The following is a 70975-nucleotide window of genomic DNA, read 5'->3' as shown; positions in this document are numbered from 1 at the left end:
ATGAGCTTGCAGGCAACCAGAAAGTGACAAATCCCACACCAGAACTAAGCTTATCGGGCTCCAACATCCATGGAGCTAGTCTTCCCCGTCCCCACGCAATACAATTGAGGGCTGACTGGCAGTGCCAGGGCTACCATATGCAAACGGTGCCCAGCAGCTGTGCAATGCAGAGCCTGTGTGGCTGTGCAGAGTGGCCCTGCTCCTACCCCTTCCACAGTAACACTGAAGCAGAATGTGTTGCCCCATGAATCAGTTCCCTGCCGTGCTTCCCCCTGAGCGCTCCGCCCGCCTAGCGCCTCACTTGTTCTTGTAGGTCTCCACCTCATCCTGCATGTTCATGACCTCCGAGGTCTGGCGCATCTGCTCTGCATTGAGGAAGTCCACCTGCCTCCGCAGCTCGCTGATGTAGTTCTCCAAGGCAGGCTCCAGGCTGAAGGGCTGAGTCGACGTGTTTAACTGCTGCAGCAGCTCCCATTTTGTTTGTAGCACCTGATTCTGCTGCTCCAGGAATCGCACCTAAAACAAGAGAGCTCCGAGTTCACCCCAGGTCGTGGGTGTGAGAAACACCCCCATGGAGAAGAGGCTGGGCAGTCTCACAGCATGCCCAGAACTCGGAGAATCAGGATGGCCCCTCCAGGGTTAGAGGGCTTCCCTTTCTTTGGGACCAGGACACATGAGCACAGTGTGGTTGCTGATGGTTGGCCCATGGCTGTAAAATCAATGAGCCTAAAATGAACTCTAAGCTAACTCTGGTGTTGAAGGTAAATCCCTCCAACTGAGCCCTTATTTCCTTTAACTACCTCCATTTACAGCAGTCACTGCCCCACTCAGTTGATCTGGACCAACATTAGGAAATAGTGATCTGGCACCTGAAACAATGGCACATCCCAGGTGCATTAATCTTTGTGGTTGACGCTTTAAGTGACTACGAAAAAGGAAATAAGAAGAGGGAAGGAAAAATTTGGTTTAGAATATTACCTGATTCCTGAGCCAACATACTAGGTGTCCCCACCACCTCTGCTATCTGCCGGTATGGTTTTCAGGAAGGTCACCTCATTGAAATGCTTTCATAACCCAGACAGAATGTAAAAGTAAATGTTCTCATTTTTTTCATGTTGTGAAATGCATTCCAGAGCCCCAAAGTCAGGACTTGGGGGCTGTCTAGTGTTTGGAAACCACCCAGATTGCTATTTCCTTCATTCACACAGAGAATCAAAAGTGGACATTGTCCAATACTCTCAGCACCTCTTCCCAAAACTGTGGACACTAAGGTCAGGTATAAGGTCCAGAGAGCTGGTTGACTGTACAGACCAAGTACATGGGCCATCCTTTGCATGATAATAATCAACCCTCACCTTACCTCAGCCTGCTGCCTACAGATGGAGCCTCCCGTCCCATGTCTTAGGTGAAGACCATGGATGCCACTATGCTTTGATCAGGAGCACACACACTCTCTCTCTCCTGGATCCCATTGCTTGTGCTGTCAGAACCCTGAAGACCCCCACACACAATATTGCACTAAGGAGAGTGCCCAGCATCCCCACCTGGAGACTGCCCATCGGAGGGTCCAGCCCTTGTTAACTCCCTTTGGGTTCTGACTGTAGGCCGGAAATGTGCACAGAGAACACTGTTTCTCGTGGCTCATTTATTTTTGACTTATGAAAGCAAGAGATAAGGCAAACTAGCTCTCACAGGTTTGTCAGCACAGCTCAAAACACGTGAGAAATTTCTGCCACCTGGCCTATTTTCACTCGGGCGGCACTCCCAGCGGGTGGAGAAATCTACTGAACACTTGTTCATAGCCCCGTGTTGTATTGTGGGGACCAAAAGAAAGAACCCTATGGTCCCACAGGGAATCTCCACATCAAACAATGAGAGTACAGTCAGACAACTCTGAGTGCTTTGGGATTAGCCCGAGTCTCCCTGGGTCCAAGAAACTGTGGTTCTCATTAGGCCACACAAACTGCAAAGGCAGAGGCTGACTTCAGGGAATGCCAGGCAATTTTAATGGAATTTAACTAGAAAAATCAATGAAAGCCATTGTGAATTTTCCCCAGGCTCCCCAAAACACTCCTGGGCTGTGTCCCCCATCAGCAATACTGACGGAAAGCTGTTAACACAGATAAAATTTAGCATCATACTGAGCTTACCTTCTTACTGGAAAAAGCACAACCCACTCAACCTCTCATGCCCCTCTCCCTCCTGTTCATGACACCCCAGCCACAGAGACCTCCTGGTGCCTCAGCAGCCCAGATCTTCTCAACTCTTTGCCTGGCAGACTCCTATTCACCCTTTAGGTCCCAACTAAAGTGGTCTCTCTCTCCTCTCTGCTTTCCCCCTCATTAGCCTGTTTCTCCCCCATGACATCTATCACGATTTGCAGTCTTTTGGTGTTGGGTTAACGTGGCCCTCTCTGCTAGCCTTGAGTCCCAGGAAGGCAGCTCCAGGTTTGCTTTGTTCTCCAGTGAACACAGGTGCTGAGACCATGGACACACAGTGCCCAACACAGAGAAAACGGTTTATAAGTATCACCGACTAATGAAATGCTAAGGGCTTTGGAACTGCCTAGCATAGAGGATTCAAGGTCAGCTGAATAAAGAGAACTGGACTGCCCCCCTTTTCTTCCTGAGGCCCCTTTCAGTCATTGGGAAAAAAAAAAAAAAAACCTTTGTCTCTATTCCTACTCTCTGATAGACAAGCCTGATACATGAAGGGCTGACTTCATTTTTCATTCAGCACAGATTTATTGAGCAATTATCATGTACCAGGCACTATTCTGGATTCTGGAGATGCAATAATAAACAAAACAGACAAGACCCCTGTTTTCCAGGAGTTTACATTCTATTCAGAGAGACAAGTGTAAAGAAATGCAAAATATACAGTGTGCCAAATGACTGCAGGGACTACAGGGATGGTGGATAGGGATGCTGGGATGAGGGTGCTATTTTAAATAGGGACATCAGGGAAGGCCTCACTGAAACAGTGGCATCTGAGCTAAAACCTGAAGGAGGTGAGGGGGGAGGCCAGCCCACTCTTTGGTGGAAAGAATTCCAAGTAGAGAAAATGGCAAGGGGTAAGGCCCTGAGGTAGGACCATGCTTGGGGCACTGGAGACTGCAAGAAGCAATAGTGTGCTGGAAAGCTGGAGAAGAGGCAGGGAAGGGGTGTAGGGCCACTGCAGACAGTGAGTTTGTACCCTGGGGAGCTAAATTCCAGGCCTCACTCTGTTACTAAACTTTGCAGCTTGAGAGCTATTCCATTTGGTGGTGGCAAAATTGCCTAATTCTCACAAATGCAAGCCAGAGGTTAGCAGCAGCTGTGGGTTGGAGGGGCAGATTATACAGGATCTTATATAATCTTGGCTTTTATTCTAAATGAGGCAAGAAACCAATGGAAGATTTAAGTGGAGGAGTGATGTGATATTTTTAAGAATAGGTCTCCTGTGGTGCTAAGAATAGACTGGACCGCCCGGCTGGCATGGCTCAGTGGTTGAGTGTTAACCCATGAACCAGGAGGTCACCATTTAATTCTGTCAGGGCACATACCTGAGTTGAGGGCTTGATCCCCAGTGGGCAGGGTGCAGGAGGCAGCCAATCAATGATTCTCTCTCATCATTCATGTTTCTATCTCTTTTTCCTTCTCCCTTCCTCTCTGAAATCAATAAAAATGTATTTTTTAAAAATAGGCTGAAAAGGGTTAAGGGTGAAAGCTGGAAACTAGTGTCAGAAGTCACTGCAGTAGAATCCTTTTCCCTCCCTGCCAGGTCAGAGCCTTCCTGGATGAGAACTCTCTCTTCATGGTCATCATAGGCCATGCCCTTGGGGAAGGAGAAGAAGCCATAGTTTCCTGAATCTTGGCCTCTGGGCACAGCCCCACACTGCAAAACTGAACAGATGTCCTATTAATGGCAGGAACCACAATTAAATGAGTCTCAGGAGATCAGCTGCCAGCAGCCCATGGTCATTTCACTGACCCTCTTCCCCAACCTGCTCTTGTTCCTGCCCCTCCCTTGGTCTAGCCTTGACCTCCCAGTAGTGTCTCCTTCACTTGTCACCTCCTTGCTCCAGTCAAGCCCTCCCAGTCCCTGCCTATGCCTGAGGTGTGATGATATTCGACCAAATTTCCCATCCAAGGTGAACAGAAGTAGCCAGAAGCACTTAGATAGCACTCTGTTGAGGCTATCTCTAGGCCTCAACACTCTTACCCCACCTCCCCTGGCTCACACACTCTGTCCCACCCCCAGCATTTACCCAGATATTAGAGGCCAGGTATGCAACCCAAAACTGGACCTTGGCCATGGCACTTCTGCTGTTAGATCACAGGTCAAGCTCTTGCCTCAACACAGAACTCCTATGGAGACTGAAGGAAAGTCCCTGAGAATCCAGAATCTTTTGTACTCCAGGGTGCTTTCCAATACATCCACAAGGACAAAAAACCTTCTGGGGATCCTACAGTAGCCACTGTGCCTCCACCTCTAGACAAACGGAAATGCTGGAGCAAGGTGTTCAACATGGGTTTAATCAGGAAACTGGGGAAGGGGAGGTCTTCAAAAGCTTCATCTGGCTCATTCTTGGCCCTTGATGACCTAAAATGAGGAACTCAGGCAGAATTCTATTTAGTATCCTGTTGACTTTAGCCCCCAGTGATACCTGCCAGGGCATTCACCTAGGCTCTGTCATGGCTCCTTGAGGACAAGGAGTCACCCTGTGGCACATTGTCTGGGATATAATAGATGCTTAGTAAATGTTTATGGGTTGGATGAGTGGAAGGATATATGAATAGATGGATGGATGGATGGAAAGTGAATAATCATGAATGAGAATGCGATTACTATACCATGTATTTTGTCTATTGGGAATTTTCACACCTCTTATCTGCTTTTCTGCCAAAAAGAAAGATAGAGACAAATTCCCTCATTAAGTCAAACTGAGGCCTAAATGAGGTAACTGCTTTCTTAAGGTCCCAGGACATACACATCTGGAAGCGGTTGTCACCACCAAACCAAGACAGCACAATGCGGTGAGGGACAGCAGGGCACAATGCCCTCTCAGTCGGGGGCCCAGAGGCTCTGCCTGCCCCTAAGGCACTCACCTTGTCAATGAAGGAGGCAAACTTGTTGTTGAGAACCTTGATCTGCTCCCGCTCCTGGGTCTTGACCCTATGAATTTCAGGGTCCACCTCCAGGTCAAGAGGCTGTAGCAGGCTCTGGTTAATGCTCACGGGTTGGATGCCCCCCAGGGGACAAGAGGCACCAAAGCCCCCAAGCCCAAAATTGCTACCCCCCAAACCACCTCCATAGCCACCACCTCCAAAGCCACCACCCCCAAAGGCACCACCTCCAAAGCCACCACCTCCAGAGCCACGACCCCCAAAACCACCAAAAGCGCCACCTCCAGAGCCACCACCGCCAAAGCTCCTGGCCCCTCCAAATCCCCCCCCAACTCCCCCACCCCGGCGGAAACCACTGGAGCTTCTCTCCACTAGGTTAAATGCGATGCTTTTACTGCCACCCAGATTGTAGAGGCTCTGAGAACCAAACCCCCTTGCATGGCTTCCATGCCCACCACCACCACCACACCTCCCTCGGGCCTGACACACAGAGCCCACAGCCAACCTGCCACCACCAGAGCCTGCAGAAGAGCCAAGGCTGTAAACCCGCTTGCTCCTTGAGCTAAACGCCGACTGAGAGCTAAACTGGCGGCTCATGGTTGCTGGAGCATCCAGGTAAGCAGACAAGAGCAAAGGCCCAGCTGGAAGGAGGCAGAGACCAGGGTGGAAAGGAGTGTAACTCCTTTGCAAGAGATCTGGCTCACTCTCTATATATACACACAGGCATGGACTGGGTGGGGCACTTTTCAAATTCTGGGAGGAGAATATTTATGTTCAGTTTGCCTGCCAGCACCATCTGTTTCAAACCTCATACCTATGAGTTGCAGAAATTGCACTGTAGACAAACTTCCCCAACTTGATCATTTATCATTCATCTCTTGCCATTTGAGATCAGACTGCAGTAATCTCTCAGGATCAAGTTGCTGGAAACTCCTCTACAAGTTTCCCCCAAATTATTAGTTCATATCTTCCTAAGAAACTCCACCATTGAGATGCTTGTTTGCGGGGGGGGGGGGGAGGTGGGGGAGGTGCCAGGGAGATCTAAGGCAAAGCTAGAGGTTGTCTAGATGCCTAGGGACCACAGCTGGGACAAGGGTGGAGTTATGATGGGACAAAATTTTGGTCCCTACCCCCTGCTTTTGCTCCCCATTGTTATCATCACCATGCACACCTCACATTTTAATCATATGGAAACATGGTATTATGGTCATTGAGTGCAAGTGAAAGCCAGGGGACCCTGTCCAGGACTGCCCACATTGTGCTGGATGCATTACTGCTTCTCTCTATACCTCAAGCTCCTCAAATACAAATAGATGAGATCCTGTAGCACTAAAGGCCTGTGATTGTAGACTTGCTAAACATCTACCAGGATCTAATAGTGTCTTCTAGACCAAAAGACAAACTATCCCCAAATCTCTTTTTCTTTTCATTCCCAATGCTTTTATAAAATAGAATAAAAACAAACTATCTCTAAAAGGAGATTTTTTAAGCATACGAAATACAAGCCCCAATTTTTTATTTTAGATCCAACAGACATAAAGTTATTCTACTGTAAAAAGGAAAAAAAATATTAAATTCCTAAATACTTATTCTCAAATTCTGTATTTATCTCCTCTCAAACTAGTAACAAAGTTCCCTGGACCAGTGCTGGTGTGTGTCTCATGTTCTTGGAAGCACTAACCCAGACAGCAAGCAGAGGGTGAAGTTCATTCAAGAATCATCCGTTTCAGCCAGTGAAAATGTGTGCTTGTGCTTTAGACTCAAACAGATGGTAACTATCATCAGAAACTTAATCATGATGATGATAAATAACAAATAATCTAGGGGGGAAGCCCTGAATGTCCACACTCAGAAAAATGATCGCTTGCTCACTTGGAGACAATTATTTTAAATTATCATCCTGGAACTTGGGATGGTGAACACACAATATAAATTGTACACCTGAAACCTATATAATTTTTGTTAATCAATGTCACCCAAATAAATCCACTGAAAAAGAAAAAATAAAATATATTGAAAAATAAATACATAAGCAAAATAAAATCATCACCATGGAAACCATATAGCAGCATTGGAAATGCTTGTGATACAATGTTAAATAAAGCTAAATATACAATGAACTCATAAAAATTAATAATGCAGATAAGCCAGGCTTTAAAAGTAGAATAGAAAGTAAATTGATTTATTAAAGATTATAGAAGGATTTTTTCCTAATATTTTAAATGTCCTTTGCCTTTATATTTGAGCAATAAGTAAATATTTTTGTAAAAGTTGGGGCTGAAATCACAGCTGCCAACAACTATAGAGGTGGGAAAAGATGGGTGGGGAGAGAGAACAAGAGAGGTGTGGGGGAGCAGCGGTGAGGAGAAGGCATCCTAGGGCTGGGAGGGGCTCTGTGGGCAGCCTCGAGCCTCCACGCCTTCCTGTCTGCTCAGTAACTGTTTAGTGGACCATCACCAGGAGAGTGAACCTGAAATTTACTGTCACAAGAGCTGGTTTCAGCTCCCAGCCCTACTTCTACCCACATGTGATCTTGGGCAAGTCGCCTCCTCCAGAGCCTCAGATAGTTAAAGAAATTAGAGCATCTATTTCTCAAGGAGTCAATGCTGTAAAGCATGTGACAAAGCACAGAACACTAAACAATCATGAATACAGCTACTTTCAGATCCTGATAGGATGACCAACTGTCTCACTTTGCCTGAATTTTCAGTACTTAAACCAGGAAAGTCAAGACAGTTGCTACCCAGTCCTGGCACCTCAGGTCTGCACAGCCCTAGTCCTGACCCTAATCCCTTCAGGGAGCTTCTAGTAGGAGAGGGAAACTCCCAGGTACAGGAGACAATAGGAGAAAACCAGTAAAGAGAGAGGAAGGGAAGGGAAGTAGAGCTAGGGATTGGGATGGGCCCATGTAAGAGAGTTGCCTGAAGTCAAAGATTCTGAGCCAGGCAGAGTTGAGAGAAGAGGCAGAGAAAACAGAGGGTGATGAAAGATCCTTGGTTCAGCTTTGGAAACCTGGTTTGAATCCTGACTCTGCCCCTTCCTGACCCATTGGCTTAGCCAGATGCTTAACTCCCTGAGCCTGAGTTGCCTGGCCTATAACATAAGGATAATAATACCAGCTTCACGTGGTGACTAGAATGAGTAGCTGAGATCAAATATGAAAGAGCACATCCAAAGGTCAGACAAGTGAGGTTCCTTCCCGTCCACCTCCTGCAGCTCTCCCTGAAGACTCTAGGCCTGCGGGCCAGATCTGGCCCATTTGAAATGAATAAAACTAAAAAAAAAAAAAAAGACCATACCCTTTTATGTAATGATGTTTACTTTGAATTTATATTAGTTCACACAAACACTCCATCCATGCTTTTGTTCCGGCCCTCCGGTCCAGTTTAAGAACCCATTGTGGCCCTCGAGTCAAAAAGTTTGCCCACCCCTGCTCTAGACCATGTGAGCCCACCTCCCTCCCATCTGCTGCAACACTTTTTTGTATCACTTTCAACCCCTGTTATGAAGAATACAAATAATCAACCCCTTCACATATGTCTCTACCGCCAACTAAATAAATAGGAAGCTCACCCAGTTTTCTATTTGCTCTCATGCTAAATGTGGGGAATGATTAAATTGTGATAAAATAAAAGAAGCCTCAGGCAGCAGAATTTAGAAAATCTCTTTGGTCTCTGGCTGTGATCTGCTGCTACCATCCAATGCCAACACTCCTGTCATCTGGGTGCCTGGGGGGGGGGGGCTGCTTTCACTCCCTTAAGGGTTGGGGGGGTGCCCAGCAAATCCTACTAACTGAGCCTTTGGTGTAGGGTGATAACTATTCCTTATTTCCTCATAACAAGAAGAAATTGGCTTAAAGTGAAGCATGAGAGATTTTACTTGTCCCCAAAAGAGATACTTAACCCAAGTCAATATTAGATGGCAGATGAGGTTTCTAGGACAAATTTCTATCCCTAAAGGAAACCCTTCAACTGATTGGACAGCTCAGAGCAATGGTTTCTAACTTGTAACACGTTGGAATCACCTATCGAGCTTCAATACCACAGCTGCAGGGCCTAGCCCTAGAGACTGGCCTGGGGCATAGTCTGAGCTTTCGGATTTTTGAAAGGTGGCAGATGGTTTTAATGGGCAGAGAAGTTTGAACACTAGTGGCCTGGAGGAGGTAGAAGGATGAATGAAATGGCCTCTTGAGATTCCATTGGGTCTGAGGACAAAAGAATAATAATTATCATCATAATAAAAGCTAGCCTCTTCTGAGTGTTTTCAGTGAGCTGTGCACTGCACTAGGTCTACACGAACAGTCTCATTCAATCTAAAAACCAGAATTATAAGGAAGGTATTCTTATTATTATCCTCATCTTACAAATGATGGAAAGAGACTTGGAAAAATAATTTGTTGAAGAACACACAGATGCCCGGCCAGCATGGCTCAGTGGTTGATTATCGACCTATAAACCAGGAAGTCACGGCTCAATTCCTGGTCAGGACACATGCTGGGGTTGGGTGCTCAATCCCCAGTGGGGGGGTTGGGGGGGAGGGGGTGGTGTGCAGGAGGCAGCCAATCAATGATTCTCTCTCATCATTGATGTTTCTATCTCTCTCTCCCTCTCCCTTCCTCTCTGAAATCAATAAAAATATATTATTAAAAAAAGAACACACAGATGAAAGTGGTGGAATGAGATCTGAGCCCAGGCACCCCTCCTCCATAACCCACGCGTATTACGGAAGAGGTGGGTCTATGGAGAGAGAGGTGCCCCTTTTCTCCTCTCCACATCTCTCCCCACTTGCTCTCCTTTAAAAGAAAAGGGGAGGTCAATTGAGGGCTCCAGCTTGCCCTGCTTGTCTCCCAGGTCCTGAAACCAGAGCTGCCAAGAGGGTGAGGCCCAGGGCAGTTATCAGCCACCAGATCACAGTGGTGGGAGGCAGGGTTGGAGAGGAGTTGCTGGTGTGACTGGCAGGGTCAGCCGCTGCTCCCCATCTCACCCTGCATCACCCAGGACTGGAGGAGGATATCAGTGGGCAGCACAGAAGTGTGGCAGGGGTGTGGGGCCGAGGCAGGGCCCCTTGGGCAGAGAACAAGAAGGAGAACAAGAATTTCACTCACCATCCCCTGCCTGCGGAGGAGGGAAGAGCTGCAGCCCTGGTAGGTATGGGGGCCTTTAATCTCCTTGAAATGGGAGCTTGTAGACCCCTGGACATCAGAGGAAGGCAGTAATGTGACAGGGATCAGGGAAAGCAGCCTCCTGGAACTAAATGGAAGCTTCTAGCCCTGCTTCCCACACCTTCAGACCACTGTTCTCCCCACAGAAGAGTGTCAGACCTGGACAAGTGACAGAGACCATCTGCCTGGCACCTTCATTTTATGAAAAGGAAATAAATAAGAGGAAAGGACTTGGCCAAGGTGGAGCAGCTAGGACTAGTTAGGTATCTTCCCTCCCAATCCAAAACAGAGTGGGGTCTATGAAATGTTGGCCATAAATAGTAATGACCCTTATTGAGCTCTTACAATGTGGAGCCTCTGTGCTCCTGCAGCTTGGGAGAGATGGTGTATGGGGAGCACCCGCTCTAATTCCTAACATGCCGTGCCTGCAGGGTAGGAAGGTGCTTGGCACACAGGAACACCCTGGTAAATCCTTCTCATTTCTGGGATAGGGTGGGTGTTTGATGCAACAATTAAGCTTTTGAGCTCCTCCTCAGGCCCCAAACCAGCCAGGCCCACACCTTGGATATCCTTTTGACTAGAATTCTAGTATCCACCTGGAAACTAAGGATCAGACATTAAATCTAATAGATGCTCTTGGGCGAGAAGGCCTCGCAAGGTGTCAGAGCAGCCCTGCATATTCTCATGGCCAAGGTCCAGGGATAATATTGTTCCAGCCATATTAGGCTCTTCCATCCAGCATACTGAAAGTCATGATTATTTATACAACCACTTACAGAGCAGGTAGCTCGCTCTAGTCTCTGAGGCAAGGGGAGCAGCTGCGCAGGTAAGGGTCCAAAGGAAAATAAGGCTGCAGGTAGACTTGGATTGAATTCCAAGAGAAAGTGCAAGGCCCCAGCAGGGGACAGGGGTCATCTTTTATGTTGGATCAAAAAGGGAGACAGGACAAACTCAAGGTTACAAGGCTATATGTGGTGGGGTGGGGACCAGAATTGGAAATTAATGGTGTGGGGAGGGGGATGTGGGAGAAATAAGACCTGTGAGAAATTTTCAGATCAAGTCTCACCCTGCCCATGGTGGGAGAGATTCAAATGCTATACCTCCACTTTACAAATGAGGCATTAACAATTTATTATTATGCCCTCCGTTTAAAGAATAGGTAGTTTCCTGAAATGTTGGCCATAAATAGTAATGACCCTTATTGAGCTCTTACAATGTGCCAGAAGTTAAACAGCTGACATCATTCAACTCACACAACCTCATTTTACTGATGAGATTTGGGGGTGGGGGGGTAAGACAGGTGGGGGTTGTCAAGCAGTTTGCTGACAGTTGCACAGCTTGTAAGTGGCAGGCCGGGATCATACCCAGGCAGCCTAGTTCCAAAGCCATTTATATACTGTGTCACTTCCTGCTTTCTGAGGCTTTGGAGTGAGGCTGCTGGAGTGTGAATCCTGGCTCTACCACTTACTAGTCGTGTGACCCTAAAGGTCATGGATCTCTCTGTGACTCAGTTGTAAAACGGAGGTAACAACACTGCCTACCTAAGATTAAAAGAGCTGATGAACAAAAAGCTGCTAGCACAGTGCCAGGCAAATCACAAGAGAGCATCAGTTTTAGTGACTATTATATTGCTGCCCAATATATGCCAGTTTCCATTAACCAAACTGTATTTTTCACCCAACTTCCCTTAACAAATCAGTAAGTCATTGTGAGCAGGAAAACATGGCCCTGTACGATACCGTAAGTCACACAAAAGATGCAGAAAAGCTTTTTCATAATCATCTACTCAAAGGAACACGGCAATGTCTTGATAAGTTTGAAACAAATCAAAAGCATCTCACTAGGCTAAAGGCCCTCCACTGCCCAAGGGGGATGTGTGCACAACAGTGGGTTTGATTCTGACAGGCGAGGCTGTAGCCCCAATGCAGTACAGGCTGCAGCGTAAAGCCCCAGGCTCCCCTCTCTCTGAATTAGACTATTCCAGTAAGCGTTTCACTCTAGAGGGAGGGGTGGGGAACATCCAGCATGCGGGCCGTATAAGGCCCAAGAAATCATTTGGTCTGGTCCCACAAGGCATTAGGAGTGAGTTAATTAAATGTTTGACCAAATATAGTAGGCAAATTTTTAAAATAATTTTGTATGGCCTGAGAATGATGTTATAAATACACAAATAGCCACAAAAACAAAGTTTCCCCACCCCTGCTCTAGAACTAGAACATTCTCTGTGGAAGCTGCAATTGTATGTCGTGTTTTTCTAGGGGGTGAGCATTTGGCTATCTCTCAGCTATGTGTTTATGTGATCACCAGGTGTGTCCTCTCTGTTTATCTGACATCCTTTGTCAGTCTTTGATGCTAATGAGGGCCAGGCTATGTAAAAAAGGTACTCATGCACGTACTCATATGTTCCTCCACCTTTTATTTTGCTTCCCCAACCTGTGTGTCCCTTGTTTGAGAGGGGCCTCCTGGCCCTGGTCTGAACCCATGCTCTATCCAGTCCTTCTGGCTCTGCCTTGATTCTGTGCTGTGTCCCGGGTAGGGGTGGGAGTGACCTGTCATGGGTCATCCTGAGTTCCTTGTCAGCTCTCATAACTCTTCCTATGTGAAGGCACCATCCCACATCATATCAAACATATTCAAATATACCCTCTGCAAAAATCATTTTTGCTATAAAATGGTTTTTGAATTTTTATCATTTCTTTTGAAAATATTTGCCTAGCAGCAAGTCATTTTATTATGATTAAGTGCAGTTAATGGACAATTTCAGAAATATTTAGAATTACTAAAAAGCAAAAAAAAAAAAACCTACAACTTTTTTTTTAATACATTTTATTGACTTTTTACAGAGAGGAAGGGAGAGGGATAGAGAGTTAGAAACATCAATGAGAAAGAAACATCGATCGGCTGCCTCCTGCACACTCCCCACCAGGGATATGCCCACAACCAAGGTACATGCCCTTGACCTGAATCAAACCTGGGACCCTTGAGTCCGCAGTCCGACACTCTATCCACTGAGCCAAACCGGTTAGGGCAAAACCTACAACTTTTTTCAACTATAATGAAATGTTTATGAATTGAAAATCTTACTTATCAAGGAAGTTGAGCTATGCCATCCACAATGTCCAGGGGATGAAAAGGCCCTTCCCCTCCTGCCTGGGAACTCAGAACTCCCCACCCCCCCCACCCCACCCCCCACCCCCCGCCGGCTGCCATCCAGCCTCGGGCCAGAGCTGTGTGTGACAAGGACTAGTGGTGGAGTCAGGCCTAATGACCTTGGTATCCGGAATGAAAATTCTACCACTGCATTTGAAACACAATGCCATTTACTGAAGATGTAGAACAGAGAATTCTTTTCTTGAAGCCAAGAAGGGGCAAGTAGCGCTAGTGGGGAAATCAAATCACAAGCAAAAGGTGGTAGCCAGGGAGACCTGAGGTTTTCCCATAAGTCAGTGGGGCATGTGGTTGGGGTGGTGACAGGGCCAAGCTCCTGACTCTGTGGGGGTAGGTGGATTTCATCCTTTGGGTTGTGAGCCTTCTGTGAAGGTGCGTTCAGGGCTCAGGTCAGAAGAATTGGGAAAGGGTCCCACGGGTCTGTGGAATAGCGCACAGAGCTGGGTGTGCAGGCGGGGAAGGGGACTGGAGACCTGGAAACACCGTGGGCGCCACATTCAGAATTTGTGTGAGATCGCTGACTCTGGGAGGAGTTTTGTGAGACCCTGACCAGATCCTGACCGAGTTGCTGCTGCTGCCGTCCCTGCTGACAGTACATGAGCCCCGGAAACTGGAGAAGCCACTGCGCCCCACGGAGCTTCCACCTGAGCCCAGGCCCCTGCGCCTGACAGGGCTACTGTGGCCCCCATTGCCCAGGGCTCTGCTGCCCAGGCTTCCTCGGTCCCCAGATCCTCCTCCCAGGGTGCCGCTGCCTCTGCCACCTTGGTGTTGCGGACCACCTCTGCAAAGAATATTTGAGGTCAGGGAACCCGTGGGAGGTCTTCCCAGCAGGCCCCATCCCCCCCCACTTCCGGGGAGCCTCCCACGTCTGCTCCCTACCATCCCTGGGCACTGCCCACTGAGATTCCACAGAGGGTGGGTAGAGCAGGCCTCCAGAGGGGGAGGGAGGTTGGTCCTTTGGGACCCAGAGCCACTGAGTTACACTCTGGACACTACTCAAAGCTCCTCCCAGCTTGCAGGTGTCTGATCTAACACCAACAATGACCCACATTATTCCAAGAGGAGCAACTCCTTCCCAGAGAAAGAGCCCAGTACTCATGGAAGCTCACAGAACTCTGGCCTTCCCAGACATCCTGGTGGAAAACCAGACCTCAGTGTTAGCAATCTGCACCAGGTCTTCCCTTTCCCTAAATCACCTTGATTAGGTCAACAGCAGTGAAAGCCTTGGTCCCCCAACTCTTTCCTACTTTACCTGGGCCCTGGCCAGGTGGCTCAGTTGGTTAGAGCTTCTTCCTACACCAAAAGGTTGCAGGTTCAATTCCGGTCAGGGCACATACCTAGGTTGCAGATTCCATCCCATATCAGGGCATGTAGGGGAGGCAACAGATGGATGTTTCTCACATCGATAAAAATCAATAAAAACATATCCTCAGGTGAGGACTAACAAAATAATAATAATTTTTTAAAAAGAAATATACTGGATAGGTGTTCAAATAATCATGACACATATCCCTCTTTCTATTGGGTAAGGTTAGACTTACATGATTATTCTTTTCCCCTAACACTCTTCCAGAAGATTATTTCTGGGTCAACCCAACCTCTCCTCACTTGTCATGATCCTCTTCATTCAACAAACATTACTTAAACCCACATGTGCCAGAGCCTATACTCAAGTGCCAGCCTACAGGAACCCACTCTTCAGAAACCTACAATCAAACCAATAATAAACAAGTGGCCTGGTGATCAGGATAAATGCCAGCTCTGATCACCAATAGGATGATCAGAACTGGCATTTATCCTGAGCAACAAGGAAGCGTCTTCATCAAGACCATGGAGTTCAAGGCTGGGTTGTTAGTTCCTGAGACGTGGCATTTCTCACAACAGCAATCCCATTGTCAGAGTAGCTGTAGATTTGGTATCTCCAGAGCATGTTAAACAAGGACGTGGCTTACTCAGGAGTTCTGTTATCTGCTAGAGACCCACACCAACCGGGACAATGACGACAGATGAAGAGTGTCACCTGCTGCGCTATGGAAGAGGCAGGTGCTGTCGGAAAGCCAGCAACCCGCAGGGTCCTGGAGATACCTTTCTGCCTCCCAAGGAAAGTGAATCCTTGGAGGTGTTTGAACTCTTTAGGCAAAAGAGTGGACTTTGAGATTCACGTTACCTCCTCTTTCTTTTTGTTTTAACTGTGCCCGACTTTTGAGGGGACTCTGTCTAATGTGTATTTCTAGTGTTTGCAGACACTACATATGTATGTGCAGTAACTATTTATGAAACATGCATCCTTAAAACTGTGATTCTCATCTAGTGTAGATCTTTCACTGAGCTGTAAAAACAACCTCTCACCAACCCAGGAGCAGTATCCGCAGCTATGCCTGGGCTGGGTGGCTGGATAGTTCAGTCAGACTGCATTTATAACTATTGGTAATAACTCTGTCAGGCTTCTTTGGATTGCATTTTGTCTCGTGTTTGTCTCAGTACCCTCCTTCTCTGCCCTTTAAGATTCAAAATAGCAATGAAGGAAAACAACAGCTAATGATGCAATTCTCAGAGTATTGTAGAGGACTGGCATTATCTAGCATGAAGCAACTCCTGTAGGGGTGAATCATCTTTATCAAATAAAGTTTTTTATTTCAATGAAAAAAAAGAAGTGACCTGAGAATAATATTTATGCAGACATGTTTTACAGCTAAAACATAAGGCATGAAGGTAGGGAAATCTATCCAAGATAAGATTCTGAAGGGGTCACTATTGCACAGAAAACAACTTTCCTGGATGTCTAGCAGCATCTTGAAGCCCTTAAAATGAGGAGCTGGGCCTGCCAAGGGCTACCACCACCTCCAGCAGCACTCACAAGCACACACACAGTGTCTGGCAGCAGGCTCAGGCAGGAAAGCCATCAGGTATCTGGGTCTCCTGGGAACCAGAGGGACTCCCACTAACCTGCACCCCTCATCCTCTAGTAGGGTTTGGTAGGTGGCAAGCTCAATGTCCAGGGCCAGCTTGACATTCATCAGATCCTGATACTCATATAAAAGCCAGGCCAGGTCCTCTGACTCAGTTCTGCCCCAATCAGGAGCCCAAGCTTGTGGGGCAGATATGCAAGACTCAGGTGTCTGGAAAAGGCCCCCTGTGTGGCCCCACAGAGGATCCCATGCTTGTTCCTCTCCAGAGCCCTGACTCGGAACAATTGACTCCAATTGGATCATGTTTGGGAAATGGCAGTTGAAAAAAGAATGCTGAATAGGAGGAAGAGGCGCAAATAGGACCCTCACCTGTCCAAGCATGGTCCCCAGGAGAGTACTTTGCACTATTTCTCGAGCAGACAGGAAAGTTTGTGCTGCACCATCTCACTGCTTTCCTGTCAGGGTCGTGGGTTTGATTTTACAAGCTGAGGAACCACAGAGCTACGAACAACCATGACACTAAGCAGTTCATTGCTCGTGACCTTTGCCTCCTCCCAGCCTGTAAATGAGGCCCTACTACGAAGCTACTCCTTCCTACCCCTTTTCGTCCCCCAGCCACCACTTCCTGAGCACCAATCTGTGCTGGGCATTCCACTGACCTCTCTGACTGGCTCTCCCTCTGTCCTAATGATCAGGAAGAGTCCTCTGACTTAAAACCCTTCTCCCCTTTTCCTTACACCCCAAACCAACCATCATTTAGGAACCAGCAAGCAGCCCAGCCCTACCATGATGCTTATGTGACCATCCTGGCCCTTTGAGCTCTTCTGTCCTACAACTTCTGGGACACCCATTGCCCCTACCATGCCCATTAGTCAAATGGGAATGTCTTTCTTCCCTTAAACCAGTGTGGAAGCCCTTGGAGAGCAGGCCTCAGGCCTGGGACAGCCCTCCATGCACCAGCACCCAGCCTGCCTTGTAAACTTGGGAAATTCTTGGCTCCCCAAAAAAGCCAAGCCACAGCCTCACAAGCATAGGTGCCAACATTTAATCATATCTGACATTTGTGGAGTGTCAACTTTTTAAAACCCTTTCACTTATCTAAGCCAACAAACAAATGGGCAAACACTCCACACACAGACACACACCCTCTTATGACTCATAGACAAAATACTTCACACAACCTGTGACCACAAATGAAAATGACAAAAGCATTAAGCATGAACTGGTTTAAGATCTAATGCAGCCAGAAGGTAGATGCTGCCCCAACCTAGCCAATGACTCTGCTTTTTGCCAAAAGGCATGAAAACTAGAGCAGGGAGTGAGGGTCAAGCACAATGTTCAGAGAACTCAGGCAGGAGTGTTCAGCCCTTGTTTCTCCTAGGACTTCATTCCCCCAAGGGACACAGCATGGACCACAATTTATTCAGTCATCTCTCCAAACATCCATGCAATCATTTGTTAAGCGCCAACTTGTGTCAGGCACCGGGCTAGCCAATAGAAACACGATGATACACAAGACAGCGTCCATGGTCTGGAGGAGTTCACAGTTGTTGGGAGGAGTTAGGCATGTGAACAACTTCTTACATCCCATTCAAGTCAGTGTTTTTTATAGCAGATCAAACAAAGTACTATGGTCATAAGAAGAAGAACAGCTATTGAAAGCATCATAAAGGAAGTAATTCTGAGTGGGGTATTGAGAGATGAGTAGGAGTGGGCCCACTGGGTGGAGAGGAAAACACTTCAAATATGGATGAGGCGGGTGGGTGTTTGTGAGAGATCCCACATGCCTGCAGACTAGGGGGCAAGGAAGAGGAGGACAGGTGATGGGAGAGGAACTGAAGGTGTAGGTTGAAACTGATTATGATGTTCTCTCTGTGAAATGCCGCAGAACTGGGACTCCATGCTAGCTGCACATCGGGACCACTGGGCAGCTTTTTTAGATTCTTGTATTATTATTCGTTAATTATTGTAGTATTTTCTTTTTTATTGTTTACACTTGCAGACATCCCCCATTCCCCTTCCCTTTATCCACCTCCACCCAGGCCCTGCTCCTTCTCCTTCTGGCCTTCATCACACTGTTATCTGTGTCCATGAGTTATGCATATATATTTTGGGGGTAATCTCTTCACCTTCTTTCATCCAGTCCCCCATTCCCCCTCCCCTCTGACCTCTGTTTCATGTATCCATGCCTCTGGTTCTATTTTGTTCATCAGTTTATTTTATTCATTAGATTTCACATAAAAGTGAGATAACATGATATTTGTCTTTCTCTGACTGGCGTATTTTGCTTAGCATAATAATCTCCAGGTCCATCCATGCTGTTGCAAAAGATAGGAGTTCTTTCTTTTTTTACAACCATGTAATATTCCATTCCATGTGGTATTCCATGTGTAAATGCACCACAGCTTTTTTATCCACTCATCTACCAATGGGCACTTGGGCTGTTTCCAGATCTTGGTTATTGTAAACAACGCCAGTATGAACATAGGGATACATATATTCTTTCTGATTGATGTGTTGGGACTCTTAGGATATATTCCCAGGAGAGGGATCACTGTGTCAAAAGGCAATTCATTTTTAATTTTTTGAGGAAACTTCATATCCTCAAGCCCCACTCCTGACCTTCTGAATCAGAATGTTAGGGAATGTGGCCCAGGTATCTGTATTTTTTAACGCTACATTTTAATTCAGATGAACGAGTTCCTATAATTAATTCAGATGAACTAATTCCTATAATGTAAGTAACTTAATTTAAAGAGGAAAATTCCACATTTTTGTGAAAGACTGGGGGAACAATAAGAGTCACTAGTCCTGTCTTCAAACCAGATGTAGAGTTTTATCTAGTCCCAGAGGCAAAATATTTGCAATGCATATAACTGGTGGATCTCAGAAACATCATGATGAGTGAAAGAAGCTTGATACAAAAATAATATATTCTGTGTGAAATTCCATCTATGTGAAATTCCATCTATGTGAAATTCTACAAGAGGCAAAAGTGACAGGAAGCAAGCCCCAGCCTGGGCCTCAGGGCTGGTGGGTGATTGACTGCAAAGGGGTGTGGGAGAGCATTCTGGAAGATACCCTGTATTTTGAAAGTGGTTGCAATTATAAGAATGCATACATTTGTCAGAACTCATTGAAATGTACTCTGAAAATGGGTGCATTGTTGTTGTATGCAAATTATACCTCACGTAGGTTTATTTTTAAAAGGGGGCAGGAAAAAAGAAAGCAAAAAAAAAAAGGGAGAGGACAGGAAGAGGAGACAGCTAGGACAGAATATTCATATTAAAGATAATACGAGCTCTAAGATGTTCTTTGGAATAGCTATTCCTAGGAACTTTGCTATATTTATTCATCCCTATATATACCAGACCGTAAGTCCCTTAAGGGGACAGCCATGTTATATTCATCTCTGTAGTCAGCAAGCTATTGATACATGGACTGAATTAGTGCTAAATGAAATTTAAATAAATGGATGAATAGAATGGAAGTAGGTAAACTCACCCAGGTATAATGCGTAGCATGAAAAGAACAATAGATCAAAGAAGGAACCCAAGGGAACATCAATGCTTAAATAGTTTTTATGTTATTTTTTATTATAGAATATTTCATCCATACATGAAATAACATAACAAACACCTATGTGCTCACAACCAAGGTTAAGCAACCAGCTGGCCATCTCTCTTTTAATAATCACAGTGTTATAGAATCCCCAATTTGAGATCCATGTGGAAAAACACCATACACATAAGTCAACTGAAGATCTAAATGTGAAAGATAAACAGTAAACCCTTTAGCAGACATCAGAGAATGTCTTCATAACATTAAAGTATAGAGCAGAGTACAAGACACAAAAAGTACCAAACAAAAGACAAAGAATCTGATTAATTTGACTAAGTAAAATTAAGTAACTCCATTTATCTAAAAGCTCCACTAGAGAGTAAAAAGGCCCCTAGCCAGTTTGACTCAATGAATAGAGCATCAGCTCACAGACTGAAGGGTCACAGGTTCGATTCTGGTTAAGGGCACCTACCTTGGTTGCAGGCTCAATCCCTGGCCTTGGTCGGGGCGTGTATGGGAGGCAACCAATTGATTTGTCTCTCTCCCATCAATGTTTCTCTCTGAGTGTCTCTCCCGCTCCTTTCCACTCTCTCTAAAAATCAGTGGAAAAAATATCTTTGGGTGAGGATTAACAAACAAACAAAAAAAAGAGTGAAAAGGTAACCCATAAAGTGGAAGAAAATATTCATATATTGACAAAGAACTCATATCTATAAAACACATATAAACCCCTGGCTGGTTTGGCTCAGTGGATAGAGTGTTGGCCTGCGGACTGAAGGGTCTCAGGTTCTATTCTGGTCAAGGACACATGCCCGGTTTGCAGGCTTGATCCCCAGTGGGTGGGGGGAGGAGGAGCATGTGGGAGGCAGCAGATCTATGATCCTTTCTCATCATTGATGTTCTATCTCTCTCTCCCTCTCTGAAATCAATAAAAATATATTTTTTTAAATCTGTAAAATAGCAAGAAAAATATAGAAAACCCACCCAATTAAAAAAAAATGGGCATAAGACAGGCACAAAAGAGGATATTCAAATGGTCAATAAATATATGAAAGGAGCTCAACATCATTAGCCACTATGGAACATGCAAATTAAAACCACAAAGATATATAATAGTACCCACTCCAAAAAGGCTAAAATACAAAAGAAAGAAAATACCAAGTGTTGACAAGAATGTGAAGCAATCAGAGCGTTCCTACACTGTAGGATGACGGCCTTGGCAAACTGTTTGGAACATCTACTATAGCTGAACATACCCAAAGGCTATGGACATAGCAATCCCATTCCTAGGTAGACACAAAGCAATGAGTGCATGCCCGTGTTCACCAGACATGTGCTAGGTTATTCAATGCAGCATTGTTCATAATAGCTGAAAACAGGAATCAACCATGTCTGTACATCAGTAATAGAATATGTAAATAAACTGGGGCTTAGTCACACAATAGCAGACTAATGAGGATGAATGGTGTACACCTGCACAACTGGTTTTGGACGAAGCTTGCTATATTGTATTAAGAAAAAATAGTACAAATACAAACTGTATGATCTTGTGTATATGAAGTACAAAATCATTTAAAACTTACCTTTGCTGTTAGAATGGCAGTTTCCTGGGGTGAGGTGGGTTTGGGGAGTGGTTGGAAGGGAGCCAGGGTGGGGGAGCCTGGATCATGAGAATATTTGTTTCTTGCTCAGGGTGCTGGCTACATGGGTGGGTTCAGTTTATGAAGAGTCATCAAGCTGAACACATGAGGTCTGTGCTCTTTTCTGTATGTATATTATAGTCCAAAAACAATGACTTTTTTGGACATTTTTTTCAACGTTGCAGAACTCGAACATTTAATGGTAGACAGAGGAAGAGAAGACCACAGAAGTACCTGAGCAGACAAGGCAAGAGAGGCACAAGAAAATAAGGAGGAAAGGGGTGAACAACAGTGGCAGAGCTTCAAAAGGTTAAGAAAATAACAAAAATAGGCCACAGTGTGGAGCTTGATGCAGTCCCTGGAGACCTTAGGGTGCAGTCAGTAGGTGAGCAGAGCGAGATCCTGGTGGAAGAGCACAAGGTGAAGGATACATGCTGGACAAACTTGGCATCTTCTTGCTCCTCCCCAGAGGAAGTGAAGAGTTTCAGGAAAGGAGACCCTGGAGTCCTCTGCTGAATCAAACCCTCCTTATCTCTGGACAGTGAGCACACTGCCACAATGGCAGAATTCTCTACCCTGATCCATGGGGCTTTCCCCCCTAGCCAGCTCCCTGCATGATTCAACAGAGCCAAAACCACCCAGATCACCAAACGAATGCTCAGCTCTGGTGGGAATTAGTAAGAATGCTGGAGAAGTGGCCTGATTTGTCGTCATTAGTAATTTATCATAACCGGATCGACTCTGCCTTCTCACTCTGCACCAGCCACTGGGATTCGGCATTGACTTTGCTGTGCAGACACTACTCAATAATAGTGTTGCATTTCCTAGGGATGAGCATATTGCATTGTGACCAAATAGAGAATTCCAACTCACATCCTTCCCAATTACCTATACAGCATTGAATGGGAGGATGGGGGTGAGAACATGGAGAAGGTTCCCTGTTCACAGAGAACTCCCCATCTGAGGAGGAGAGCGAGAGGCACACCCAGGACATTGAGAGTCACAGAGAGCCAGGAGCTGCAGGACACGTGTTCAAGATAACTTTGGAGAGTTCTTCAGCGGCCAGCAAGGCTTTACTAAGGGCACATTATGACAGACTAACTATCTCGTTGTTACTGGGGGCAGCTTGCCTGGTACATCAGAGGATACTATAGATGTAGGGAAACAGGGTCCCAGCAAGATGCCAACTGGGTTGCTCATGAAGGAGATGGAGAAATATCTGGAGGGAGCAGAGCACCTTTAGACACACCTGTGTCTGGATGAATCCCATACTCTGCGCTGGACAGTGACCCCTGAAGGACTGCTCTGTCCTCAGCCCTCACTCATTCTATATTTACTTAGTATCTGCTCTGGGCCCAGAACTGCCAGGTGCTGGGATCACAAAGACAAAGAACCATTGCCTGCTCTCAAGGAGGTCACAGTGTTGCAGGGGAGACCCTGATTCAAACAAGTGATTTTAATGAAAACATTCATGAGACATTATGGGAAAGGTGAACTGGAATTGGATATTTGATCATATTAAAGAATGAATGTTTAACCTGTTAAGGATGATAATGTTGTTATGATTTTGTTATTGAAAGAATCCTTATCTTTTTAGAAAACCTTACAAAAAATCCTTATAAATAAAATGTCATGATATCTTGGATTTGCTTCAACATAATCTGCAGAGGTAAGAGAAGTTGTTAGAATAGAGATGAAATGAGATAATGGATTGATTGTTGAGCTGGGTGGTGGATACAGAGAATTTCATCACACTATTCTCTCTACTTTTATATTTGTTTTAAAATTTCCACAAGTACGAAGTTTTTAAAGAGATACTTCCCCTGAGATTAAGTATGACACCTTTATTCTCTATTACAAATAAGAAGTTTTTAGTTAAGTAGAGTTTTGTTTCCAGTATGCCAAAGTGAGGGCACCTTGGCAGATAGCACAAATGTATACCTGGCCTAAACCTAGTCAGAGTAACAGGAAGTTGGATGGCAGAAGCAGAATTCAAAAAAATAATTTAACAGTTTAGAGCTTAAGCCAAATCTAACAAGAAAGAGTTAATAGAGATTAATGTAAGTTAAAACCTTACACATCTATTAAAATAAAACAGCTGTGTAGTTAATTGTGGGAGACAGTTTCACGATGGCTAATACAAAATGGCACAAGCTCCTGATGAGTCCTCAGCAAACTCACCTGCAAGGTTAGAGGATGCATAAAGAGAAGCCCCATTCCCCACCCCTTTTCCTGGGCTAGTGAGGGTTAGATTGGGTTCCAGGCATCCAGAGGATATCTATGGGAGGGCACCCATGAAGAAGCCCAAAGCAGAGGAGGAAATGGAAGTATCCACATGGAGAAGGAATTTGATAAAGGGAAAACCTTCCATAACATTGTAGACTCTCATGCACAAGGTGACTTAGGGTTTGGTTGCTCCCTATGGCCACAGAGGGGAAAAACTGGGACAGTGAGTGAAATTTACAAGGCAGGATTCAGCTTAGCATCCTCTGTGAGAGAGAGGAGGATTTCAGTGTCTAAATATTAAGAGGGGTTTCTCTTTATGGTCTCAGAGATCATTTCTAGTCTTGAGAGTCTGATTCCTCAGAAATCAGCAGTGGGTGACCCTAGAAATAATGATGGTAATATCTCCCATTTGTTAAATACTTACCTTGTTTTAGGATCTGTGCTAAGCTCTAGCATGCCTTATATTATTTAATCAGTTCATTAGTCAACAAGTGCTATGGAGTGCACATTTTCTGTCCAATATTATGTAATATACAAATATGTGATAGAGCCTCTCTTAAAAGGATTTATACTCTAAGTTCTAATCAAATTTGCACGCATGTACTGCAATATCTGTATGAATATATTTCATTTTATAAAGTTCTTTTTACATAGTACATTATTTTATGTATTCCTTGAAACATCCAGATATTATTTTATTACCATGTTAATAAATACTAACAGCTAATATTTTAAATCACTCTCTTTCTTTGTGAGTGCCCAGTTTCCAATGCTGCCCAGCATGAGCTTAGTTTCAATAAAAAAATACTAGCTTTTTAATTTTCTTTATTTTTATATCCCTCTCATCCCAATACAGGAGTTAAATTAAAAATAATAAAGAGGAAGAAAATATTCTAATCACCCAATGACAAATACTCCCCAGCATCTGGAATAAAAATGAAAACATACAAATATAGCTCAGTTCTATTATCCATAAGACTTTGACAGAGAAATAAAAAAGAAATATATTTTGGTCCTGGTTTTAAAGGGAACACAACAAAATGAACGAAGTCTATTTTAAAGCTATTTGAGCTTTAGACCAAATGTTTACCTGATCTTAAAGCAGAAAATCTGTGAGCAAATGCAAATGATTAGAGCTAAAGTAGGGACTGGAAGAAGTCATGGCTCAGGAGCAGGATCAGCCTCCAAAAATAGAAAATTCCCTCAGGCATCTGGACCCGATTTCAGCACCAAGGACAGAGCAGGGTTCTAAATAAAGTGAGCCTCTGAGACCAAGGACACTCCACCACCTCCCTCCCCCCAAATTTACTAGGGGGTTGGGGGGAAACTACACATGTTATTGGTATAGTATGGAGGTTACAAGCATGAATTCTGGGGTCCAAATACCTAATGCTCAAACCCTGACTCCAACCCTACCACTTGCTATGATCTTTGGCACAGTGTAACCTTTATGTTCCTTCATCTTTTCCTCATCTGTAAAATAAGGATAATTATACCTACCCCATAGGGTCGGTATAATTAAATGAGTTACATGTGAAAATTAAATGAGTTACATGTGAAATTCTCAGAACAATGTCTGGACAAGTAGTAATTAGTAAATAAGAATTTTCTTCATGTATTGATTTTCTAGAACCTTGAGATCTCAGGATATAGAAGGGGAAAGATTTAAGGTAGAGTGCTGTAGAAAAGTGTTGCTGGGGGAGAGGGTGGCTGCCATTGAATCATAAGGAATGAAGATATAGGGCAGCTTTTGATCACATTCTTTAGACCATCCTGACCTAAAGATCCCAAGGGGGAAGATAAGGAAAGGCTGCCCCAGAGGTGACCCAGACTGGGCACTGCAGTTAGTGAGTTAACTGTCCCTGAGCCATTTGGAGCTCTTGGCATGGGCCACGGAAGCCAGTATGAGAAGTATGCCAGCCCCAGGGTGTGGCTTGCCTTGGGATGGGTCCAGAAAGAGTGAAGCACATCATGGCAGTCGGGCAGATTGTACAGTCTGACCGAGTTGGCTTAACCCCAAGGATTCCCTCAGCACCCTCATTATCTTCTCATCTTTCACTCATTCCACACATCGCTGCTAACATAACATTCTGCAGGCCATATTTTCAGTGTGTTGCCCTCTGTTTCAGCAAATACCTTGGGTCATTATTAATCTGAAAAACTTATAAAGCCAATTGTACTATAATGTATTACAGTTTAACAAAGAAAAGGGAATAGAGAGCTGAGAATAGACAAGGCAGAGTTTCTATTCTCCACCATACCAAGATTGGCTGACACTAGCCTTTGGGATGTGTTGTATGTCTGTTAGGAAACTTTAAGTGTTCTGCTCTAGCAAATATATAAAATTTGTATCCCTGAGCCAAAAGGGAGAGTGTAGTGCAGTGCATTTCATCAAGATTTGTTGAGGCCCTTCTTTGCCACTGCATCTAACCAATGACCATACAGTCCTATGAAACTTGTTTCTCAAGTTGGGTCCTTGCCTTGGCCAGAGTCCTCATCAACCTGCACTTATCACCATCCAGCATCTTCTATGGGTGGCAATCTTCACATCCAAGCCAATTTGACGTTTATTAGCTCCTAATAGTCATGCAAGAGATGGGTCAAGTCCTCCTTAGCCTACTGCAGGGCCTCCCTGAGCTCTGCCAAATTGACATGGCCATCTCTGGGGGTCAGTTCACCATGCTGCTCAGAATCAGCAACTGCTACCTGCAGGTTGGCATTCTGAAGTGAGAGAGGGGAGAAGAGGACTGAATCTCTAAACCCATCTGGACATGTGGCAGGTGAGCACAGGCCTCTATCTGTCTCCTTAATGAAAAATCTCTAACCTGTGTACTGTGTAACTGACCATACTAACTTATTTTTCCCATATCATTCATATCCATGTAGCTACACCATGCTGGGAAATTCCAGTGGTCATTTGAGTCCTTACCCAGATATAACGGTCACTTGCTTCCCAAACTCTTAGGAAGGAATAATCTATTATCTGAGACCTCAGAAATTCAGCCCCACTTATTTTATGTAGTTTTAGAGCCTCACTCGTTGAAATGAAAGCAGATAATTCCATCTTGTGGTGATGGATGGGGGTAGAGGTAACATGAAGCCCTTGCTCTGTATTGTATCACCTGGGATGCCACATTACTGAAGGTTTCAATGAGGACCTGAAAAGCTGCCCATCCTGCTATGTCCAAGTGCCCTGTTGGCATCCCAGGGCACCACTATCATCAGAGTTACAATTTCAGGCTTTGAGGAGCTACACCTGCCTATTTCTTAACATTTTCAATCCTGGCCCCCAGCCTCTGGACCATCCTGTTGAGTGGTGCAATCTCATTCTTGGTGTTCCTCAGGTTATTGCCATGTCTGATGACTGTGGTCAGCAAGTCCTCAACCTGGAAGTGGGGAAACAGGTTAGGGAGAGATTATCTTTAAACCTCAAACATGTACATATAAAAAGGGGGAATAGGGTTGCAATCAATTTAGAAAGTCTTAATATCACATAAATGTCCACCAGACATTAGGAGTGGGAAAAAATCACTTAACTGAAAATCATGGCTGCTCTTAAAGACATTATGCAGCCCTGACCGGTTTGGCTCGGTGGCTAGAGTGTTGGCCTGTGGACTGAGGTGTCCCAGGTTTGATTCTGATCAAGGGCATGCGGTCACATCCCCAGTAGGGGGTGTGCAGGAGGCAACTGATTGATGTTTCTCTCTCATCGATGTTTCTAACTCTCTATCCCTCTCCTTTCCTCTCTGTAAAAAATCAATAAAATATATATTTTTTAAAAAGATATTATGCAGTAGAATGAAAACACTGCAGGTTTGTAAAAGAAATTTCAGTAGATTTCCCAATGAATAAAATGTGCATTCTATGAGAAATTGCCAGGAGGGGCTAGAGGTGAAGGAGCAGGAGCCCTGGGAAAGGCTCTTGGGTCCAGGTTGATGCAGTGACTCTCATTTCCTTTGGCCTGGTATAGCATCTCAGCCTTGACCTTGCTCCTCAGCCTTGACCTCAGTAATGATGCCATCCAGGTCCAGATGCCAGTTTTTGTCCATTGAGAGGATGACAGATATGTCATTGGATTCCAACAGGACCTGATTGTACTCCTAAACACACACAGGGCACACCATTAGGCAGTCTCACCATCCCTATATTGTGTGCTGGACCTTCTATCCACTGGCTCAGGAATGTGTGGAGGTCATTCATTCGTTCAACAAATACTTTTTAAGCACATATTCTGTGCCAGACACTGGCCAGGTGGTGGGGAGTGGTAAACAAAAGTAATGCTGTCCCATCTCTCATGGAACAGTCTAGTGACTGCCTGAACAACCTTCTCACCATCATCTTTCTTTCCTTTTTTCCCCATTCTTCCATCTTCAGTCCATCAAAGTCCCATCTCTAGGTCAAGGCCAGAACCTTTTTACCCCTCCTACTGCAGAGGCTGAGCCCTGCTGGGGGACTCACATAGCATGTAATCTGAGACACAACAGAGTCCTGATCTCCACCTTCAGCTGGGTGCTCAATCTTTCCCTTGTCCTGTCAGCTTCTCATTCATTTCCCTTGACCTCTGTCACAATTTTCTACCACTCTCCTTGAGCCCCTTCTCAGTCCCCATTTCCTGCCCTCAGAAGATCACCTGACTTTCTACTTCTCTAAGAAAATTGAAGCTGTCATAGGTGATCTTTCCTCAGCATCTCTTTTGTGTTTTCACTCTTACCTGCCTCAGCACCTGCCTTATTTTCTTTCCTCTTGTACAAGGCTACAACACAGCCTCATAACTCATCTCTAGGTCTTTACTCCATCAGTTACCTCCTCCCTCTCATGTTCTCAATGCCTCCTCTATGCTCAAGTCTTTTCCATCCTTAAAGTCCCTCTCTTGACCCATGACATCTTGCTATCATCCTGACTCTTCCCCTTCTTAACTAAATGTCTCAAAGGGTAACCCAAAATTCACCTTGTCCACTTCCCCATCACTGCTCTATGAAATCATGGGCACCACACCCCTGAGAGTACATTCCTTGTGACTTTCTAAAAGCCAAACCCAAAAGATACTCTCCAGGTCTCATCCTCTCAGATCTCTCTGCTGAAGTTACAATGTAGTATTAGCTTTTTCACTAGGTATTAACCATCATTTTCAGTATCACTAATTTGCACATATTTTTTTAATCTCCACATTCCTTAAAGGGCTACAATCCACATAAGTAGGTTACAAGTCCTCATTCTTGTGTAACTTGGCAACTTTCTTTTGGATATGGTGGATAAACCATAGATAGATCTGATTTGTCAGGGAATATGGATAAAGCATTCCTTGTTGATGAGAGCACACACCCATCCCTTGCAGGCTGAAGTGCATCTAAAGCCATAATATCCTGTGGGAACCTGAGCCACTGGAGAGAAGTAGTGGTGTCCTTACTGTCTTATTCTAGAAAGGCAGTGCCAACCCTGCATGGAGAGGTGTAGCAGCAGGCCAGCTGCAGAAACTGGGGAACAAGGAGAGTCAACAAGGGATTGGGGATAGTTTCTCTCCTCCCCAGATCTCAGGGCTCAGACACAAAACCACCAGGGCCACCATGTACAGTTGTGTAGGTGGTATCCTGTGCAAGAGTTCCAAACAAGAGTGGGTCAATGCTGAGAGTGAGTGAATGACCTTAAATCCTACAAGGCTTATCCTGCTTATTTCTCTCTTAGCTTCACCACACACTCCACCATCTCCTCTACCACTGCAGACATGATCTTGGAGGTGGCCCCTCCCCATAACTTGGCCCTACCTTCCTACAGAGAAGAGTGTGAGTGAGAGCTAAAATCCAGCCCACATTTTGGTCACCAAGCTATGTGCTGTAGCATGGGCTGTGTCCATCCAGAGACAGTCACCTTTTCTTTACACAAAGTGTTGTCCTTTGCCAAGTCACATGCCCATGGAGCTGTGTCTGCACAGGGTGAACACCTGTTTCCAATGCACAAAAAGACCAGAGAGGCCAATGAGAGAGACCTCAGAACACCAGAGCTGGACATTGTGAGTCTCAGGGTGAGGAGAAACCACTGCTAGAAAATCTTCCCTTCCCCTGTATCTCACTGGCCTTTGTGTTGGTGGAGTCATATTGTAGTAAAACTGTCTGAGTTCAGCCCTAACTGGTTTGGCTCAGTGGATAGAGTATCAGCCTGCGGACTGAAGGGTCCCAGGTTCAATTCCAGTCAAGGGCATGTACCTTGGTCGCGGGGACATCCCCAGTGGGGTGTATGCAGGAGGTAGCTGATTGATGTTTCTCTCTCATCAATGCTTCTAACTCTCTATCCCTCTCCCTTCCTCTCTGTAAAAAATCAGTAAAATATATTTTTTTAAAAACTGTTTGAGTTCAAATCGTGGCTCCCCACCTCCTAGTTACATGACCTTTGGTAAGCTGTTTAACTCAGTGTGCCTTGGTTTCCTTCAATAAGGTGAGGGTAACAATAATATCTACTTCACATGGTGTTGTGAGGGTTCTATTATTTTTAGAACAGGTCCTGGTGCATAACAAGCACTAAGTCCACATTAGCTCACAGTGTCATCCTTATGTACAATGACAGAAAACCAGGGCCACTATGTACATCTGTGCAGGTGGTATCAGCACATCAACCAAACATCACACCCTCTTATCACCAGCGTCCTCATTCTCCAGATTTCGTGTGTGTTGTTGATGTTGTTGCTGCCATCATTGCTATTTAGTGCTTTTCTGTTCCAAAAAGGCAGGCATGTGGATGTGAGTGTGTGTGTGCACATACACATGTGCATGTGTGTCTAGGTGTGTGTTGTCAGAAGATCGGGGCAGACATCAGCCATGTGTGGATGGAAAAACTAGACAGAGTGATTCACCTCTATATTAAAAGTTGTACTTAGTTCTAATGGAACAGCAATAATTATCCAAAGCTGGAAAAAAACTGTTAGGAATGCCTCAAGTCTCGGTTTTCTTTGTACTTCCACCACAACGTGTTATTGTTGGCCAGTTAAGACCCTGCATCTTAATCACCAGTTCCTTGGGGCAAAAAGTTAATGAAATAAATGTATGGGCATTCAAATGTGAACTGTGCTGGCCTTGACTGTGAGTAACCCCACCTTTAATAAGGCAGACCACCTGGCTTAAAACAAACCAGTGACTAGTCTTAAGATGGGAGTAAGAAAGGAGCTGTAGTGCATGCCTTTACTAACTGCTCTCCTCAGTTGGTGGTTTGGGGGTGGTCAGCCTGAGCACCCTAGAGGCAGGGAAATAGTTTATCTCTATCAGCCAGGGAATAGTTAACGAGAGTCATTTCTTCAGTAACCTTGGACAGAGTGAGGCCCTTAGGATCTCAACCAGTGGGAGAAAAAATTCCCAGAGTGGATAGAGAAGGCAAGAGAGGCTGGGGAAACAGACCCAATCAGCACATCAGTCCCTGCCCAGCCACAGCTCAGCTTTTCTAAATGCCCTGGGCAAAGGTTTACACCTAATCAGATAGCAGCAAGCCAGAGATGCCCACTCCACTGCCAATCCCTGCAGAATTTTCTAACAGTCTTCCTATATGTGGAGTGCTGCCTACTGCCCCTGGTCCTTCACCTCCAGGGTCTTCAAGGTTCTGGAGATTTTCTCCACTCTCCCCAGGGGTCTAGCTCTTACTAAGAGAAGCATTCCCTTCCCCAACTTCCCTCCGCATCCAAACCCCGGTCTAGCAACCAACTGGCTGCTCTCTTTGCCCCTGTCTTAGGTCAGATTCCCAAGAAACAGCCTCTAAGAAGGAGATTTGTGGGCAGGAAATGTGTTGGGAATGTTCTTAGAGTCAATATTGAGTGAATGAAGCAGACCCTAAATCCTACAAGGCTTATCCTGCTTATTTCTCTCTTAGCTTCACCACACTCCACCAGCTCCTCCACCACTGGAGACATGATCTTGGAGGTGACACCTCCCCATAACTTGGCCCCACCTCCCTACAGTCCTGTTAGCCCCTCTGGCCTCCCTCTCCCTGAGCTAGGTTCTATGTTCCTCACTCCAGTTCAACTATTCACAGCATCCCCACGGGCACTAATTCTGGCCCAATTATCAATATTGCAGGGATTCTGTACTTCTGAGTGGTTCAGGTGCTGTTGAAGTCCTTGACTTGGGTGAGCAGATTAATGAGAAAAACAAAATGTCCACCCAAAGAGAACATGAACTGAATGAACAAGGGGGCGATTCACAGAAAATGAAAATTAAATAGCAAATCAACACATTTATAATACTCAACCTCAGTAACAATCAAAGAAATGAAAATCAAACCTAGAAAATAATCAAAAATTAAAAGGAATACCTAAGTATTCATAAGACTGGAGAAACAGAAAGTCTTATATGTTACTTATAACGGTATCCATTGGTACAATCTTTCTGTATAGCAGTTTAACAATACTAGTGTAAATAAAAAAAAATTTAAGTGGCTTAGCATTCTACATCTAGGAAATTATCTTAAAGAATGAATAGACAAATGTTCAGAGATGTGCGGGTTCATTGTAACAATGTTTACTATAGTTTAAAAAAGTAGAAATAACACATGTATCAAAATGTGCTTCATCCATATAATGGAATATTGTACAGTCATTAAGAATGATGAGCTCAGCCATGGGGACCAGAGGCAAGGTGTGGCTCCTGGAAGTCAGTAATGGGGACCAGATGGGAGGTTCCAGGGTGCCCCAGGCTGGAAGCCGAGCCTCTGGCCCTCGGGAGATGGATACTGCAGAAGAGACTGAAGTCTTGAAAGAAGAGAGATTGGCGCTGTCCACCTCTTCCATCCCTGAAGCAGAATTTGACACTGTGGTTGGATCTATCATAGATGCCAAGTTCCAGGCCCTGCAGAGAAATTTCATGGACAAGGACTACCAGAAGTTTGAAGACACAGAAGAGAATAAACTCACCTACATGCCAATTGCTAATGACTACCTTTCTTTGGAAGAAAAATATATTAATCCTCTCATTAATCTGCTGGAGAGAATTCCTGGATTCAACATGGTAGCCTTCACAACAATGTTTAAGCACCATAAAGATGAAGTGGCTGATGACATATTTGACATGCTGCTCACATTTATGGACTTTCTGGCATTTAAAGAGATGTTTCTGGACTATGGAGCAGAAAAAGAAGGCTGAGAACTTAAGCAGTGGTTTAGTGGTGATTTCATCTTCTGAACTGGCTTCACAGAACTGTCTGCCACACTAGCTCCCGCCCCCAGGCTATGGGAACCTTCTGGACATAATGAACTCAGTAGTCTGGGAGAGGCTCCTGCTCTTGGAAAGTCTGCAGCTCTTCATTAATGTTAGGGACTGTGGGTCAACAAGATAATGATCTGACCCTCCCAGGACTTCTGCTTTTCCTGAATCACCTCTTGTGTTCAGTAACCCCTGGTACTTCTGCCAAAGCAGACACCTCTCTTGGGTGCTTTTGCAAGTCAGACTGCCTTGGGGCAAGACTATGTGCAGCATTCCGCCTGAAGGACCTTCCCCAGCACACAGGTTCCTGTGTCAGCAAAGTGGAATAACGCCATGACAAGCCCTGCCTGTTTCAAACACCACAAGCAGGCTCTGCCTGAATCGTCCATGTGCTCCCAGCGCTTGAGTAAGAGTTCAGTGCTTCAAACCCAGTGGGTCACCTGTGTGCAGTTTTTTACTATTTGGGAGTGCCTACCTAGGGTGTTAAACAGTTGCCCTGTCTTCAAATTTCTGAAACTCTTATATTCTGCTTACCATTTGGGAAAATTAGAACTAGTCTTGTCTATGGGAATAAACTAAAAAAACAAAAAGATGTCCTTTACCCAAAAGCTACATGTGCAAATCAACTCCTGGTCTTGAGTTTGCAGTTCTTTTATCTTCGTCTCCCAGGCCTGATGTAGTCCCACTCTTTTGAGAGAAGCCTCTTTTTTTTTAAGTAAAATTTTTTGAAAAAAGAAATTTTATAGCTGACTACTCAGGCTAATCTAGTAGACTTAGTCTTAAGATGTCTATGATTACCCATTTAAAGATCCAAGTATTAAATAGTTGCACATTTTAGTTGTTACTGCTATGAAGGCAAAAATACTTTCTGCATTGGTGTGACTATTTTGATGGACACCAATAAACATACACTATATGCTGGAAATAGACTAAAAATATCCTTTTTATAGCATATGAAGTGTACTAGTATTTGTGCTGGTTTGTTTTAAATCCTTTCTGTATAATTTAGTTGGTTGGTTGTGGTTGGGGTGAGTGTGAGTTTGGTATAAATGTAACTCTACAAGCTCTGCACTTCCAACTCTGTTCATCTTCCTGCCAAAATGGTGTTCCATTTGTCTAACTCAGCCTGACTAAAGGGGGGAGAGATGAGCTATAATGGTCCTCTGTCCAGCTTTGGTTTAATGAAATTTTTGGTAGAACATTTTGGACCAGAAAACATGTATATCACACCTCTAGAAAGAGGGGAAAGAAATAGTAGTTTAATTCCCAATGTGTGTCTCTGATTTTTTTTTTTAGTAATAATAGGACTCTGTACTGAAAAGGAACATAATTTATTTCCATCTATATTTGTTGTTATAGAAAGATATTATTTGGTAAATTTCTTCCTAGCTAGACTAAACTCTATGAGGGCAGACACTATATATCTTCTCCCCTCTATTTCTGAGCCCGACAATGGTCTAGAAAATAGTAGGCACTCAATCTAGTTGTTGAATGAATAAATGGATAAATCCCACAATAGGTCAAATGAAAAAACCAATTTACAAAGCAGTATGTAAGACTCTACTCTGTGAAATACAGCATATCTACTTGAGTGTGTGTGTGTATGTGTGTGTGTGTGTGTGTGTGTCAAAAAAAATGTCACTGGGTGGTGAAATTATAAATGATCTTCAACTTTGCTAAATGTTATGCAGTTTTGCTGTAGTGTGTGCTGTTTTTATAATCTAGGGGAAGAGATTTAGAGGGAGAGGGAGAAGTGAAGGACAAAGAATAAAAGATAAAGGATGGAGAATAAAGAAGCAGTCACCACTGGGAGATGGACTATTTAATTCTAAAGACATAGCTGATAGGATATCAAGTATCAATTTGGAGAGGTTCCTGTCACCCCTCTGACTATTTCACAAAGGCAAATGTTAGGGTAGAAGAAAGGCCTTTCTTTTCTTTGCTGCAGCCTTCCACAGTTTATGAGAAGCAAACTCCAAGATTTTTAGCTCCTCTGATACAGTCCCTCTGTTCAAACTGTGAAACAAGATAAGCTACTTCCAAGGCTACATTCTTGCATACCCTTCATTCCTGCTGGTTTACAACCCAGGGATAATTAGTAGAAAGTTCCCTTCCCCCTCCTCTTCAAACAAGCTTCTTTGAAACTCTTCATAACTTTTGCTCTAGGAATGTTTTACAGGCTTGAGAAAAATACTGATTAGACACCTCCTTAGGTCATCTGCCCAGATTGTCTCCTGAAGAACTAACAAAGACAACCCCCTGAGGTCTGGGGGGTTTGTAAATCATGGTAGATTATGCATCACCTCCCTCTCCCTTCCTTGTCCAAGGTTTTAAAAGCAGGTGGGGTGGGGGGGTGCAGCTTTTGCTCCTTGCCCTTGTATTGATTAGCAATGCACTGGCCCTTTCCCTTGGGGGAAAGTAAACGCTCTCTCACTGTATCTATCTCTTCTCTTAGTTGTGAATTCTTTCACAGCCCAAGTCACCAGCCCCAAAACCCTAACAGTACGTACTTATTCTATATACTCTGGCTGCCTTCAAAGGCAAAGACTTCCCCAGCTGTCTTCAAATGGAAGATGGATTTGAGAGATTCTTCAAGGTTCAGGATTGCCAGCCTCCCATAGACTTAGAAATATTCCTCCCTAGCCCCTAGCCTGGCTTAGACATGATGCCCTCATCCTGGAAGCTTCCCTGATCAACTGACACATGATTTAGTCCCAGCCTGTGTCAAGAATATGGACCATGATGCTAATCCTGGAATTCTCCTGCAATCTGGTCTGTACATCTCCCTGTAACCTGGCCCTTCCTCCATGCTACACAGACTCTCTCTTCCTCCCAGTCCTGATCTAAGCTTCCTTTTCAACATAGAGCATCTGAGGTATTTTCCTAGGGATTGGTGGCTTTTCTTATAACATCCATAAAAGCCAATCAGGGCAACAATTCAGAACAGCCTGCCCTACTCCCAAAGTACCCAGAGCTGTGCCAATGGAGAGAGAGCTACCTCCTGTCTGTAGGTCTTGAAAAGATGGGCAAGCATTTATTGAACTCTAAAAACTAGGAATTTTAAAATGGCTTCTTCTCCAAGTCTTAAGACCAGGACTGCTATTCTTTGAAGATCAGATTGGATGAGTTTAGGAAATTAGATAAAGTGCCAGAACAAGCGGCGAGGTCCTGGCACTCCCCTTGGACCATCAGACAAATACAGATGCCCTGTCATTAGTCCAGCTCTGATATGACTTCTGGGGAGGGGGAGGGGTTGCATAATCTACCATGACTTACAAACCCTCAGCGGCTGTACCATTACCCCAGGGTTTCAGCTTTCTGAGAAGAGCTGGGAAATGCCAGTGAAAGGTTAGGCATGCATGCATCTTCCCCATTCCTAATTTTACATCCATCTGGAATTGTAGTAGGCAGTTAGACAGATATAAGTAGAGTGGGAACAATAGGCCAGTTGCAGAAGGTCACCAGGGTGTAGAGCTCTGGGTGCCTAGCAATGGGCAAAACTATAAGTCCTTGAATGACCACTCCTTTAAGCATTAACTCTGGGAAGTTGACATCTAGGCTTCAGATGTGTTTCAGCTCCAGGCCCAGAGAAGCAGCAAAATCAGATGGTGTAACGCCATGGCTGACATCAGGACTAGCTGCATTGACTAATGACCCCTAGTGCCGACCAATCAGTGGAGACCACAAAGGGGCACACTTGAAAGTTGATGAATGGTCTATTGGGATTCTCCCCTAAGGCCTCCAAATAAAAGCCCTCAACATGGAGGACACTGCACAGCTCTCTGTGGAGCATGCCCACACATCTCCCCCCCCCCCCCCCCCCACACACACACACCTTCTTTCCCCAGAGTGCTTTCTCTCTCTTCCAGAGCACACTGTGCCTTTCCTCTGGCTTTCATCTCAAGGCAAGTATATCTCTCTTTCCTAATCTCCAAGGGCCCTTATTTTGCCTCTGTAATTCATTTCCTGAGCCCATTTCTTCTATGGCTCACTTCTTCTACCTCTGTGACTTCCTAATAAACTTTCTCTTATGGTTTGAGTCTTGGCTCTGAATTCTTTCCTACCCAGAACTCAAGTACTGAGATTGATTTTTACCCACTACTGAGGTCTAACACCAGGTACAGTGTTTCTGCCGCTAACAAAATGAGCTTTACTAGGGTAGCACTCCTACTGTCTCTTCCCTGTTGAATGAGTTTGGAAGGAAGAACTGGGAATGCATTGCTCTGCCCCTCCATCTCTTAGGGTCTGGCTGTCCACAGCAAGTTTATATTCTGCTCTCTTATCTATCATGAGAGGTCTGACCCCATAGGGAAGATCATGATGGCCTTATGCTGCCTCTGTCCAGGGGGAAATCTGGCCTAATCCTGAGTTCCTGTGATAGGAAATGGATTTCACCAAAGTATAAGCCATGTTTTCCCATACCTGCTTTGTTGATAATAAAGGCAGTATTGGCTCTCCATTTGCTCATTCCTTTGTCTTTTTAAATTGGCTTAGAACCTGGTCATAGAAAGAGGGTGTTATATATTGACCCCTTCAGATCCCAGGAGCTATGTTTGCAGAAAGAAAATTTGATCTGTGTCTGGATGGCATAGGAGTGGAGCAAAGGAACCAAAGTCCCAGTGGAATCTATTCCCTTAATGAGCTGCAAAACCCTCTTCTCCCAAGGCTGGATCACAGGGGCCTTCACAGGAGCAGGAGGATGGATAATAAGATCTCTTTGGGAGTGGGGAGGGGGTGTCCCCACTTACACAACATAAGTACTCTTGGGCAGACCTATCACAAGAAGCCCAACCAATGGGTAAAGGAGAAGCCAAGAAAATTCAGTGTCCTGTTTACCCACTACTGAACTTCTGGAGGACCACCATCCACACCTGATTTCCCTCCACTCTTGTCTATTCTGTGACTCCTTGAATGAAAGTCAAGCACCAAAATGTGAAATACAGTGCAGTTTATTGAGAAAAGAAAATACGACATAATCATCACCAGAGGACCCACAGCTAAGGGAATTAAGGAGACAGAAGTAAGTCAAGATATGATGCCCAGATGTGGGGAAGGCACCCTGTGAACCAACAGTCCAGAGATCTTGACCATCCACCCTCTAGCACTGGCCCTCCTCAGGCAAGGCTGAAACATGCCAGGTTCAGACCATTAACCTCCAGGGAGAAAGGGAGGTGGGCCAGAGTGGGAACAGGCCAGGCTGGGAAGGTCCACACTGGTTTTAGCTCAAGTGTTGCTGTCCAAAGTCAGGGGCCATCACCAGGTCACATCTAGGGACATCAACATCCCAGACTAGCATCTGGCCTTCCCTGGCCTGGGAGATGTCTTCAGGATGGAGGAGCCAGAAAGAAGTTTAGCCCCTTCTCCAGGGAATTTGAGGAAAAGCAAGGTTGAGATTGGCATCTGTTGATGCTAACCAGAGAATGGGAAGTGCTGTTGCAGGCTGAGAGGGAAGCAGGTGGACATGGAGATTTGGCCCTGGAGGATCACTTGGAGCTGTGCTGGCTTGAGCTGGGGGTCTGAGAGAAGCGGATATTGGTGCTGCCGCCACCGCCAGACTTGTAGCCACTGCCTCCAGTGGTCTGGATGCCACCAGAGCTGGAACCAATTCCGCTCTGGCTCACAGAGCTGCTGCCTCCACCGCTGAGCCTGCTCCCAGCGCTGCCACTCTGGTAGCCTCCAGTGCTGGTGCCACTGCCATTCTGGTAGCCTCTGGTGCCACTGCCACTCTGGTAGCCTCCGGTGCTGGTGCCACTGCCACTCTGGTAGCTCCCAGTGCCACCGCTCTGGAACCCCCCAGTGCTGCCGCCGCTAACGCCACCATAGCCACTGCTGTTGCCACCGCTTACTCCTCTGTGGCCACCACTGCTGCCTCTGCTGCTGCTGTTGCCTTTGTAGCCACTGCTGTTGCTGCCACTGACCCCTCCAAAGCCACCACGGCTTCCGCCAGAGCTGCCGCTTGTGCTGGTGACATTGCTAACCACCGCTATAGGAGAAGAGGCACTCGATTCAGGCTAATGGCCTAGGCCAGCGGTTCTCAACCTGTGGGTCGCAACCCCTTTGGGGGTCGAACAACCCTTTCACAGGGGTCGCCTAAGACCATCGGAAAACACATATATAATTACATATTGTTTTGTGATTAATCACTATGCTTTAATTATGTTCAATTTGTAACAATGAAATTGGGGGTCACCACAACATGAGGAACTGTATTAAAGGGTCACAGCATTAGGAAGGTTGAGAACCACTGGGCTAGGCCCATATCCCAGCTCCACCCTCCTTGACTGTGTGCAGTATCCACAGAAATTTCTGGTTCTCCAACCTGGGGAACTCCCAAGACCTTAAGGGTGTGTCAATTTACACTAAGTTAAGTGTGTGTGGCCATGGTCTGAGACACGAGGTACCATTTGGTGGCCTGGCCTCATTTCATGGGTCAGGTTCTCCTGCCTGAAGGTCAGGGAGGAAGTTTCTAATTCTTCTTTTTACAACCCAGGAGAAGGTTTTTGAAGGGCTACTTACAAATGCTCACAGCACTCTGACACTCTCCAGACATCCTAAAAAAGGAGAGAAGGAGAGGTAGATTATTTCTGCAATGAGCCATTAGCCACACTGCTGAGGGTTCATAACTTTGGGAGCCATGTTCTCCCATTTGCCCAACAAGGGGTCAAGTTCACAGGGGAAGAAAGGCTATTCCAAGACTGTTTCCATGACCAGATCTCCCCAGGAAATGGGGCTTCTTCAGGGGTTGAGATGTCCAGAAACTCTACCAGCCACCCTCCAGACCAGATCTCCAGATCTCATCTTCTTTCCCTTAGTTCCCAAGATTATCTGTTCTAGGAAAATCCCACTTGATTAACCCATTCTCACCTCTCCTCCGCTGCTGGACCTTCTTCCCACCTTGCCCTCCTTCTCCACCTAGCCCTGGCCTTTTTATTTCTGACTTTCCTCTTCCAGGAGACCTTCCCCAATGAGCCCTCCTGGGGTGGTGCTGGGGGTGGTGATGATGATGGTTGTTCAAGGTGGGTAAAATGTGAGAGGAGCTGACACAACACATGAATTTGAAAATGCCCTGTGCACACTGCTCATCTTCCTATGCCTCGTTCTTATTTGTGGAGCAGGCATGTCCACATATCTGAGTAGACATGGAATATGTCCACACACCTTGCTAATGTGGGCCCCCCTGGTGTCGACCACTAGAGCTTCATCTTCACTCGCACTTCTCTCCATAGGGACTCGTAAGAAATCCTTACGTTTTCTTCTCACACTTGCATTTTGCTTTTCTCCATCAGATTGGGAGCTGCCCAGGGACAAAGGCTATGAACCTGGGCTGCCTAAAGCATCTAGTCAGCAGAAAGATCTCTCAATTCTTAACACACTTTTGGCCTTTGATATCTACTCACTAAGCCCTAACCTGCTGCTTGATATTGAGTTCGTTTTCCAGAGTACGTATGTATCAGCCACCTCCTTATATGGACTCAGGCTCAGGGATTGGTGGTTGCAGAACTGTCTATACCGAGCTGTCCATATGTTAACCATTAGCCACATTAAAATATTTAAATTTATTAAAATTAAATCAGATGTAAAAATCAGTTCCTCAGTTGCACTAGCCACATTTCAAGTGCTCAAATGGCGAATGGCTATTGTATTGTACAGCACAGATAGAAAGCATTTTGATCATCTCAGAAAGTTCCACCAGACAGCCACTATAACTTTTTTTATAGTCTCAAAGCACTTTTTCTTACACATCACACATAGTAAGGATCAACAAAGGATGTAATACAATATTGATGTCCATGGTAAGTTGAAGAGTTGGATGATGTTGATTAATAAAAAAAATAATGGTGCTTGAATGCTAAACGCTGTCATTCAGGAGATTCCTTACCCTTTGTCTGGGTTGTCCTCTCCTTGTCATCTTGCCTTCTTTCTTCACTATCAAACATCACTTTAAAATTATATCTGGAGAATGCTGACCCCACCACCCCTCACCTGCACTCCTCGCCCTCCAGCAGCTTGCGGTAGGTGGCGATCTCCACATCCAGGGCCAGCTTGACATTCATCAACTCCTGGTACTCACGCAGCAGCCGGGCCATGTCATCCTTGGCCTTCTGTAGGGCAGCCTTTAAGCCTTCAAGCTTGGCACCGGCGTCTTTGAGGGCCATTTCCCCACGCTGCTCAGCTTCAGCAATGGCTGCCTGAAGGTTGGCATGCTGAGGCAGAGGAAAGTAGATCAGTTAGCATAGTGACCAGGAAACAAACACCTGAACTTTCCTGAGAGGTCTCTTCCCCATCCAGCATCCCTTTGTTCCCTTCCTTAGAGATTCAATGGGGCATGCTCAGAAAACAGAAGTCAGTTTTGCAAGTAGCTCATTCATCTCTGGCCCATTGAAATTGACTCATGTCTCATCAAGAAAAGGAACACTGATTTGCTGGCAAAGGTTGTAGTGGTCTGGTGGGTGGTTCTTTTGGTAAGACTGTTTAAAAACTCCCTTGCCTAATTATTTCATTTCAGTGATACAAATTAGTCGTCAAGGTTATGTGACAAATAGTCACAGAGAGCAGATCTTACTGAGAGCTGAGTGTTTAAGGCCGCCCCTACAGTTGCAAGATTTGGAAAACCAGAATGGGCAACCATCTCTTCTTAGGGACCATCAGGAAGCCCAGCCTTTATGAAGAACATCTGGAGAAACAGAATGTCCCAGAGATGGTGCTATTCCACATGTGACACCATGAAAGGACAGAGAAAGCATGTGGCAGAGGCACAGCTGTTGCTTCTCCTTCTCCCCAGGGCCCAGAAGATCTCCAGGATCTCCAATAACCCCAGACACACCTGTTTCTTGACATTTTCAATCTCAGCCCGCAGCCTCTGGATCATTCTGTTGAGCTCCATGATCTCACTCTTGGTGCTCTTCAGGTCATCCCCGTGTCTGCCGGCTGTGGTCTGCAGCTCCCCAAGCTGATAGAAGAGAACCCAACCAACATGTTTTTGCAAAGTGTGGAAGCATTCTTGATGAAGGTCAGCAAGACCTAAAACTAGAGTGTGGGAATAGGAGGAGGGCTCCCACCTTGGTCTGGTACAGGGCCTCAGCCTCAGCCTTGCTCCTCTGGGCAATCTCCTCATACTGGGCCTTGACCTCAGCGATGATGCTGTCCAGGTCCAGGCAGCGGTTGTTGTCCATGGACAGCACCACAGATGTGTCACTCACATGACTCTGCATCTGGGACAGCTCCTGTGGGGAACATGGATGGTCATTTTCACTATCCCCTGGCCCCAGGGGATGTTGGGAATGAAAAAGTTCAAGAATTTTGATCAGCAGAGATATCCCAACAATGGGGCCAGGAGTGGGACAGTTAGAATAATAAGCTTGCATTTTAGGCCCGGTTATAGATGAAAGGATGTCAGACAACAATGCTAAAGGAAAAGGAAATACACAAATATAATCGGGTCAGCCTGAAAGTATCAGCGAGCAGCATTCTGTGTGGGTTTCGATGGGACTGCAATAGGGAAGAGTGTTCTGAAGGAGCTATCTGTGATACTCGTATAGGAGCCAGAGGGAAGATGTAGAGCAAAATGGGAAAGTAAAGCTGACAGAGAGGAACCTTGGCCCTGTGGGCCAGGTCTATGCAGGCTGGAGTGCTAAGTTAGCATTTCCTGGGTAGGGTGGAGCTGAGTTCTGAGCCCTGACACTGCTTTTGTGTGTGTTCTGCCACTTGATTATCCCCTAAAGTTACACTTGAGAAGCATGTTTGGGAAGATGCAGGCAGGAAGGCTGTGGAGCTTGGCAAACTAAGGAAATCACCATCTCATAGAGGGTCCTCAAGAAGTTGAGCTCATCTGTCAGGCTGTCGACCTTGGCCTGCAGCTCCACCTTGTTCATGTAGGCCCCATCCACATCCTGGGGCAGAGGGAAGGGTGGTCAGAAAGCAAAAGAAGACCTCTGCTCCCCTACCACCCATAGCTCTCTCCTAAGTCTTCATCTCTCTCCTTTGCCCCTCACCCACCCCTCCTCCTAACAGTGAATTCTCACCTTCCCACTTTAAAAAAAAAAAAAAGAAAAGAAAAGAAAAGTATTCTTCCTTATAATTGCTTTGACCAGTCAAACCCCAACGCAGTAACACACTATAAACCACATCAGTCAGGCATGGGATACGGGTAGAAAAAGCACATTTTTCTAATATTTGACTTTGGTAACATAGCAGTAAAAAACAGCCTCCTGAATTGAAATAAAGGTATTCTTCTCACTATTCCATCTCTATGATAACTGATCTAAACAAGTGACAAGTATTTATAGTTTGTTACTTTTAATAACATCCGAGTACATCTGTGGCTAAAAACCTTGATTAATTCTATCCAAAAAAATGTTCATTATCAGTTGGCATTACTAATCAGCTCTTTTCCAAAAATGTAAGGGAAAATGTAAGCCCCACACATGGCGTAGGGTCGCCATGCCCAGAGCTGGCTCTGCTCTCCCCATGGTGGCAGTGCCCAGAAACGGAGCCTCGACCTGCCCATCCCAACTCACTTACCTTCTTGAGTCCCACAAACTCATTCTCGGCCGCAGTGCGTTTATTGATCTCATCTTCATACCTGGGACAGAAAGAGGCACACACTTGGACAGTGACATTTCAGAAGTTAAAAAATAAAAAAGACAAGGATCTCTAGCATTCATGCGGAACCTCCTCACTCAGAGACGAGACCAGCTACAGGGGGCCCTGGGCTCACACCCAGTTTAATGCTCTGCTGACACCATCTTTAAATTCTTAATAATATTTTAACAAGGGCCCTGCATTTTCATTTTGTACTGAACCCCCAAACTTATATAGCCAATTCTGTCTAGAGGCCTCTCCTTGCCCTCCTCCAAGTCGGGGTGACAGGCTGAGGTGTGGGCAGACGGGGTGGAGGGAGATTTCAAGGAGCCAGTGCACATGTGAGGCCTAGAGAGATATTTGCTCAGAGCCGGTGTTTCTGTTTCTCTTTTCATTAATTACAGTTGCTTCTTATAGGAATTAGGGATAACAATGAACTCATGTCTCCTGAATGCATCAAAGTTACCAGCTTTGTGCCTATTAAAAATCTCCTGCCGAGATTAAAGACTGGAATGATTCCAGGAGGAAAGAGGTTTCTGAGTGATGAGAATATGAGTTGTCACTGGACTCCCAGAGCCTAGCACGCAGCCTGCCACAGATGGGTTCCCACCAGGTCTGTGCGGTTGAATTGGACCGGGGCTTCCCCTGAGCAGGTGTGCCTACTCCCATGGGTCCTAACCCCCCAAGGGTGTCTGTGAAAAGCCCTGTTTGCCTCTCACAGACCTCAGGGGGTGTCAACTACAGCTCCAAACTGCATGAGGAAGCTGACTGAAACTGCAGAGATGGGGGGTTGGACTGCACACACTGAAAGTGCCTTCCACAGCAGGCCTGGACTGTCTGCCCAGAATCCCTGGGACCTGTGGGGCACTCAGACTTCTGGGACCTGCCCATACCCACTGATCCGGGATGTCTAGGACCAGAGCACAGGAATGTGCATTTTTTTACAAACTTCCAAGGGGATTCCTATGTACAGTTAAGTGTGTAGGGTTCTTCATCCTAAAGAGCTTCAAACTCTGGGAGGCTCTCCTGCGCATCTGGGCTGGTATAGGAGGGAGCCTGCCTTGAGACTGAAAAACATGTCATAATTACCTCCTAGAAGTCTCAGTTTCCACCCTCTCACCCCCTTCCGCTTGGTCATGTTTTCCTCAATAAACCATCCAAGGTGTTGCCTGAAGGTGCAGTCGGGAACAATTAAAATCCCAAAGTGGGGCCAGTCCTCCCTGCTAATCCCCCAGGAAAGGAAAGTGTCCAGTTGGGGCCTCACTTCTTTTTGAAGTCTTCCACCAGGACCTGCATGTTCTTCAGCTCGCCTTCCAGGTTCCCTCTCTCCCCCAGAGCCAAGTCCAGCTGCCTGCGCAGGAAGCTGATGTAGGATTCGAAGAAAGGCTCCAGGTTGTTGGGGCCCGAACCGGAGCCTGTGGTCTGCTGCTGGAGCAGATTCCATTTGGTTTCCAGGACCTTGTTCTGCTGTTCCAGGAACCGCACCTGCATCCCAAAGGGTAGAAATAAGGAGCATGAACCCATTTTTTTTTTTTAACTGCAATAGCTTCTGGGTTTTTGTTGTTGTTTTGTTTATTGGGTTTTTTGTTTTGGTTTGGTTTTGGAGTTGTTGGGGTTTTTTTGGAATTTGTGAAAGATGAAGATTTAGAAAAGGGAGAGCTAGAATATTAAGTGCTCACTCTATACCTATTTTCACATATTTCCTCTCATTTAATCCTCACAACCACCTATAAAGGGGATGTTATTATCCCCATTTTGTAGATAAGGAACCTGAGCTTAATTAGGTTGCCCAAAGTGATGTGGCTACTAAGACACAAAGCTAAGAGTCAAACCAAGCACTTCTCTAGTCTATTGAGATCCTTCAGAATACAACTAAAGGAGGGCAGCATAAATAAAGTTATTTATTATTAAAAACTTATTCACCTCTATACAGGCAGAGAAAACAGTCAATGAGATCTAACTTTTCTCAGGTTGTTTTGGATTTTCTTTAGACTTACCGGTAATCTAGGTTTAACTTCCAATCCCAGGTTCATCCTCCAGACCAAGCACACCCTCCCCTGTACCAGCATGGACCCCTCAATTTAACAGCAGCTAAAGCACAGCACCATTGAGAAGGTAAGTCAGTTGCCAATACTGTCATTGAGAGAAAGTCCCAAGATTTCTACTAATGCAAGCTTAATTACCAGCCAGTTTAGATTTTCACAATTGCTTTTTAAGAGTAATTGAAAATTAGCTATTATAGTATCATAGTTAATACCCTATTCTTAACAAGAACTAAAAGCATATTTGGACCCTCACCTCATTTTTCCTGGTCCTAGCCCTAGAAGTAAATCAGGAGTCAGAATCCTACTGCCTTTTATCACTGGGAAAAAAAGGACCCAAAGAGCAAGAGAGGCAGGTTCCCTGTCTTGTAGGGACCAAGGCAGAACCATGACAAGAAGCCACACCCCTGCCTCTAAGCCAGGCAGATCCCACTGCATCTTTCTACACCAACCCCCTGGGTGGCCCAAACCCTCTATGACGTCCCTGGGCTTTTGCCTCACCTTGTCGATAAAGGAGGCAAACTTGTTGTTGAGGGTCTTGATCTGCTCCCGCTCCTGGGCCTTGACCTGCCCAATCTGAGGGTCGATCTCCACATTGAGGGGCTGCAGAAGGCTCTGGTTGACAGTCACTTCCTGGATTCCCCCAGGAAAGCCACCAGGGCCAAAACCACCAGGGCCACCAAAGCCACCAGCTCCACCAAAGCCACCAGCCCCTCCAAAGCCACCAGCTCCACCAAAGCCACCAGCTCCTCCAAAGCCACCAGCCCCTCCAAAGCCACCAGCCCCTCCAAAGCCACCTCCCATTCCTCTGCCACCACCAAAGCCACCTCCATAGCCACCTCCAAAGCCACTGCCACAGCTGCTGCGCCCTCCCCCAAAGCCACCAGTCCGGGAACCACCAGCCACACTGATGGAGATGCTTTTGTTGCCACCCAAGTTGTAGAGGCTGCGACTGCCAAAGCCACCTGCCCAGCTCCGGAACCCACAGGCTCCTCCACTGGCTCCCCCTGAACGGGCCACACAGCTCATCCTGCTGCTGCCACCGGAGACCACAGCAGAGCGGCCAGAGAAGCCCTGGCTCCCGCCGCTGAAGGATTTCTTACAGACTTGTTTGTTCATGGTGAGAGCTTGGAGGTGAGCTAGCAATCACTTGGCAAGAGCAGAGAGGGATGAAGACAGAGGATGAGGACAACAGAGGAGACTGGCCTTTATATACCAAGCAGTTTGGCTTGGAAGAAGGAGAGGCCAGCAATTAGCTGAGAGTCATCTTGGGTTTGGTTTGCCTTCCAGGCAATAAGTTATTTCTAAGTTCCCAACACACCTCAAAAATAATCCTCTGAACCAAAACGACTTTGCTTTCTTAGCTTAATCACCCAAACCTGCCTTGGTTGACAAAAGACAGGAGCTCTCCACCCTCCCTTCATGTGATTTCCTCAAGGGTCTTAGGGAACACAAACAACACCTGATCCAGCAGGATGAGTTGAGTTTTGACACCAGGGAATCAAGAGCCACTGAGCTCCATGACACAAGAGTGAGGAGGAGACAACCTTTCCCAGGTGGGCTGAGTGCCTTCCTGTAGTGCCAGAGTGCCACTGCCCAGTGACCTGTCATCTGTGATCTGTGCCCACCTCTTCAGAGAAATACCCAGAGGAGGGTTTGAGGTTGGGGGAGGGGGATGAAAAGTACGCTGGCCCCACAGGGTGTACTCTAGGCCCATCTCAGCCAAGGACATCTGTTTAAGCCAGCCTACCATTTGAGCTAAGAAGTGTTGCTCATGGGAAACAGAAGTGGAGATAAAATGTCTGACCCATGAGAAAAGTGAGAGCCATGTACGAAGCAAGCAAGTGTGAGGCTTGGAAAGAAGAAGGAGACATGGACAAGGAGGAGTCTCAGACCAAACCCCTCCACCACCATCCTAGATCAACAGCAGATGATTTCTGGATCAGGAAGCAAGAGAGGAGAGAGTGTGAGCATCCTTTAGTTAGCTGATGGAGTCAGCTCAAAGACCCCATTCAACTTAAGATAAGAGTGTGTGCTGTATCAGAGCTGGTGACCTTAGGATCTCCTGTCCCCTTCACCATCTGGTCTGAGTTAGATGCCCCTCCCTGTTCTCCCACCATACCCTGTACTTTTCCCACCATGGCCCTGATTTAATGTATACTTATCTCTTCATTTGTCAGTATCCCTCTTGGCCCTGAGCTCACTGAAGGAGGGAACTGAGTTCTATTCATTCTAAACCTCCAGCTTCTTGCATAGGGTAAACATAACACAAATATGTGGTAACTGGCTGATGACCAGTGTCTAAGAATATAAATATTTATACCCAGGTCCCACCCCAGTCTTATGGAATGAAAATCTCCAGAGAAAGGGCTTGCATGTCTATATTTTTAACAAGTACTCCAGGTAATCCCTATGACCAGGGAAGTTTGGGCAGCACTGGTCTAGACTATGAGTATTCCATCAGGGCCGGGAAGTGGGGGGAGGGGGGGAGGGGGGAGGAGGTGAAGGACCCTTGGTGGTAGAGTGGGTACACTGACACATTGCTGCTCTAACTTACTACAGCTCAACTGTCCATCATCCTCATGCAATCCACCTCCACACTCAACCATGCCACACATAGCTAGAGCAAATTCTCAGGTTGTTATCTATATATAGAGACTTCATAAGGTATGACAGGAGTAAAGGGGAGTGATTCTAGACTCCCCAGAAATACGTGGTTGATATATCTCCAGAACTGCAATCAGATGAGCAGCAAGCACTCTGTCTTTTGGGGAAGGTTTCTAGATAGTCTGGGGCAGGTCTAAAATACCCTGAAGAACCCCAAGTTAAGCAATTTTAAGTACTCTGCAGCTAATTCTTGATTCTCTGCTCTGCAGTTTGTCTAGAGCCAGTTCCACCACTCACTAGCTCTTTGACCTGGACAAGTTATTTAACTTTTATGTGTCTTGGTTTCCTCAACTATAAAATGGGGATGACAATAGCATGTACTTTGTGGGGTTATTATGAGGATTAAACAACTAAATCAATGCTCAGTATTTGGAGAGATTGGGGAAGGGAATAACATGTCTGGCCTCAGCTATTCTCAAAACAATTTTGCCCCCTTGAGAAACTCATGAATGGATGGTAGGGAAAGGAAGCTGAGTGTGAATGCAGAGTAAGAAAACCACGCTGGGAGAGTAGAGAGCAAGACCTCTGCTATGATGGATTTGGGTTGGGTGACCTTGGACTGTGATTTAACACACAAGTCTGTTCTGACCTGTCAAATTCCTTCCTACTCACTGGTTGGTGATGAGCCTCACTGGATAAATATAAGTGAAAGTCCTTTAAGATTTACTAAAAGCTACACAAGAGTAAGGTACCTGTGGTCTAACAGAAAGCCTGTCATCATGGACATCGGAAGATCTGGGTTCATACCCCTTGTCTACCTCTCGCTCTGTGATGACCTTAGACAAGGGCCTTGGCTTCTTTAAGGCACTCTTTCCTTATTTGTAAAATGAGGATTCTACCCCACTTGCAGGATTGTTTTGATATTTAAATAGTGTCCAGCAGCAAATGTTTAGATTTTTTAAAAACACTATTCATCCAGAGAATCCAAGAAGGGGATTCTGTGTTGGGTTCTTCTTTGAGACATTTACTCCACCCATTAATGGAGTGCCAATCTCTCTTGTTGAGGTCTTTATGCATAATCTTTAAAATTCCTTTAAAAGTAGATCAAATGCCCTCCCTAGGAAAAAGGTTGAACCAGGCTCACCTGAAGCCCCAGGTGAGAGCCCAAAGCAAACAAGGACAGACATCAGTATTTCCGATGCCCCGCCCCTCCCTTGACTGCAGTGCTGAGGCAGCAGTGGCAGCCTCCTAAGTGTGGCTCATCTCTGCCACCCCAGCATACGCTGGAGAAGAGGGACAGAGAGAAGCGATGGGCAGATCACAAAAACATGGTTTGGGTTGGGTTCTCCTAATCCATGTCTCCAGAGCCTGCCAAAGCATCATCTTATTTAGCCGGTTGGGGTTGTTTTCTTAGCAGTTGACTGAAACTGCTGGAAATATACAGAGTTAGCATCATTGGCAGCATTTTTCTTACTCACTGCAGGATCTTTTGGAGCAGTGGCGTCTAAATGATCTGCCTGCTGTCAACAGTCTGAGTTCTAGTCACTCACCTGCAGAACCTTCTGTGTGAAGGTAGCCAAGTGGCTAAGTGCTCTGGGTCCCTACTTCCTCATCTATAAAATAGGGGCAATTGTCACCATGCAGAGTTATTTCCTCTAACCAAATTGCTCTCTGGTATTCACTACAGTCAGAATACTTAAGAGTGGTTTGTCATGTAATTGTGAGTGGAGGTATCATCAGACAGTGGCCATTACCTGTAGGTCAAAGTAAGCAGACATCCCTCTCCACCTGGAGCTGAGGATGAAGGGGTGAGAGTTACATGCTCCTTTATGTGTGTGGATTCGCAGATCCAATTTTCTAGGTCATTATTAATCTGTTCTCCAAAAAAGAAAAATGAACAATCATACTGGTTATGCTGTCCCTGGACTAAAAATTACTCTTATTTTCTCCTTTTTATCATGTTAAAATAAAAGCATATCACAACTAAATAATTTTAACAAATGAACTGTAAAAATATATTACGTATAGGGCTAGCTCCCTTCATAACTAAAGATTGTTAAAAAGTAAGCTAAATCCTTCAGTTACTAAGTCTTAGTTGTTAGCAATAACAATTTATTCTAATTCTGGTCTTCTCTCCAGACTTGGTGAAAATAACTCTTCAACTCACCCTTCAATCCTTATCTGGTACTAGATTATCTCCTGGGGCTTGTCTAGAGCAGAATTCTATGCCCTAAGATTGTCTTGATTAAAAGATTCTGTGGTCAAATAAATTTGGGTAATGAAAATTCTATAGCTTTCTCTTAGGGTTTTAATAAAGCTCATTTACATATTAAAGGCCCTGAGAATTCCTGTAGAAAAGAATCATTTACTTTTACTTGATCAGAGCTTCCCAAACAAACTTAACAATAAAACCATTCTATCTTGACCCCTATTAACATGCAGTTGAATATACTCAGAGAAACACTGGTCCAACTGCTATGTCCAGAGTGGGAATGTGCAGACAGGGCAGTCATGGTTAAGGCATAAGGTCAAGACTTGCTTCATCTCTATAGAGAAAGCACTTGCCCCAAGTGAGAAAGACAGAGGAAGCTGAGAGCAGACTAAGGCCTGCATGTTGCAGATGCAGAGAGAAGGGCTCTAGGATGCTGGAAAATGAAGAAGGTCCCTGAGGACCAATTCTCCTATCGATGTATATTTCTCACCAGCCATGGATCTTGATGGGTCTTCCCAAAGTCATTGACCTTCCTTCAGGGAGCACCATGGGAAAGGGGCCTCATCCATTTTCATTGGTATTCTGGATTTTCTGGAACTCAAATGACAACACCTCCTCCTTCTCTTTCCTTGCAACTTGGAAGAGTGGAAAACATAGAGTCCTTGGAGTTAAGCCTGTGTTCAAAGCTCAGCCTCTGCACTTTTCAGTTACATGGCCTCCAGGAAGTTTTTTTTACCCTCAGGCCTCAGTTTTCTGGTCTGTAAATTGAAATTAACATAGCCTCCTCATCAGGCAGCAGAGGACTACAGGAGGTAGTGTTAGAAAGCCCTTACACAGGGCAGTGCTCAGCACTTAGCAGCCCTTATGATGATAATGACAATGTGAGGTACAAAGCCCTTCTAGAAGTTGTCAGTTTGGAGGCTGCAGGGGAGGAAAGAGTTCTTAGGGGTAGCCCTGTTTAAGGCCAATGCAGAATTGAAGTCTGGTTTCTGCATAAAATTGTAAGGAATCACAGCTTCTGAATAGAGAGTTACATAAAAGCCATTCTCTCCTACCTGGCCAGGCCAGTTTCCCACTCTGGGCTCGTCAGTAATGCAAGCCATCAATCAATCAAATATTTACTGAGCTACTGCATACTTCCCAGAATTATGGGGATTAGGACTTAGTGAACATAATTTCCTCCTTCAAATCCTTGCTTCTTTCACCTGTCTGTGAAAAATATGTAAAAATGGCTGACATTGAGTGCCTGCCATTTACCAGGCATTGAATTAGTATCGTTTCTAATTGTCATAAAAACTGCAACGTTGGAACTTTTATTCCCATTTTACAAATAATGACAAGTTTAGTGAGGTTTATTAAGTTTCCCCAAATCAATCTGCTGACTGAGCTCAGATTTTAATCAAACTATCCAACTCCAAAGCCTGTCATAAACTCATGGATCATTTTTATCTATGTGGACTTCTGCAAGTCAAAGCACATCATCCAAGAGTGAGGAGTTCACTTTGACATTTAAAGAGTCCACCCATAGAATATGGTGGACAGATGGGCCTTGAAGCATCAACTGTGTTGCTGAAATAGGTTTAAACCTACGAATTCTTCTTTGACATCAAAGAGAAACACCTATCATTATCAAGGTATTTCCCCGACCAGTCTCTCTGACTTCTCTGCTGGAGATCAGAGCTCTCTGGAGTTGATGGTGGCCCACCCATCCTCATAGGGCCTCAGTTGGAGAAACCTCTCCTGCTAATATAGGAACTTCAAGATTGGTTTCTGGCTCCTCAAGATTCTAGCAAGCTGTTAGCACCATGTGCCAGAGCTGGTACAAGAGGGCATCCAGCGGGCGGAGAAGAAGTCAGCCAGCCCCATTCAGCAGCATAACACAGTGGTTACAGTGTAAGCTTTGGATGTGAGGCCCAGATCTGCCAATTCCTTTCTGATGCCAGACATGTTAATGGTATCCTGCCTCTAAGCTCCAGTTTCCTCATCTGGAAAATGAGGATAATTACCACCTGTCTCCTATGGTGATTGTGTGGATTAAATGCAATGACGTGCAAAATGTCCAGTGTATGACTTGCACCATTAAGAACCGAAAAAATGTTAGTTGTTTAATCATGTTGTTAAATGTCAGGACAGCAATTGCATTTAAGTCTCCCCTGTCCTTTTCACATATCTCATTAGCTCAGTGACATTCAGAGTGTCTAGTATGTGCCAAGCACTGTGCTGGACATTGAGAGGCACAAAGATGAAGAAGGCACATCAGTCACTTCCATTCTAGTATGGAGAGCAGACACTGAAACTAGTTATTTTAATATAATTTAGTGAGTGATACAAAGAGCTTAACAGAGGGCAATGGGAACACCAACAGACATACAGTGCCACGTGGAAGGTCCAGGAACACTTTCAAGAGGCAATGCCTGAGTGATCGTCAATGAGAAATCAGGGCTAGTCAAAAAAACTGAAGGTAGAATGAGTATTCCTGGCCAGGGGAACAGTTTATCAAAAGCAGGGAGGCATCAACTAGCCGGGTTCACACTAGTTTTGCAGGCCCAAGTCTTGAAAGTACTCCCATAAGGCCACATGTTCACCTGGCTTGTTTCCTATGTCTTTGCCCAGAATAAAAGGGCTTTTCCAGTTTAAAACAAACAAACTTCTAAATATGTATACGTCCCTCAAATTCAGAATGGTTTCTATTCAGCTCAGTTATAACCAATATCACAGCCACAGTCCTTGCCTAAGGAGAGGGGCAAAGGAAATGACCTCTTGCTTGGGTGCAGGGTTTCCCAACAAGCTCTACTGACATTTGAGACTAGAGAATTCTTTGTGGTGGGGCCTGTTCTGTGCATTGTAGGATGTTTAGTAGCAATGAGGCCTCTACCCTCTAGATGCCAGTGGCACTGCTCTAGTTGTGACAGCCAAAACTGTCACTAGACGTTGCCATATGTTCCCTGGGGGAGTGGAATGGCCACACTGAGAATCACTGCTTTATTGCCACCTAGAGCTGTCCTTCCTTGCCCCATCTTTTCTAGCAGTTGATGAAGCTGTCACCATTTGGTGATGTCACCATAGATTCCAAGAGTATCAGACTGCTCCCACTATATCCCCATCAGTGGTTAGGATAACCAACTAGCCTTTAGCCTTTAGACTAGGTGGAAGTGTTGGTGGTGATTATATTGATTTTAGGCACAAAAGAGATATTCAGTAAGCAGATTGAATGCCAGAGGGGCTTGTACAGGATATAGATAAAATAAGTGAAGGAGGTGTTTGGAGGTTATTTTAGTCATCCCAAGATTGTTGCAAGGTGTCCACATTCCTAGTCTCGGCTGCAGAGAGAATGTATTTTGGCTAAGGTGCTGAGAAGGCAGAGAGAAGGGCAGCCCAAATCCCAAAAGATGAGATTTCTGGTGATTGGCTAACAAAAACTCCACCCTTCCCTAGACAAAACAGAGAAGGGTCATATAGAGATTTACCTACAAATTACCCAAAGCTGTCTAGTCAAACTTCGATCATCAACAGTTGTGGCTGGATTATCCATAGGCAGATTCTTGTGAGAAACAATCCCTAATTTTCTTAACTGAGTCTTTTATGACTGTGTCACCATCACTGTTGATACTTGCTCCGGCCTGTAGTGTAGCCTGCATCCCAGAAGGAAATAACCTGAATCTTAAAACACACCTATGTCTCCTTAACATAAAAGGATGGGTGAACCAGTGCATCAACAAGCTCATAGAACAGGAAGGTGCTGTTTTCAGTGTTCTTACCAATTGGGGGAGGGGGCTCAAGAGGGGAGTGGCAGAGAGGAATGAATGGGGGTAGGAATAGGGGGATATAAGTTGTGCCCTCTGTGTCATCACAAGAAGATGTATCACTCCACACCCAAGGATGAGAGATATGGAACAAAGCAGAGAGAGGCAAAAGGCCAATGGCCCCAAATCCCAGACTAGGGCCCAGGCATACAAGTCAGCATTATTCAACAACCTCAGTAAAAAAAAAAAAAAAAAAAAAAAATGCTTTATAGGATAGGACAAGAATGGACAACACAGCACCAACTTGTACCCTACTCAAAGAATGAAAAGTCTAGACAAGTACAAGAAAGCAAACCCAAGCCCAGAAGCTAAAGAGCACTTGAAAAGCTGACATAAAAAGAAATTCTGTAAATGCTGAGGTAAAAGGAAGAGAGAGCACTCAGAACCAGGTAAAGTTCCCTGGAGGTGTTTCAGCCTGAATTAGAAATGGTCAGGGCTGGGCTGAGAATATCCAGCCAAACATGGAATTAATTCCTTCAGTCTCAGCTCTGGAACCAAGTTCACCTGCCTGGCCATTCTTCTGGCCTGATAACTCCTCCTAGAAATAGCCATCTCCATGGTGCCATTCCTCTTGAGCCAGGCTACCTCTGGCTACTCTCTCCTTTGAGAAGTTGCATGGATTCCCCACTGTCACTAGAGGGCTACTTAAGTAGTGGGGGGGGGGGGGGAGAGGAGTCACTCATAAACCCCCACAGAATGAACAGGGACCAGTAGGCATTGGTGAGAGTACAGGGAGGAGCAGCAAAAACGAGTCTGAATATGTGCCTTGAGATGAGTGGGCAGTGTCCCAAGGAAGACTGGGCCTGTTCTGGGTTTCCCTTGGAACCCATTTAGAAACCCTTGACCTCTTAGGTGGAGGCATTCTGGAAAACCCAGACCAAGCTCTATTACCTGGCTGGCTGTCTCCTCTCCCTCACTCTAAATTCTGGGCTTCCTTGGAGCTCAGCCTGGGTACCCTGCTCTTCCCTTTCTGGGAGAGCTCACCAGTTCCATGTCTTTTGGAACCACCTTAGCTATCCTCACACTGATGATGTCCAAATGTGAGCCGCTAGACCTGACCAGCCTTCCTTATGAATCCACACTCACATCTCCAACTGTAATCTCAGTATCTCCATTTGCTGTCTCTTGAGAAGCTCAAAGCAAGGTCCTGGGTTCCTCCTCAGACCCATCCCACCTCCTCTTACCTCAGTAGATGGAATCACCAGCCCCCCACTTGCTTTCACTGGGAAACTGGCATCCTGGTTAAATCGTCCCTCTCCTATACACCCTCACCCCCAGCATCCAATTCATTAACAAGTCCTGTCATTTCTCCAATTCAGCCCCTGGTTTCTTTTTTTCATACACTCAATCACAACTTAAAGTTATTTTATTCATTTTGTTGTTGGGCTCTCTCACTGAAATGAGAGCTGGAGGTGACAACTTACTTTTGCTCACCAGTGCATCTCCTTTTAGCCCAGTGCCAGCAAGTGAACACTTAATGAATGGTGGTTGAAGGAAGGAACTTGTTAATAATGACTTCATCCAGGGTGACACAACTATCCCATAGTTGGCCCAGCACATTCCTGTAGGACCAATTCTCTGAGCTGGGGCAGGCATTGACTCTCCCTGCTTACCTCTCTTTGTCCACAGAGCGATACCAGCCAGAAAAGGCATCCCACAATGAGGCAACAACTCCTAAATCCCATCTTCTTCAAAGAGCCTTTCTGGGGATCAGAGTGGAACTGTCACTGCTCTGCCAAATGTGGACATGGGATTTCCACCCGGATTTCTTACAGCCTCCATTCATGGTTTTCTTTGCTTATTTAATTGTCACCCTTCTTCTCTGAGATAAATTCAGCTTTGGCCTAAGATGGAAGCATTGCTTCCCTGTCCTGGCCTGGCTAAGCATTTCTACTTTATTGCCTGCATGTTCTGTGGGTCCCCAGGCAACCAGCCAAGCAAGAAGGGCAACAACACAGCCTCCGAAACAGTGTGAGGAGGTGGAAGGAGCTCTGGACTCGGATACTTGGGTGTACCTCGGCTCACACCATCAGATGCTTGAAGAGCCTAAGCAAGCCACTCCACCTTTAGGGGCCTCAATCTTCTTGTTCACAAATGAACTTTTTGGCTTCCTTGTGCCTGAGTCCCATCCACCCTTGACCTTCGAGACAGCACTCCCATGCTAACGCTGCATCAGGGCTTCCTGGTGCAGAGGAGACACCAAGAGCTCCCATGGCTGGGCATACACCTGGGAGCCCAGAATCCATGCAGACAGCACTCAGGTGCAGTACGTTTTCTGAGAGCGGTTAGTAGTTGTTTGCAAGGAAGAGGGCTGGGAGGCGTTTGGAATATGCTGGGTTAAAGGTAGCTAACAGGTATTCTTTGCTACAAGACTTCTTAGACCTCTGATATGGGCTCCAAAGAGGGAAGATTTAATGGACAGGGAACCTGTTTTGCAGAGCTTCCAACAGACTGGGGTTCTGTGGGTCAGACTCTGAGGTAGCTAGCTCTTAGAAATCCCTGCAACCTGGAGTTCTAGCACCTCATCCTTTCCTGGGTGCACTTTTGAGGGAAAGTTTTCAGGATGTCGACTGGAGTGGGGGCAGCACCAAGGAAAGAAATCCACTGTCCCCAAGTCCCTCAGCAAGTCAAGGTCCTCTTCGGTTCCCCCAATGAGAGAAAGCAAGGATGATATGGATGTCTGCATGATACAGCCTTCCCCCTTTGAACTGTGAGGCCACAGGGCCCCCTGGAGTGTGCCCCCACCCTTCCGCCCTGATCAAAGAATAAATGAGTCAGATATTGCCCATTTGGATCCCATGTAATGGACAGTGGGGACCAACTGCCTTGTTTTGGTGCACACAGCCCACCCTGGGAGAGAATGGAGAAGTCAGTCCAGGCGGGGAGAAAGGCCTCCAGAGAGGACTCAGAGGCCTGAAGTGAAACACAATGCACTTTATTGGTGACAGAACAGATGGGTAGAGGAGTCTGTGTGTCAGACACCTCAGAACTGTGGGGACCATTCCACCCAGGGAGGGGACCCCAAGGGCAACAGAAGGTGGCAGCTAAGGCCACACCTGGACAATCGCATGCCCAGACTGGAGCCAGAGAGAGTGAAATTCCTTGGCTGCAGTTGGCCAGGGATCTAGATGGAGGAGCATGAGGCCCCAGTCTTCTAAATCCAAAGAGCAGCTGTCTGTCGTAGGGGAGGAGCTGATGGGGACTAGAGGCGCTCTAGCGATGGTGCCTATGCTCATTATTTATTTGGAGCAGCGCTGGGAGGACTGGGAGAACTTGACGCTGCCACCCCGGTTGCTGCCAGAGCTGAAACCTCCTCCACTGACCCCACAGTGACCCCCGGAGCCAGAGCCAAAGCTGCTGCCGCCTCCAAAGCCACTGCCTCCACCGAATCCACTGCCTCCTCCGAATCCACTGCCACTTCCAAAACCACTGCTTCTGCCGAATCCGCTGCTTCCACCGAATCCACTGCCTGCTCCCCCGCCTACACCGAAGCCACCGCCAAAACCGCCTGCAGAGGCCGAGGTTGTGTTGCTGCTGCTGACCACAGCTGCAGGGGAGAGGACAGTACAGGGATCAGCGCCCAGGACACTATTATAATTAATGACCCTCTGGGCTCAAGATGATTGATCATTGTAATACAGTCTAATGTCATAGATGTTCAGCCCCATAGTTTTAAAACATCATGAGTTGTCCTGTGGTTCCTTCTGCATTTGATCAACTCTTGACACTCTTGGAGATTGATCATAATTTATCCTCCCATTAACAGGCTACCTATTGGATATTCCCCATTCTACAGACTTATTGATAGTGTCCTAGACCCAGAACAATAACAAAATCATATCTATTGCCCCTTCCACCATCTCCAACTTCCATAGAAATATTTTAATTAGTTGCTACTGCCCTGTAATATTACTAATATTTCAACATCAGCTCTCATTATCAGGGTTACTTTGGCTACTTACAGATGCTGACAGCATTCTGGCACTCTCCAGACATCCTGTATGAAAAAGCAAGAGAAAATTCCACCATCGCAAAGCAAATTTCCAACAAGTCCATGAATGAAGGTGATGAATAACACAACTGGAACTGAATTCAGAAGCCTAGCTGATCAGTCCCCTTTTTCCACCCTTCTATGGGCCTCAACAAAGAGACCCTATACACATTAATTACACATGTGCTTTGACTAACCGTGGTGAGAGTGGGCTAGTAACCACAAGTGCTTTTCTGCAAGGCCTGTGGAAGGTGAGAGTGGGGGGCTCTCTCTACACAGCAGTCCTTCATCTCCATATACTTGGTCACTTATCTACCCTCAGCAGGATCAGGGGAGTTGGAATTGGAGACCCACCTGCACTCCTCGCCTTCTAGCAGCTTGCGGTAGGTGGCAATCTCCACATCCAAGGCCAGCTTGACATTCATCAACTCCTGGTAGTCACGCAGCAGCCGGGCCATGTCATCCTTGGCCTGCTGTAGGGCAGCCTGCAGCTCTTGAAGCTTGTCATTGGCATCCTTGAGAGCCATTTCCCCACGCTGCTCAGCTTCCGAGATTGCTGTCTGAAGGTTGGCATTCTGAGAAAGAAGGAGGTAGAAGTGATGGGCCTAGTAGGAGAATCCCAGATAATCTATTCTCTGAGTCTTAGAATAGATTGTCCTAGAGCAAATGTTAAAGTCAGGCAACATCATCTCTTCGATAGCACTTCTATCTTGTATTCATCCATGGAGATATTTCTCTTGTGGATTACCAGCCATCTAGACTGGCTTGGTGTTTGAACTCCCTAGAAGCCACTGCTGCCTGAGATGAACCCAGAAGTCCATTTCAAACTGTGAATCCTGATATTCGAGCCCACACCCCTCACCAGTCATCCCAGGCACTAGCATTCATCACCATCCCACCTGCTTCTTGACGTTCTCAATCTCGGCCCGCAGCCTCTGGATCATCCTGTTGAGCTCCATGATATCACTCTTGGTGCTCTTCAGGTCATCCCCATGTCTGCCAGCTGTGGTCTGCAGCTCTCCCAACTGAAGAACAGAAGGGAAAAGAAGGTGTTCATGCAGTTTTGCCTGATTTGTTTCTCTATTTCTAAACCCACCCAACCTTGAGGTGCTTAGTAAGCATTTGTTAAAATGACATTGAGTTATGTTTCAGCAGAGACATCTCTGAGGCAGCAGGGAAAAGAACATCTAGTTTGTCATGATAGAAGGTTCTTCTATCCTGCAGTCCTTGAGCAGGCTAGAGTCAGTCCCATGTGTCATGGCAGGGGACAGTGAAACCACCTCCCCCAGGGGCAGCACTTTCTAGAAGCTAAACAACCAACCATTAGAGGGATGTCTTCAGAGAGTAGAACCAAGAGGGGTCTACCCAGTGACACTGGGAACTCATCACCCAGCAGCCCCACAGGCCTCAGACTCCCTGAGACCCTCAATGGATCTTCTGAGAGGTGCCCAGCTCCCACCTTGGTCTGGTACAGGGCCTCAGCCTCGGCCTTGCTCCTCTGGGCGATCTCCTCATACTGGGCCTTGACTTCAGCAATGATGCTGTCCAGGTCCAGGCAGCGGTTGTTGTCCATGGACAGGACCACAGATGTGTCACTGACGTGGCTCTGCATCTGGGACAGCTCCTGCCAACACAGAGAGATATGCTCACTCTTGAGCCTCTACAACAAGAGGCCCAGAGAGACTCTTGATTAACAATCCCATTCACTGACTCAGCTCTGAATGTGTACCAGCTCCATCATGTTCCCTAGCCCCTCAGAAAACCCCATATCTGCAGCCCATCCTGCAGAACCCTAACAAGAAACTTTATTTCTAAGCTCAGTCTTTCCAGGCTTTAATACTAAATGTCTGAGCCTCAAATCTATAAACATCTCACCCCCCTTCTCTCTCCCTCTTAGTAAGAAACATCTTTACCATATCATAGAGGGTCCTTAAGAAGTTGACCTCATCCATTAAGGCATCCACCTTGGCCTGAAGCTCTACCTTGTTCATGTAGGTGGCATCCACATCCTGAGAAAGAAAGAAGCATGGAGGCCTTATTCTCCCAAGGACCAAACAACAAACCATGATCACAGCAAGAAAGAATCAGGAGGACCAAGGCTGGTGATTGATTGGTCCTTGTCTGAGGCTGGTCTCCACATAAAGAAATGATTCACATCTCACTGGGGGGGGTTTAAGTTCAACCCTATTCAAAAACTAAAAACAAATGAACTGAATCACTGAGGGATCTTTCCAGACTAAGATGAACCTGGTTTCTTTTTTTTTTTTTTTTTTTCTCCAACTGTCTGAACTTGGTGGCTCCGTAGCAATGGAGTAAGGAGATTTCCTCCAAAGCAGCCAGAAATCTGCACCTACAAGCCCCAGGAACTTCACACACAGCCCTTACCTTCTTTAGGGTCACAAATTCATTCTCAGCAGCTGTACGCTTATTGATTTCATCCTCATATCTGTAAGAGTTAAAAAGAAATAACTGAGGTTGGATTTTGAGGTAGTCATAAACACCGCTATTCTCTGAAACTCTGAAAGCTCATCTCTTCCAGCCCTCTGTCCCTCTCCCAACCCATTTAGATGAACATATCCTTCTTACTACCTCCCTAATAGTTAAGAGGGCCAATCATTCAATTTGTCCATGCATACTATCTCAGTTTTAACACTGTAAGTCCCTTGTCCTGGGCAGACCAGGATGGTTGGTCAACACACCATGAGTTGTCCCAGCATCCTCCAGATCCTAGAACCAGGATCTTCCCCAACCTGGCTCCTGAAGAAGTGCTCTCTCAACTCTACACTCATCCTGCTTGCCACAATTTCATTTGTAAAGGACTATCCTTAAGGAAGGAAGGTGAAAAGAGAACCTAATGAACCAAGCTACCCCCTATGACAATAAGGAGATGAAAATAGACTGATACTACTGGCCAGCAGACAGGAGGAATGCAGTAAGGGCTGGGACTCTGAGACAGGTTGGCCCATGGCATCTGCCCACTCCTGCTCCTGTCACTCACTTCTTCTTGAAGTCCTCCACCAGGTCCTGCATGTTCCTTAGCTCTGAGTCCAGGCGGCCTCTCTCTCCCAGGATGCTGTCCAGGTAGCTTCGCTGGGAGCTGATATAATTCTCAAAAAGGGGTTCAAGGTTGTTGGTGCCTGTGATGGAATTGGTGCCCTGCTGTTGGAGCAAGTTCCACTTGGTCTCCAGAACCTTGTTCTGTTGCTCCAGGAACCGTACCTGCAATGCATTGAGGAAAACATCAGGCAAAGGATCAGAGGGGCCTTAGCTCAGGTAAGACAGGTGTCTGTATCTGCCCATATCCCAGCACAAAGGCCTAGAAAGGACATGAAGATAGGCTTCTCCTGTAGCTGGAGAAGATATGATCAGACAGTCCCATCAGTCAGGCTACTAAGGATGCAGCATGGTTTGGAAAGTTACAGAAGGAGGAAAGATGGACAAGGAAACTGAAATGAGCTCTGCCTGGACAAAGAAGCAAAGATGACCCTTCAGTGTTCCCAGGGATTTCGTGACTCTATCATAACTTCCAAAAATACACTGCACTCTGCAAAACTGTACTTAAACCTTGCAGCATCATTTCCATCTAGGGCTCCATTGACACTCCAGTTTTCAAAGGATGCGAGTCACTGGGAACTGATACTGATTGAAATGCCATAATCATCATGACAGGAGAGCGATAGCCAGAGTGAGCTATCCTAGCCTGGAAGTCACTGACCATCCCTCTCTTTCTAGAAGGTTGATTAGGGGTGCAGATGAGGTTGTCAGCTTCTCTGCAGCTCTTGGGACTAAGGTTCTATGTAAGCCTCTTTAATCCCTTCTCTTGGGCACCCACCTCCTTTGCCTGGCACGGAGACATAGAGGGAACAGGACCTCTGGAAAGCCTCAGAGAACAGCTTATGTTTGAAAAGCCCCCAGTTCTGTGTCAGACCTTTCCTTGCCAGTGGTCAATGCCCTGGCCATGAGCAGAGAGTCAGATAAGCAGGACTTGGGGATGTCTGAGTCCAAATAGAGAACCACTATCTTTCCTACTCACATGTTCATGTGGATAAACTTATTGGCTCTACACATGTTCACAGACCCTAGAATGCTGCCTAACCCCACCCTCTCAGCCTCACCCATCCAGAATTTATCCTAAACACTGTGTCTAAATGTCATACTCAAAGTTCTCAGCCTAGAAATGGGGTCCAGTCAGAGCTTCATCACCTTGTCGATAAAGGAGGCAAACTTGTTGTTGAGGGTCTTGATCTGCTCCCGCTCCTGGGCCTTGACCTGCCCAATCTGAGGGTCGATCTCCACATTGAGGGGCTGCAGAAGGCTCTGGTTGACAGTCACTTCCTGGATTCCCCCAGGAAAGCCACCAGGGCCAAAACCACCAGGACCACCAAAGCCACCAACCCCACCAAAGCCACCAGCCCCTCCAAAGCCACCAGCCCCTCCAAAGCCACCAGCCCCTCCAAAGCCACCAGCCCCTCCAAAGCCACCAGCTCCTCCAAAGCCACCAGCTCCTCCAAAGCCACCTCCCATTCCTCTGCCACCTCCAAAGCCACCTCCATAGCCACCTCCAAAGCCACTGCCACAGCTGCTGCGCCCTCCCCCAAAGCCACCAGTCCGGGAACCACCAGCCACACTGATGGAGATGCTTTTGTTGCCACCCAGGTTGTAGAGGCTGCGACTGCCAAAGCCACCTGCCCCGCTCCGGAACCCACAGGCTCCTCCACTGGCTCCCCCTGAACGGGCCACACAGCTCATCCTGCTGCTGCCGCCGGAGACCACAGCAGAGCGGCCAGAGAAGCCCTGGCTCCCGCCGCTGAAGGATTTCTTGCAGACTTGTCTGTTCATGGTGAGAAGACTTGGTGAAGGAAGAGTTCTAGAGTGCAGCAGGGAAGCCTCAAGTCAGAGGAAGAGGGAAGAACACTGAAGACCTTTGCAAGATAAATCCCTTTATATACAGCTAAGAGGTTGCTGGGCTCAAATGAAAGAGAGATAATTAATCCCAAATAGTCATGGGTTGGGTTTGCCTCCAAGGCAATAAGTTTGTTCCAGGCTGCTAAACACACCTTGAAAATCATCTGAGATGGTAAAAGTGCTAAGGTGGCAGGCTTACCTGGCAGGGGGTGGTGTCTGGCGTTGCCCCATGCTTGGGCCTGGCCACCTCCTAGCTTTGTCTTTCAGGACCCAAAGGCACGTTCAGCCGCATCAGGTGCCCTTAGCCCTACCAGAACTGGGCTCAGCTCTGGAAGGGATGGCGTGGAAGGTGGGTTGGGGAGGTTCTGGTTGTCTGGGTGGTAGATATTGAAGCACAGCCAAGCACTCGGGGAAAATATCTCAATAGAAGGGATGATACATTCCACTCCACCATCAGCATATGGTCACTGAGTGCCCACTGTGTGCCCAGCTCTGTGCTGGATTTGGGGATGATGTGGTGACCTCTCTGCCTCCCTTCCTGGAGACAAAGCCCAGAACCATCACAAATCTGCCTTCCAGTTCCCCCTCTGTCCCAGCCTATAGTTTGGGAGGCAGCAGCATGGGGGGTTCACGACTATCTTTAGAGGAAAGGGGTAGTTAATACCTAAGTGCTTTGAAGAGTCATTAGCAAAATTCAACATGCAAAAAATTTATTTGTTTATTTGTTTTTGAAACCTTCCCAGAGAAACTGCACACTATTCCACATCTTGGGGTATCTCTAAAGCTTCCTTTCTTGCTTCCCCCATTTTTGGCACTTCTCTGGTTTCAGTCCAAGTCCCACAGAACTGGAAATTCAAACATCAATTCTACCATCACTTCAACAAATTTGACAGATTACCTAACTTGTACCAGCTACTGGAGACTCCTTCATGAATAAGGCATGCAGGGCCCCTGTAGGATCATTCTCTGGTGGAGGGGCCTCGCTATCTAGACTCACCCACCAGCCTCAGAAAGACAGACCTGGCAGAGCTGGCAGCACCACCGTAGGTGTCTGACTTCAAAACCCTGAGAATCTGCCAGCTTGGTGTTTTTCAGAGGCTTAGCGACTGGGCTTGGCTTGTACAAGAGGAAAGCCTTCCTGCGCAGCTCTGGAGCCTGCCAGGGCAGCCGCTTGTCTCTCCAGGACAGGTCTTTTTTCCTTCTGTCTGCTGCACACAAGGCCCTGCCAAGGGTGTGGCCTGTGTGGCCTTGGCAGGAGGCTCCACAGAATGGGCAGAAAGGAGGAAAAAACAAGGGATTCTTCAATGCTCACTGGGAAGTAAAGTGCTCTTCAATGGCCTGGTTCTCCCACCTGTCCTTCTCTCCCTCATTTGTTACCCCCAGGCTATACAACATTCTAGCCCAAGCATGTCAAACTCGCTGCAGCGGGCCACATGCCAAATAAACGAGGCATGTGGCCCGCTGGCCACGAGTTTGACATGCTTGTTTTCCCAAAATAAGACCATAAACTTTCCAGGACCTTATGGATCCCTTGGTTTTTAGCACAGTGCTTTGCCAGTAATAAATGTTCATAAAGGTTGGCTGAATGCATTAATCAATTTGATAAACTAATGAATGAATCGCACCTTTATACTGAATTACAACCAAATAAAACTGGTTGAAAGCTAGTTCAAATCTCATTACATGAGGTAGCTCAAGCTAATTGAGATCATCTGAACATGAGGAATCCAGACCTCTCACATTTGGTGTTCAGATTTAAGAAACATACATGCAAAATAAATGTCACCTCCTCTCCAGTAGGAAAAATGTGATATAATCACAGGATCAAGAATCAGTCAATCACAGAATCAACTTGAAGTTGACTGGGCATTCGAGGTCCCTGTGCCCAGTACCGAGGTTCCCTCCCGAGCATATATAACTTACAGCCCTGATCTTCCACAGCTGCTGTCCAAGGCTTAATGGCATGTGAAATTAGCCCAAGGCCACACACAGACACCCTCCTTGTCTTTGCTTCCTCAAAGGAACCAGAGTTTAAAGAAGGAACCAAACCTAGAGCTGGACCAGCCCCTCCCCATGACCAACCATGACCAAGGCTGTTTAAATTCTCTGTACATAAGCATCATTAACCACTAAAGATGGCCAGTCATCTCTACACCTCTGGATCTCACAGGAACATAGCAGGATGAACAAAACCTCTGTCAGGTTTTTAAGTAAACATATAAAAATTTAGCCTTATTTTTTTCTCTTAATATTTAAGAGTATGCACTTTAGAGTCAAATAGATCTAGTTTTTAAATTCATTTATTTTTTTAACTGAGGTATAATTGACATACATTATGTTAGTTTTGGGTATACATAGACCCAGTTTTTAAATCTCAGCTTTGTCACTATATGTACATGAGCAAGAGCAAGTTATTTAACTTCTTTGTGCCTCAGTTTCCTCATCTATAAAATTATTAATGGTACCTCTCTCATTGAGTCACTATCATGCCTAGACAGTACCTAGCACATTGTAAGTGTTCAGTCAGTGTTCGCTATTATTTTTAACTATTTTGATTTGCAAGTCACACAGAATTTCAGCTTCCATACCTGTCAAAACAATTCATCCAATAAAATGATGTTTCCATTTGCAGATAATCCAGTGAGGCCCCACAGGGAATGTGAGCACAAATAGAAATCATATAAACTCCACAACTTGGGGTGAGGGGAAGCAGGCCTCAGCTTCCAGCACCACAAGGAGATATTAGTGAACAAATATGAGGAGTGTTTACTGAGCAGAGACTCTCTCAGTCACCATGTGGTAGAGGGAATGGTTTACAACGAGCTCACAACCTTGACAAACCAAACAACACAAGACAGTGTAAAGCTAAGAGCTGTGTTGCAGGTGTGGTGAGAGCATGGAGAATCAAAAAGCAATGAACAGGTGGAATCACATGGAAAGACTTCAGGAAGAGACATGAGCTCAAACTTTTAAGGAGGGCCAGTTCGGATAGACAGAAGGACAGGCATTTCAGCCCAAGTGGTCATGAGCCAAGGCTCAGCATTGAAAATGAGCACGGTTGAATTTAGGAAGTGAAGACTGTGGGGGACTTTTGTCACTTGTGGCTACACAACATCTTTGAACACCCTTCCTATGGTCTGGTCATATTCCACATTGTGATCCCGACCTTCCTGAGGTAGAATCTAGAAAACACATTCCCAGACACTTTGTAGCTAGAGGCCAGGCCTTGCAATCTTCCAGTAAGATAGACCCTTATGAGACTTGGGGACAACATAAGGAGATGGCCACAGAGAGAGAAAGTGATCTTTCTAGAGAGCACAATGATGGAGCATCTGGGTCTCCATGGGCAGAGGTGGAGTTTTGTCATTTTGCCCCAACCATCATGGATACAGCAGCAGTCATCATGAAGTTTTCACCAGAGCAGCCCCCAAGTATGACTGCTGTGGTTCCAGGCTACAGAGCTCCCAGAGATGCCAGGAGCAATGTCCTTTAATAAATTTTTCTCAGTTTGCATTAGACAGAATAGATATTCATACTTAAAGTCCTCGGCAGTGGGTCTCTAGGAATTCTTAAACCCATAGTGAATCAAGGTACCTTACTGCCCCCTCCAGGGAAGATACCAGCCATCACCAGAGCCCACTGATTCTGCACCATACTTGTCATTTTTTTAGAGAGAAATCACTTGGAGAAGAATCTTTGAGAAGTAAAGTTGCAGCTAGGATTGTCATCAGCTAGACCTAGATCTGGGACCTCCCCAGCAGGTGGTGGAAGGAGTGGGAAGAGGGGCTTAATCTATTCTTATTGTATAGGCAGGATTTTGGAGAAGACATTGCCCATAAGGGAACAAAAAGCAAAACAGGGATTAAAAAGTATATTAGCAGAACTAGAATGTCAATTCTGATTGGAGAGTCATGAACGATGCAGATGATGGAAGGGGAGGAACTGCTCAGTGAGTTGAAATTCTTGATAGTCAGGCTCAATCCTCTGCACTTGCGGAACCCAATAAATATTTTGAGAAAACGGAATTGGCTTACACTCACCCCCAACACCTGGATTATTTGAAGCTTAACTAAGTATCCTAAGTACTTTCTCCCTGGAGAAAAGAGTGAGTCACTGTATTGCAATGTATCAAATCAGTACCTAATAGGGTGCTCCAGCCAGGAGGTTATCCAGTCCACTCCTCCACCTGGAGGCATACCCACACACACACAGTCTCTCCTACTCTTCAGGATCCCTGTGAAAAGCAATTCGTCAAATCTCCTGGCTTGCCCGGCCAGCAAGGCACCACCCTGACCTGAGTAAAGTCTTCATGATCTAGCTTTAATGCCTTCTGCTCCAGTGGGAGCCTGACTCCTCTTCATGGGATCAGTGAAGTTGGGGTTGGCAGGGGCTTCACCTGCCTATCCGCCATTACCACGGCACCCATCCCTCTCTGAATCTGAAAATCCCTTTTAATGCCAAAAAGTTATATTGACCTTCATATATGTCAGAACTAATGTTTTCAGTATCCTTTGAGAACATACTATGAATTCAATAGTATCTATACTAATAAAAGCCTAGGTGGCCCTCGCACCCTTGCACCCTCGCGCAATGCCCTCACGTCATCACAAGATGGCCGCCCCCACATCGTCACAAGATGGTCGCCATAAGATGGCCGGCAGGGGAGGGCAGTTGGGGGCAACCAGGCCAGCAGGGGAGGGAAGTTGGGGGCGACCAGGCCTGCAGGGGAGGGCAGTTAGGAGTAACCAGGCCTGCAGGGGAGGGCAGCTGAGGGTGACCAGGACTGCAGGGGAGGGCAGTTGGGGGCAACCAGGCCTGCAGGGGAGGGCAATTGGGAGGGGGGACCAGGCCTGCAGGGGAGGGCAGTTAGGGGTGATCAGGCCAGCAGGGGAGGGCAGTTGGAGGCGAGATCAGGCTGGCAGGAGAGCAGTTAGGCATTGGTTAAGCCAACAGGGGAGTGGTTAGGGGGTGATCAGGCTGGCAGGCAGAAGCAGTTAGGGGCAATTAGGCAGGCAGGCAGGTGAGTAGTTAGGAGCCAGCAGTCCCAGATTGTGAGAGGGATGTTCGACTGCTGGTTTAGGCCACAGGGATCAGGCCTAAGCCAGCAGTCGGACATCCCCCGAAGGGTCCCAGATTGGAGAGGGTGCAGGCTGGGCTGAGGGACATCCCTCCCCCCCCCCCCCCCCCCCACTTCATGTGAATTTTGTGCACTGGGCCTCTAATCTACACTAATAAAAGAGAAACATGGTAATTGGCATACGACCGCTACCCTTCCCATTGGCTAATCAGCGTATCCTTATGCAAATTAACTGTCAGCCAAGATGGCGGCCGGCAGCCATGCACTGAAGCGAGCAGGGAGACTTGCTTCTTCCAGGAACTGCGGACTCCAACTTTCCCCGCCTCACTTGCCGGCCTCTCAACTGCAACTCTAAGCAACTATTACTATGTTGCAAATAAGAAGCTAAACAAAACCGGCTTTCAGTCAGCCCCGGACCGCAACATTGTATCCATGTTTTCAGCAGCGAGGCCTCAGAGCTAAAGCTGGCCCAGAATAAAAAAAAAAAAAAGAAAACAAGGAGCAGTTGGGAGCTTTTAGTCAACTGCCAGCGGGAAAACAGCCCTCAGCCCCTCAGCCAGCCTGGCCAGGCACCCCAGTGGGGACCCCCACCCTGATCCAGGACACCCTTCAGGGCAAACCAGCTGGCCCCCACCCATGCACCAGGCCTCTATCCTATATAGTAAAAGGGTAATATGCCTCCCGGCACCGGGATCAGCAGAGCAGCGAGGCTCCCGGCACTGGGATCAGCGGAGCAGCGAGGCTCCCAGCACCGGGATCAGCGTGACAGGGGGCAGCACCCAAACCTCCTGATCAGCCCTGCTCTGTGCCTGATAAGGGGGAGCTCCCCAATCCCCCGATTGCCCTGCGGCTCTGTGTGTGACAGGGTGCAGCGCACCAACCCCCTGATCGGCCCTGCTCTGTGTGTGACAGGGTGAGGCGCCCCAACCCCCCTCCCCCACGGGCCCTGCTCTGTGTGTGACAGGGTAGAACCATAACCTCTTCATCGGCCCTGCCCTGAGTGTGACAGTGGTGGCGCCCCAACCCCCTGGTCGGCCCTGTTCTGTGGGTAATAGAGGGTGGCGCCCCAATCCCCCTCCATGGGCCTTGCTCTGTGTGTGACAGGGTAGAGCCATAACCTCCCCATTGGCCCTGCCCTGAGTGTGACAGGGTGCAGCGCCCCAACCCCTTGATCTGCCCTGCTCTGTGTGTGACAGGGGGCGGTGTCCCAGCTCCCCTATCGGCCCTACTCTGTGAGTGACAGCGGGGAGCTCCTCAACCCCCTGATGGACCCTGCTCTGTTAGTGACAGGGGGCAGCGCTCCAACCCCCTGATCGGCCCTGCTCTGTGCGTGTCAGGGGGTGGCGCCGCAACCTCCCCATTGACCCTGCCTTGAGTGTAACAGGGGGCGGTGCCCCAACCCCCCAATCAGTCTATCCTGAGCGTGACTGAGCGTGGCATTGCAACCTCCTGATCCGCCCTGCTCTGTGCATGACGGGGCGGCGCCCCAACTCCCCAATCGGCCCTGCTCTGAGCCTGACCAGGGGCTGCACCTAGGGATTGGGCCTGCCCTCTGCCACCCGGGAGCAGGCCTAAGCCAGCAGGTCATTGTCTCCCGAGGGGTCCCAGACTGTGAGAGGGCACAGGCCGGGCTGGGGGACCCCCCCCCCCCCACCGAGTGCACAAATTTTTGTGCACCGGGCCTCTAGTTTTTAAATAAAATTGCATCTTCTAATCACATACATTTGGAAATGATATTACATATATTATTTATTCAATCCACAGACGTTTGTGCACATTCAGATGCTCAGAAGACTTGCAATAGCACAACAGCCACCTTGAGGCCTTTCAACTTCAGTCCCACAACTCCTACCAATCAGCCTCTTCCACTACTAGACAGCTCTGTCCCTTACACAGGTCTCGCTGTCCCCTGCTGAATTCCCTGCTGGACTGCAACTCTCTGAGTGCTGTCACCACTATCTGCCTTGCCCTGTGGTCGTCAGCATCTGGTCCTTTGTGGTCATCAGCATCTGGTCCTGACAGGCCTTCAATGGATGTGGCCTGATCTGAAATGAATTTGCTCTCATCTGGCCTTCCAGAGCAATACACACAAACTCCCTTGGCTTCTGTCTGACAACTCTTCCAATATTAGAAAATGTGTTGAATTTCCAGAAGCTGTTCTCCAGATTAAATATAACCAGTAACTTCTCCCAGTCCTCAGTACATATAGTTTCAGGCCTCTTCATTCCGTGTTGTTAATCTACCTCTTAAAGCCATGGTGCCTGATTAAGATATAATATTTATAGGTGATGTAATGTGTATCAAAACTACCAGGAGGTCCCTTATTGTCTGTGATGTGGACACTGATTCTTTCAATGCAGGCTAAGATTCTATGTCCTTCTTTAACTGCTGGTCCTGGGTTTGAATCCCAGCTTTGCCTCTTACTTGTGTGATCTTGGGCAACTTTCCTCATCTGTGAAATGAAAATAATAGCAGATTTATCTTCCATAGCTATTGTGAGAATTGAATTAAATAATGTATGGCAAACACTAAGAATGTACCTGGATATTGTTAATACTCAGGAAACATTTGTCATTTTGTGTCACTTTGGAAGTTACTTGTGTCCTAACATGAGAATAGGGCTTCTTCTTCTGTTGCTCTGGAAAAATCACAGGTTAATTTAATGAATTAGTTGTTCCTGTGACTACGTGTCTGATGGTGGAATAGAGATGTAATGGCCTCCATAACAAGAAGGTATCTTCAAACCAAAACACAAAGCAGGAAACTCCATAGAATATAACAGAATTTATTATAGAGTAATTTACCTCC

General features: G+C 46.2%; 3 protein-coding genes and 1 pseudogene across 3 annotated transcripts in view; 1 reads left to right on the top strand and 3 right to left on the bottom strand.

Moving 5' to 3' along the window:
- Positions 1 to 5776, bottom strand: part of KRT77 (keratin 77) — a 12989-nt gene extending 7213 nt beyond the window's left edge. Inside the window, exons 1-2 of the mRNA XM_070410180.1 lie at positions 5091 to 5776; positions 302 to 516 (exon numbers count right to left, since the gene is read on the bottom strand). Of these exons, the coding sequence (XP_070266281.1) occupies positions 302 to 516; positions 5091 to 5705 (830 nt within the window). The 5' untranslated portion in view covers positions 5706 to 5776. The remainder of the gene's footprint in view (positions 1 to 301; positions 517 to 5090) is intronic.
- Positions 5777 to 32367: 26591 nt separating this feature from the next.
- Positions 32368 to 32889, top strand: LOC139006421 (ADP-ribosylation factor-like protein 2-binding protein pseudogene; annotated as a pseudogene).
- Positions 32890 to 38432: 5543 nt separating this feature from the next.
- On the bottom strand, positions 38433 to 46691 carry LOC139005508 (keratin, type II cytoskeletal 2 oral-like). Its single transcript, XM_070407743.1, has 9 exons — positions 46074 to 46691; positions 44795 to 45015; positions 43471 to 43531; positions 42744 to 42839; positions 42009 to 42173; positions 41774 to 41899; positions 40933 to 41153; positions 39466 to 39500; positions 38433 to 38932 (listed from the first exon to the last, which is right to left on the bottom strand). Exons 1-9 carry the CDS (start codon positions 46689 to 46691, stop codon positions 38433 to 38435), a joined length of 2043 nt encoding a protein of 680 aa, XP_070263844.1.
- A 10742-nt stretch (positions 46692 to 57433) lies between these two features.
- KRT3 (keratin 3) lies at positions 57434 to 63024 on the bottom strand. Its single transcript, XM_070407742.1, has 9 exons — positions 62389 to 63024; positions 61184 to 61404; positions 60571 to 60631; positions 60099 to 60194; positions 59645 to 59809; positions 59085 to 59210; positions 58540 to 58760; positions 58157 to 58191; positions 57434 to 57741 (listed from the first exon to the last, which is right to left on the bottom strand). Exons 1-9 carry the CDS (start codon positions 63022 to 63024, stop codon positions 57434 to 57436), a joined length of 1869 nt encoding a protein of 622 aa, XP_070263843.1.
- Between the last annotated feature and the right edge of the window lie 7951 nt (positions 63025 to 70975).

Source organism: Myotis yumanensis, unplaced genomic scaffold (genome assembly GCF_028538775.1).
Source record: "Myotis yumanensis isolate MYYU_CA2020_CCGP unplaced genomic scaffold, mMyoYum1.0.hap1 SCAF_3, whole genome shotgun sequence".
NCBI classification, from domain to species: Eukaryota; Metazoa; Chordata; class Mammalia; order Chiroptera; family Vespertilionidae; genus Myotis; species Myotis yumanensis.
Note: the sequence above shows the minus strand (reverse complement) of the source record. Positions and strands in the feature narration are given on the sequence as shown.

What these genes read in the sequence shown, in the direction of transcription:
- LOC139005508 (XM_070407743.1), bottom strand. Translation starts at nt 46,691, where the DNA reads ATGAACAAACAAGTCTGTAAGAAATCCTTCAGCGGCGGGAGCCAGGGC. An exon ending in AGGCCCTGTACCAGACCAAG is followed by an intron (nt 41,900 to 42,008) that starts GTGGGAGCCCTC and finishes CTCTTCTATCAG; the next exon opens with CTTGGGGAGCTGCAGACCAC. An exon ending in TTGAAAATGTCAAGAAACAG is followed by an intron (nt 41,154 to 41,773) that starts GTGTGTCTGGGG and finishes CCTCTGCCTCAG; the next exon opens with CATGCCAACCTTCAGGCAGC.
- KRT3 (XM_070407742.1), bottom strand. Translation starts at nt 63,024, where the DNA reads ATGAACAGACAAGTCTGCAAGAAATCCTTCAGCGGCGGGAGCCAGGGC. An exon ending in AATTTGTGACCCTAAAGAAG is followed by an intron (nt 60,195 to 60,570) that starts GTAAGGGCTGTG and finishes TTTCTTTCTCAG; the next exon opens with GATGTGGATGCCACCTACAT. An exon ending in TTGAGAACGTCAAGAAGCAG is followed by an intron (nt 58,761 to 59,084) that starts GTGGGATGGTGA and finishes CTTCTTTCTCAG; the next exon opens with AATGCCAACCTTCAGACAGC.